This window comes from Thunnus maccoyii, chromosome 8 (assembly GCF_910596095.1).
Source record: "Thunnus maccoyii chromosome 8, fThuMac1.1, whole genome shotgun sequence".
Classification (NCBI taxonomy): domain Eukaryota; kingdom Metazoa; phylum Chordata; class Actinopteri; order Scombriformes; family Scombridae; genus Thunnus; species Thunnus maccoyii.
The window spans coordinates 5,853,777-5,925,865 of NC_056540.1; the positions used below are offsets into that span (position 1 = coordinate 5,853,777).

General features: G+C 40.0%; 2 protein-coding genes and 1 long non-coding RNA gene across 8 annotated transcripts; 1 reads left to right on the forward strand and 2 right to left on the reverse strand.

Moving 5' to 3' along the window:
- Positions 1-3,507: 3,507 nt before the first annotated feature.
- Positions 3,508-24,291, reverse strand: LOC121902210 (putative nuclease HARBI1). 5 transcript variants are annotated; one of them, XR_006097496.1, is made up of 8 exons: positions 24,250-24,291; positions 23,855-23,950; positions 22,284-22,351; positions 22,153-22,193; positions 21,590-21,694; positions 21,306-21,352; positions 14,244-14,456; positions 3,508-4,164 (listed from the first exon to the last, which is right to left on the reverse strand). XR_006097496.1 is itself a non-coding variant. In XM_042419469.1 (2 exons), the coding sequence occupies exons 1-2, from the start codon at positions 4,834-4,836 to the stop codon at positions 3,959-3,961; spliced, it is 636 nt and encodes a 211-aa protein (XP_042275403.1). In that variant the 5' UTR covers positions 4,837-4,931; the 3' UTR covers positions 3,508-3,958. The 5 variants fall into 5 exon arrangements, 1 of the variants encoding a protein (XP_042275403.1); XR_006097495.1 differs by lacking the exon at positions 22,153-22,193; XR_006097498.1 differs by lacking the exons at positions 14,244-14,456; positions 22,153-22,193.
- Positions 24,292-26,369: 2,078 nt separating this feature from the next.
- On the forward strand, positions 26,370-32,628 carry slitrk4 (SLIT and NTRK-like family, member 4). 2 transcript variants are annotated; one of them, XM_042419468.1, is made up of 3 exons: positions 26,370-26,546; positions 27,449-29,993; positions 30,634-32,628. In XM_042419468.1, exons 2-3 carry the CDS (start codon positions 27,491-27,493, stop codon positions 30,639-30,641), a joined length of 2,511 nt encoding a protein of 836 aa, XP_042275402.1. In that variant the 5' UTR covers positions 26,370-26,546; positions 27,449-27,490; the 3' UTR covers positions 30,642-32,628. The 2 variants fall into 2 exon arrangements, with proteins under 2 accessions (XP_042275402.1, XP_042275401.1); XM_042419467.1 differs by having other exon boundaries at positions 27,449-32,628.
- An 11,521-nt stretch (positions 32,629-44,149) lies between these two features.
- Positions 44,150-48,112, reverse strand: LOC121902211. The gene is made up of 3 exons (XR_006097499.1): positions 47,990-48,112; positions 45,572-45,601; positions 44,150-44,245 (listed from the first exon to the last, which is right to left on the reverse strand). It is a non-coding gene; the product is annotated as an uncharacterized LOC121902211 (long non-coding RNA).
- Between the last annotated feature and the right edge of the window lie 23,977 nt (positions 48,113-72,089).

Consider the following 72,089-nt stretch of genomic DNA (forward strand, 5'->3'; position numbering starts at 1 on the left):
GTTCAGAATCAGATCATGGCTGTGCCTTACTTGCCTTTATCAAATAATGTGATGATAACTTCCTTGACCTTAATGTGACAAAAACTAAGGAATTAATCATTGATTTTAGGAGAAACAGCAGTAAACCAAAAGCTAGCATAATACATGGTGAGGATGTCCAAATTGTAGATACATACAAGTATCTTGGAAGTGTTTGACTCGCAACTCAAGTTTGATGCAAATACAGGGCTGATTACCAAGAGAGGACAACAGACAATCCACCTGATATGATAGCTGAAGTCTTTTAGTGTCTCTGATAACATTTAATGTAACTTCTATCAATCTTTCATCAATCTTTTAACATTTTCTTTCATATCCTGGTGCAATGGACTGTCTGTCAAGGACAAGAATAGTCTAAACGGCATTGTTAAAGTCTGCTCCAAGATCACTGGAGCCCAGCAGAAAGACATGTGTTCCCTCTGGAAGACACGTGTGGTCCAGAAAGCAAACGGCATCATTAGTCAATCTGAATATGTTCTTTCTGGTGAATTCTCTTTAATGCACTCAGGCTGGCGATATCATGCGCCCCTAGGAAAACTAACTGTTATTCAAACTCTTTCATTCCTTCTGCTATCAGGCTGCTAAATGCCAACAGCAGTAAGTGAAATGTGTGTGTATGCTGGTGCTTGACCAAATTGTATTTATTTTATTTTATTTTATTTTATTTTATTTTATTTTATTTTATTTATGTGAACTGGGTAGGCTGTGAAACTGAATTGACCTTCTAGGATAAAGTTGTCTGAATCTGAATGTGAATCTGAATCCCATTTGTTATTGCAACTTCTTTGCACTGGAATCACCTGGGAAAGTTAATGTTGCTCAGTTAAATAATCAGTTTGTTTTTGCTTTAAGAACATTCCTCCCACAATCTCACAAATTCCACATCAGCAAAGGAGCATTATTCTGAGCTGGTAGGAGTGGTAGTCCTGGCTTGAACATTTTGTCACCTACGATGCAAGTTTTTGTAGGTATTTACTTGTTACTTGTTTGGTGAGATGTGATCTGTGTAGTTCTCTGTTAATCTGCCAAACATTTTCAGTCACTTTTCCAAGTTTTCTAAAGTTGACATTGTCTATTTCTGCATTTGCCTGCTGTCTGTCTGCACTTTGGTCCCATGTACCAGTCCTATCGGAGTGTGGGATGTTTTTTTTCAAACTGTGATTGTTGCTGTAAGTGTGTGGTACTTTGGAATCATCAGAAGTTTTTGTTGTAGGTATTGACTTCAATTGCTACATGTCCAACACATTCATGTATTTCCAATTAATTCCAAATCCCCTCCAAAAATCATGGCTACACATGCCATAAACCCACAAGAGTATTAACTATTTCTGACCTAATAATTTTAACCTTAATTTATCTTTTATCTTTTATTAAATCAGAGCTGACTCAGATTAAGGAACTGAATGCAGACACGGTGATGTAATCGAAATGCTGAACATCCCCACCCATCCCTTCAGCTCTTTGTGATTGGTGATTCATCACCAGCTCATCTCACCCTAATGAACCCAGACACTGATTACAAGAACCCCTTCAAACAGAAAACACCAGCCCTTCCAACTTAATTTCCTCACTCACATTGTCAAGTCGCAACTACAAAGCAGCTTGCACTTCTCTCCAGCGGGCATGTTGTTAATATTTGATGTGATGTGCTACTTCTTACAAATAAAACAGACACCGTCATTGTTTCTGCTGATGTAGAGACTCTGTGGTTGTTTAGATTAAGAGAGAAGTGTAAGGGGCTGATTAAAAAGGTGGCAGTTAAGTAAGCCATTTGGGAGATGATATAAAATTGATTCATGCATAATATGAACTGTTAAAAGGAGAGGATGGAGAGAGAGGAGTGGCTCGAGATTAGGAAGAGTGTCAGTGCACTTAAATAAGACAGTTATAGCACTGGGATTTTTTAGTGATAATGTAAATTTGATTTTAATACAACAGGGCTGGATAAGGGACTGACAGGAGGTAGAAAAAGATGGAGGGAGGGAGAGACTGATAGGATAATTAACTGTGTGACAGATATACTTGACTCAGAAATATAGGTTATACGCACTTTATTGAGGTATTCAGGACATTGTTGGATGGTGATGAGCAAGGGAGAGCCAGAGATAGAGAGGTGAGGGAGTCCAATGTACTTAACTGAGGCATTTAGGGCAATTTTATTTTCACTGCTATAATTAAACAAATTTCTGGACAGACTGAGAGGCATATAACAGCTTTCAAATTGAGATGATACTTCAAGTTCAAGACTCTCTCCCAATGGGACATTTACCAAGAAGCAAAGTAATTCTTTACCAAACTAAAGACAGGGATGAAATACAGAAGCATTTATGGCAAATTAGATACAATAAGATACAATTAGATGCGATAAATAGTAAGTGCAGGGAGCTGGGTGACACATTTACGTGTCAGAATTAGACACATTTACAGCACCAGGAATAACTTATAACAGCGTATTTGATTAGGGAAGAATTTATATAGGCATCAATGACATTGTTTTACTGACTGTAATCTTCACAATTACATTAAAGGGCGACCTATTCCTTATTTTCAGTCATATATATAGTGTTATATAGTGTTATAGTGTTGGATGCTCATATTAAATGTGGCCAAAGTGTCAAATAATGAGGTAAACGTATGTAGAAGTAACCCCTGTGAGCAAAAAGCACCAGCTTCAGATTGCTCTGAACGCTTGGTTTCCAATGGTTTTTTCTACTTTCAGCCTGACGTCGGCTCATGAGGGATTTCTTTACATAGTCATCTGCTCTGCAAACATCATGGCATTTTTCCATTGTTTTGAGAGTAGTCACGCCGAGCCATGACTCGAGTCAAGCTGGCACACTAGTGTTTTCCATTACACAGCAGAGCAAAGTAAAATTAGTAGTTTACCTGTGCTGGAGGGTGCTGGTTGTCTGCAGCTCTTCATCAAATGTCATCATCACTGTGGCTGTTTCTGCTTGTACTATTCCTCCCTGCATTATTTCTATCTGATCTGCTCAAGAAAGAGCTCCAAATATGTCCGTATGTTGTTGTGTTCGGTGAGGAACACGTTTAATTTCCTGTAAATTCTTCACAATAAAAGTCTCCCATTATTTAGTGGTTTAAAAGCTATTAATATGAAGCTGCAAAAGCAGGAAATGTTGGGTTTTCATCAGCAGTAACTTAACACAACCCTGATACAGTGGAAAGCTGGCCAATCAGAACAGTGTGGAAGGCCTAAACAGACAGGAGCTAAGACTGCCTGTCAGAGACAGAGGCTGAACTGAATATTAATTAGAGGTGTTTCACTGACTATTTATTGGCAACTATGGGCGTTACAAGGGTGGGACAAGATGTGCACCAAATTTCAAGTTGATTGTGATTTATAAAGGGAAACCAGCGTGGGACGTGTTTGCCCGCTGTGTTATAAATCAGAATATTTCTGTGTGTAAGCACTTTCTGTGTTTTGTCTGTATGCCACCTTTTGATGTGACTCCACTAGAGTAGCTTTGCATGATTCATAGTTGAAAAAAACTCTGTATTTATCTTATACTGGACAGACTTAGGTGGAATCAGATTCACAGTTGTTGACTCAGGACTTGAAGGATGTTAGGTTTTATATTCGTGCAGCTCAGGGGCCTCATTTATAAAACTGTGTGCAGGATTGACGTCAGAAGGTGGCGAATGGACGAAACACAGAAAGTGCTTACACTTAAAATATTCTGATTTATAACAGTGCACATGCATTTCCCATACAAGTTTCCCTTTATGAATCACAATCAACTTGCAGCTTTTACAAGCAACGCATCACATCCACACACTGGCACATGGCAGCAGGGTTGCCTGGGGATAGGGATCGGGGTAGAGCCAACATGACCATCAGTGTCAGGGGGTAAAGCCCCATTCCTTAGCTGTGCCTTATTATGTAGCACAGCACACATCCTCACGATTTGGCACACCTTTTTGGGCTTGTATGACAGTTTTCCACCTGTGGCATCAAGGCAATGCCACTGCCCTTCAGAAGCCTGATGGTGCTCTCCACAACAGCACTCGCCTGGCTGTGGCACACATTGTAGTTTCTCTCCTCTGTGCTCTGTGGGTTGAGAAAAGGGGTGAGCAGCCACCACTGGTGGGGATATCCACTCTCACCTGCAAGGTTAGAGAATAGGTTAGGACCTGCAGTAGAGGAAAGTTTTATACATTAATCATCTGTACGTAGAAGCCAGCCATCACACACAGCTCAGCCTCGCTATTTCTCAATATAAACTAGTTATGGGTTGACTCAGGCCACCGAGCCACTACATTCATCAGTAAGATGTCTGCATCACCCATGATTTGGACATTAATGGAATTAAAATGCTTTTGTTTAATGAAAACAAATTCATTCTCACCTGGTGTCCTTATAGAAACATGAGTACAGTCAATAGCACCGATTACATTTGGGAAACTTGATACTGCTGCAAATTGTGCTTTTTTATTTGCCTGTTCACCCACCGTGTAAGGAAACTTTATGAAGAGATGCAACAAACCAATTATACCTCCTAACACATCTGTCATAACACGGTTAAAGGTTGGCTGAGATATCCCTGACCTGTCAGCCAATTCTCTCTGAAAAGTGCCCGTTGCCAGAAATCCCAGTGTTGTCAGGACTTGAAGTGGGAGTGGCACGGCTTGGTTTCTGTGGTTGCTTCTTTGTAAAGCTGAGCCCAATACAGCAGAGAGATCCAAGAGAACAGCTTGTGGAAGTCGGAACTGGCTTATAAGCCACTCATCATCATCGCCCAGTAAATCTTGCTGGTCTCTCTCTCTGAAATCTTCCATTCACCACATCCTCCAATAGAGCCAAATCAGCCATTGTGTGTCATTATGCATTATGACTACATGCCTTTTTATACCCACTCATTTGATTCTATCTGAAAAGCTAGCATAGCACCTTCAGGTGTGGGAATAACCCTGATTGTAAATAATGAAAGGGCCATTATCTCACTGACAGTTCTGCGCAATGAACATGTGATAATTATAATAATGAACTTTATTTGTATAGCACCTTTCAAAACACAGTACAAAGTGCTTTACAAGAAAAACACATTTAATACACAGAAATAAGATGATCTAAAAGCAATAAAAACTAAGCACATTATAAAACACAATATCTAATATTTGATAACATATGAACCTATACCCTCGTAACTGCCTGACTGAGGCATCGAAAACAGCATCAGTGTAAACGTAATTTATCCTGCTTTTCACCTTATTATTTATGAGAATACATTTCATAACATGCAAGTATTGTTTACCAATTACAGAGCATATTTGAGGGATTCTTTTGCAATACCAGGAATCTCTATTTGTATTTATTATCCTTAATCATGTTTTTTTGTGTACACTCCATGGAGTATCATTCAAACAGGTGTTTGTTATTCATTGTCAGAATGGCTTTTATCCATTTTTGCAAATGAACTTTTCATATATCATACGTGAGAGGTAATATTTTGATTTATTTTTTATTTTAATGGTATCAATCTCACACTGTTTCTCATGTTTCATCCTTCTACCATTGGAGTCGCAGTTACTCATTTCTGCAGTTTATGTGCGTACGTATGGGCCAGAGTTTTTGTGGAAAGTCTGTTTTTTTTAAATCCCAAAGTTTGCTTAAAAACTGGCGCACAACTTCTTTTGTGCGTACGCAAAGGTTATATACGAGGTCCCTGATCTGTCCAGACTGAATCTGTAACCCCATCACACATCAGCACCAGATAATCTTTTCAGACCATCGACCCCAGCTATACCTCAGATCAGGATTTCCCTTCCAAATGTCAGGATATAAAATGGCCTGATAATCTTTTAGTGTGTCCTCAGCCTGATAAGAAAAGAAGAGATGGCCTGTGGGTCAGAGAGATTGTCCTGTTACAGAAAGGTTGGAAAGAGTCCAACTGTTATAAGACTGTCTCTGCTGAGAAATGTACATTTCGTGTTGTAGACATAGAAAAATCTTAAAAGAGATAGGTTGCTCAAAAATAAATTTAAAAAAAGATAAACATAAAACAACAGAGATTCAAAAGGAAGAAGCTGAACAAGTCTTGAAAGTTAAACAGTGTTTTGTGTGAAGTTTGCAAACATTAGCTGTAATTAACAGTCACCAGCATAAGCTACTGGTCATACCAGATAAAGAAAAGGCTGTATCAGCAAAACAGAATAATGAGTGTGCAGAACTGAGAAAGGATGTGTTTTATTCCTCATGAATTCAACATTTCATTTGTAAGAGGAAAAATGTATTCATTTTTCAAAAGTTACATTGTCTCACTTTAAGTGCCACTCTGCAATAAAGCATTGATTGAAAAAGTACACTAAATCAAGCAAAAGTCAAAGGGAAGACGTGATCGAATCAGTATTTCTGCAACACCGCAACCAAAGTAAGCATTAAGGGATATTATGTGCAAAAGATTATGTGACTCTGCAGAGATCCTCCTCAAAAAGAACATCTTTTTCAGGGTCTTTAACCATGAGAATGTTTGGAAAGTGCGGATTGAAAGCAGCACTTATCAGACATTGGCTGGGCTGGGTCCCAAAAAGTGGGCTGTGGGAAGATTAAACTGAATCCCTTAATCATTTTGCAGAAACAGTTGATGGATTTTAACCAGAAAAAGTCTAATTTAGTTTGAAGCTATGGGCTCTCTGGTGCTGCCAAAACGTTTGATGTCCCTGCAATAATTTTAAATTTAAGGAATAAATTTGTACTTATGATATAGAGTTAAGGAGTGTGACCTGACATACTGTGACATAGCATGCTTATTTTAAAAAGATTACCCTTTTTAGACTGAACAGCAGTCAAATCATAGTACATTGTAGTCCTTCATGTGGCCTTGCCAGACTTTCTTTGGATTACCTACCTTCCAAAATCTATGCAAAAGAAAATAAAGTAACCTTTCCTTTCCACTGTGTTTACTGAGCTTTCACACAACAGCCTGGTCACTTTCTATTTTCCCACTATAGCCTTTCGACATCAGTTTGCTGTATCCTCTGGGTCAACTGAGCCAAAAACTACAATACTTACCTGCTTTACTTCACTTAAATTGTTTTGTTATAATTTTTCTTCAATCGAAATCATACTTTCACTAGACTATATATGCACCTCTGCACCTCTGCTACATTATACAGAGAGCAGACTGACTCATGGCCTATGAGTCACTATTGTTTGTTACCCTGATTTCTTGCACAAAAGCCTCTTTTCTTTATTTCCCTCATGTCACTACTCATGCTGGTGGAGAATATTGACTGCATGATTACTATCCCTCATTTTTGTTGGGGATATTTCTACTTTTCCTTGGAGAATTTCCTCTGTCTTTTTGACTCAGATAACATCTATTTTTGATAAGCTCGCACATGTAGTGATTCGGTACTCCACTTTCCAGAGGTCACCTGTCAATCAAAAGTATATTCATGTGGAAATAAATTCCTGTAAATTAACACTGTTTTGAAGGTTGGTGTCTTTTTATTGTCTCTCCGTGCATGACATCTAATATGCATGGATATTGCATGTTAACTGCCCAGTTCCTTTTTTTGATTACAAACAAATTGGAATAGAGAGGAAATTTCTTGAAAAATGACCTACCGGACAGTGACCTTGTGTCCCCATTCAACAGGATTCTAAAACTACACTGTGTATCAATGACAACAAGTCCTCATACCTGACAAATGACCAAATAATTCCAATTTTGATAATTTGCTGCTTCCCATTGTATTCCAAAACAATGGACATGAGCATTTCCTGATTTGGCAACTGACCAGCATGACAACATTGTTTTCCAGTTCTTCCCTTCTTCAAAAAGTTAAGTTTATGTTAGCATTGGTAAAGATCATGGCCATGGTGAAAAGTAATCAATGTGTACTGTTGTTATAGATTGGTTTGGACACATTCACCCAACCATTTACACCTCCTTGAGAGCCTTTGCAGCCCAATAACAACACGACATTATGTCTGCCTTTGCTTCTGAAAAGGGGCAGATCATTATTCACATTGCCAAAAGAGGTTACTTGTCAGGAAAACTTAACATAGATCATTTTAAGCATTTGAACTAATGACAAATGCTGCTGTTTTTCTTGTGTTTGACTACTAGTAAAAGTACTTTTACAATGATATATTACTATAGCATTCATTCATTGTCTGATTTGCTGAGCTGCAAGCTTTCAGATTCTTAATTTCCATTAAACATTGCATTGTGGGAATATAGTGTCCATTAACACCTCTCTCAAGACACAGAATTAATGTCCATGTATACTGTATATGCATGTGGGAGAGACCATGAATGTTTATGCCACATTCATGCCATACTGATTTTATTGCAAACACAAACTGCCAGCTGGAGGAAAAAAATGTTCACACCTCCATCCCTATGGAAATTAAAGAAGAATGTGTGAATTTCTGTAGGCTACAGTGTTGTCAACTTGGCATCTCAAACTATAGAAATGTGTCAGCACAGGTGCCAAGCACTGCAGTGAAAGCACAGATATTGTCAGTGCAAACAAATGAAAATCACAGTTATTAGCTATAGTTACAGTATTGCAATGAATTCTACCTAGAAATAACTGAATTTAAAATGATAACTAAGACAGAATTCTAATATGAAACTCAGCTGAATTAAACTTTTTACTGCTTTAGCTGTATGCAGTGTTAAAACATAAACATAGCATTTGTGTTGTCATCTAAGGTTTGCAAGACTAGAAGTGGGTTTATGGCTCAGTGCCACCTTGTCAAACACAGACAATTCCAATTTGAGAAACTGGCTGCAGTCTGCAACCACTGTAGTTGATATTCACCTAGCAAAAATGCCCCCAAACGTACACCATTTTAGCTGTGTTACTATCTTGATGTTGCAATAATTTCGCAAACACACTACAAAGACACACATTAGATAAAGTGAAGTTAGCTTTTAAGGCATGCTCTTTGTGGGAAAATTTTCTTTTTGAGTTCTAATATTCTGCAACTATAAATCTCTAAATTTTTGCCTTATAATTCTGCTACCTTGACAGGTCCCTAGTTTGGTTTGGTTCGGTTATTTCCAAATTTCTCTCTTCATTGCTCTGACTGTGCCAATTGTTTGGGTCCATATGTGTCATGTTGGAAGTAGATGGCCAATGGAGACGGATAGTAGCCAATGCATTGCCTTAGCTTGGCAAGCTATCAGGTTTCAAATTTGGCAGCTCCAATTGGATACAGCTGGATTTGGTCTCAATTTTATGCCTGTACAGAACATTGTATCACTAGAGAGAATTTGGGAATTTCCCATTCATTTCAATACAGTCGGTCATTACAAAGTCAGCATCTAGTGGTCATTCGAGGAACTGCATCTTAGAGCACTTTAGTACTTGCTCCAACATCCAGCTACCACTTGAATAAGAAAATAAAGGTAAAAAAAGTTATTGTGTTAAATGGCTATTTTTTTATCATTGCAAATGATGAAAATAGTATTTCTTTAATCAAAGAATTTGGTCACCATGTGCTGCAGCATCAGTGGACTGGCTTGCTTGTGTACAAAACGGCCTCAGAGAATCAGTGAAATCAGCCTACAAGCCATGCTTATTGGCTCACAGCTCCACTGAATAATGGCTTTTTCTTCTCCCTTACCCTGTCTTATATCATTACCACTGAGTACAGGAGAAAGATAATGATATGTACATATTCAACCTGGGTGACATGCCTTGTAGGGAGCTACCAAGCAGACAATCCCCTTTTCTCTTCGCTCAAACTCTGTTTTCTCTTTTTTTTATCCCAGTCTCTCCCTCAGCAGACGTGGGGCATTTGTTATTTGCCCCCTAACCTAGTATGTTTTCTCTCACAATAATTTATAAATAGGGTGCTGCTTAGCATATCAAAAGACTGAAGCGAGGAGAGAGAGAGAAGATGTTGGAAAGACAGCGAGAGGAAGGAGAAAAAACAGAGTGAGTTTATGAACTCTGCTTGAGTGTCTGTGCCACTGTCACTCACACTGCATGTGTTGATATTAGGCTGTATTCAGACCAAATCAGGCATTACAGTGCACCTCTGCAGGGTTGTGCGGAGATGTGGGTGTGCTTATTTGTAACTGCTGTGAAACAATCAGAAAATAACATTTTATTTATCTCATTCATTGGCTTTCTTGCTACCACTGCTCGCTCACTTCATTCACTCTCTTGCTCCCTCGATCACCGCTGCTCTCTCTCTCTCACTGGTGCTCTCAGCTCATTTGCGTGGTCTCTCTCTCTCTTTTTCTCTCATCTTTTTCAGAAGGCTGTCAGCAAAGTCTAACTTTACTTTTAACGTTATCAAATGAAAAGAAATGTCCTCCCCTTGTCCTAGTAAAGTTTTTGCCCTCCCTCATGGCAGGATTGCACAGCTCTGATCAGTCTGATCACCGGCTGTGATTGGCCACTGCAGCATGACGTCAAGTTGCATTTCTCCAAAAGTTGATTCTAATTCAACTTTCTCACTGCAGGCTGCTGCGGCCCCCACCCCTACAGACTAAATGCACTACCCCCATTCAAAAGGATGGGGAGACTGGTGTTTTCACTCTAATGCCTGATTTGGTGTGAATTCAGCCTTAGCTTTGGTGCTCCTTTGTGACTGGCTAAGTGTTAACCCACTGCTGAAGAGTTTAAGTTAATTAATTATTGATGATGTCATTTTCTGATATCTGGGCACATTTGACCACATGACATCATTATAACATGTATTACATTATAGGAGTTGCTGGGATTAACACGACCTATAACTTCTCTTTTGGCTGCACCTCTGTGTGGCCATTTATTCATACACACACAGTGACAATGACAAAATGGCAGTAACACAACATCAGCTATTACACCATCTGGTGCTGCTGTTACTATGGTACCCACAGATGTCTTAAAAGGAGCAAGTCAACATTTCACTGTGTACAGCGTGAAGATAACTACCCAGTGTGTGCTTAACAACCACTTCTCAACAGGATTTGGTGAATTCTATCCTTTAGTCCATGTAGGGTCTGCTACAACATAGTAATATATTCAGCTGTAATCATAGATATGGTCACATCTGTAGTAAGATTTCACTAAAACATGAATGTACTGTTTGACAGTTCATTCTTGACCTTAGAAACAAACAAACAAGCAAAAAAATAAGTAAATCTTTACTCAAGATCCACTTACTTCCATACCAACTGGGCTAACTCCATCTGTTGAGGAAGACTGTGTAATACAGTCAAAAGTTCCAAAACAAGATGAGTGAGTGGACCTTGAGTTATGATTGTTTTGTCAATTTTGTCAGTGAGTATACTCTGGCAGAGGCCCCTGTCCGTGAGGTCTTCAACTGTTACCTCTGGAGGAATTTCTCCCTCATCCTGGGGAAGGTTGGAGACATGGAATTCAAGTGAGCCATGTTCAGGACCTTAGTCATGGAGGTGGCTGTAGCCGGAAGGTTGTCTGTGCCTGTCGGGAGTGGCAACTTCCTTCACTGCTGGTGGATGCTAGCGGTGAAGGAGGTTGTCAAGCTGAAGAAGGAGGCCTTTCGGGTCTGGTTGGCCCAGGGGTCTCCTGAAGGACCCAAAGGGTGGCAGCTCAGGTGGTTACTCAAGCAAAAACCTGGGTGTGGGAGGAGTTCAGGGAGGCCATGAAGAAGGACTTTTGGTTGGCTCAAAGAAGTTCTGGCAAACCCTCACCTTACTCAGGAAGGTGAAGCAGGGCTTAGCCCAAGCTGTTTTCAGCAAGGGTGGAGAATTGCTGACCTTCAACGGCAACACAATCAAGTGGTGGAATGAACACTTAGAAGATCTCCTAAATCCAACGGACATGCCCTTTATGGAGGAGGCGCAGTTGGATGACTCAGGGGAAACCTCACTCATATCCCTGCCAGAGGTCTCTGAGGTACTCAAAAAGCTCCCCGGTGGCAAAGCACCAGGTGTGGATGAGATTCGCCCTGAGATGCTGAAGGCTCTGGACATAGTTGGGCTGTCATGGCTGGCTTACCTCTTCAGTGTCTCATGGAGATTGGGGACAGTGCCTGCGGACTGGCAGACCAGGGTGGTAATTCCCATTTTCAAAAAAGGGGACTGGAGGGTGTGCTCCAACTATCAGGGGAACACACTACTCAGCCTCCCAGGGAAAGCTCATGCCAGGGTGCTGGAAAGGAGCTCTCTGGCTGATTGTTGAACCTCTGAGTCAGAACAATGCAGATTCCATCCTGGTCGTGGAACAGTGGACTAGCACTTCACCCTGGCAAGGATACTTGAGGGGTCACAGGACCTCACACATCCAGTCTACATGTGCTTTGTGGACTTGGGGAAGGCTTATGACTGTGTCCCTTGGGACACCTTGTGGGCAGTACTACAGGGGAATGCGAGCCATTAGGTTCTTATATAACCGCAGTGAGAGCTGTATCTGCATTCTTGGCAGTAAGTCAGACCCATTTTCAGTGGGTGTTTGGCTCCACCAGGGTTGTCCCTTGTCAGTGATTCTGTTTGTGATTTTCATGGACAGAATCTCAAGGTGCAGTCAGGGGGAGGAGGGTGTCCAGTTTGGGGACCTCTGGATTGTTTCTCTGCTTTTTGCAGATAATGTGGTTCTGTTGGCTTTAACACGCCATGACGCCACTGGGATGGTTTGCAGCTGGATGTGAAGTGGCTGGAATGAGAATCAGTACCTCCAAATCTGATGCCATGGTGCTCTGGGTTGCTGCCCCAAATGGAGGAGTTTAAGTATCTTGGGGTTTTTCACTTGTTCACAAGTGAGGGTAAGATGGAGCATGATTTTGACAGGCAGATCAGTGCAGCATCAGCAGTAATGCAGGTGTTGTACCGGACTGTTGTGGTGAAGAAAGAGCTGAGCCAGAAGGCAAAGCTCTCAATTTACCAGTCGGGCTACATCCCAACCCTCACCCTAAGCTTTGGGTAGTGACTCAAAGAATGAGATCATGGATACAAGTGGCCAAAATGAGTTTCCTCCAGAGATTGTAAGTGCTCAACCTTAGAGATGGGGTGAGGAGCTCGGACATCCAGGGGAGCTTAGAGTAGAGCTGCTGCTCCTTTGCATTTGGTTCACATCATACCTCACTGACCGCCAACAATTCATGCTATTAAGGAACCACAAGTCTGGGTGTTTCACTGGGTGTACCCCAGGGGTCAGTCTTCAGTCCACTTCTTTTCACCATTTACCTCCACTCTCGTCCGTCACCATGGGGTCCATTTTCACTGTTATGCCGATGACACACAGGTCTACATCTCCTCCAAACCCACCACTACCATCCCCCCCACCTCCCTCATCACCTGCCCTGACAACATCCGGAGCTGGATGAGCAGGAACTTCCTGAAGCTGAACGGCAATAAAACCGAGGCCGTGCTCATCGGCTCCAAATCCACCCTTACCAAATCCCAACTCACCCCAGCTCCACCCATCATCGTCGATGGATTCCCTGTACCCTTTGCCCCACAAGTCAAGAGCCTCAGTGTCATTCTGGACAGCACCCTTTCATTTGCACCACATATTCAAAACATCACCCGGACTGCATTCTTCCACCTTCACAACATCTCCAGACTCCGCCCATCACTGTCCCAATCCAGCATCGAAATCCTGATTCACTCATTTGTCACGTCCCGCACTGACTACTGCAATGCCCTCCTCACCGGACTCCCCACCAAACTTGTCAACAGCCTGCAAATGATTCAGAACTCGGCTGCCCCGATCATCACCCGTACCAAATCATCCGACCACATCACCCCTGTTCTCATTCAACTTCACTGGCTCCCTGTACAATATCGCATCCACTACAAAAACCTCCTCCTCACCTATAAAGCTCTCCACAACCTAGCCCCAACTTACCTCCACAACCTCCTTCATGAATACACTCCCTCCCGCACCCTCCGCTCTACTGGACTCTTATCCATCCCCACGTCACACCTCAGTACCATGTGTGCCCGAGCCTTTAGCTGCTCAGCACCCAGGCTCTGGAACTCTCTCCCCCTACATATAAGACAGTCAGACTCAATCACCTCATTTAAGTCCCACCTGAAAACTCACCTGTTCAAACTGGCATACTCTCTATAACTGGACACTGTGCACCTCACCTGTTTTTAAGCTAATGTTTTGTTTTAATTGATGTTTTTTTTTTTTAATTCTTTTATGCTTTTATTTCTTGTAAGGTGACCTTGAGTGACTTGAAAGGCACCTCCAAATAAAATGTATTATTTTATTATTAAAGGAGCCAGCTGAGGTAGTTTAGGTACCTGGTTACAATGCCTCCTGGATGTCTCCCTCTGGAGGTGTTCCAGGTGTGTCCAACTGGTAAGAGATCCCGGGGCAGACCCAGAACACCCTGGAGGGGCTACATATCTCTTCTGGCCTGGGAACACCGGGCTCCCAGGAAAACCTGGAGGGCGATGCCAGGGTGAAGGATATTTGGGTTTCCTTACTCAGTCTGATGCCACCGTGACCTGGTCCTAGATCAGCAGCAGAAAATGGATGAATGGACGGAATATACTGAGCTAATATCATTCCATTCTCATGTGGTTGAATTTTATATTTTTTATACTGGTATACTGAAGTCAAACAGATATCTATTGAACTAACTGACTAGGAATGACTATGTATTGCTGCTAGTTGCTAAACATAATGAATGAAAAATGAAATATTCACATTCTCTTTTAATTATCTTTGTGTGTTACTGCATTTATTTAAAAAATGCACATAGGTATATAATTTTTATTTGAAATGTAAGACAAACTCACTTTTGAAAACAACAATTTCACATGTAATATATATGTGGTATGTGGCACATGAGGTTATGTGTTTTTTGGACATTTTACATGTTAAAAATGAATTTCACATGTGCATTTTTATAAGACTATGTGAGTGCATTACAGTATTTAAGAATAGTTAACAAGAAGTTTTAAAATCTGTAGCATTTACCTCAGGCTGGACTTACACTAAATGTTGTGTACAAAAATGCTGTGTATAATAACCTAGACAATGTCCTATTCTGGTCATAAGATAAACTTTTCCCATATCTACTAGGTTATTACTGACTAGTTTCTGTAGCTTCTACCCTTCTGGCTCACTCGTTTTATCATTTGCAGCAAAAAAGAGACAGGAGAGTCAACGGAGAGTAGGGTATGAGGCATGGAACAAGAAGTTTATTTTCCCTGACAAGTTGAATTAAGAACGGGGCAGAGGTATTGATCACCAGAAAGGGGCTTATTTTGCAGTCACCACAGATATTTTGTTTATTAAACTGTCACTGTCATTTACAAACACCCAAGTTGCCATATAGGATAATGCAGGCTGAGGTGTCCTAAAACACAAAAAACAATGAACACTTCATCCTGAAATATCCCACTTATACCACAAGGAAAATATAGAAGCTGTGTTCAAATCATTATGCATTTTTAATAGTTTTTATAACATTTTAACCAGGAGTCGTTTACACCTGGTAGAGAAGATATAGTTTGACAATAGGCCTATTTGCCTTCTTGCTGAGAGAAGATCGATAGCACTGTCATATCTATGAGTATGAAACTACAGACAGGAGAGGGTTAGCTTTGCTTTGCTTAGCTTAGCTTAGCATAAAAACCTGGAATGGGAACACAGCTACCGTGGTCCTGTCTGAAGGTAACAAAGTCTGCCTACCAGCACCTCCAAAGCTCACTAATTACAGGTATAGTGGCTTCCTGCCCCCCTCTCCACCACGGTGCACTGCGGTGTGGCCATGGACTAAACCATTGAGATATAATGTTTCTAAAGGGTAATTCATGTAGAAAACATTTTAATTGTTTTTGACGTCAGACAGAAGATGTCCATTTTATCAAATGTATCAATTCACACTGACTATGAGACACATACGGGACCCTTTGTGTTTTTTTTTTCTATAATAGTATTTTCTCTGGCACATTTACTGAAGCATAATCTCCAGAGAAAGCTGTTCAAATCACATAAATCTCTTGATATTCATATGCTGTGAACTTATTACCGGTATCTGTACTGATTGATCAAGAACCCAGTGCCACTCTGAGCATTCTAATTTCACTATGGGAATATTTTCCCTGCCAACTATGGTGGGTGGGAAATAAGACCAAAGAATCAGTCAATAAAAATAACAGTTTTCTCCCCTTGCACTCCTCATTGAGCCTACTTGAAAACTATATTTGGCCATACATTTCTGCTGTGAGCCTGGTGAAGGCAGTTTGGCTGCTGTCCTTTCAGCACCTTAGGAGCTGTGCTGCTGTCAGGACAGCTGGTTCTGATGATATTGGCTGTCGAACTGAGGTCGATTTGGACGATTCAGTTGTGCTTGTGTCTAGATTCTGATGTGGATTCCCAGTAACTCTCAGCAAGAAAGCAAATAAGCACATTTCCCAGAAAATAGAACTATTCCTTTAAACAGTAAGGCACTGTGAAGCTTAAATACTGTTGCTATGGTTACCTACATTTTAAGATCATGTATCCTGTGCACTGATTTAGAACAGGTTAAACAGTTTGAGTTCCCCTGATGTACTATTTTATTGGACACATTTCAGCCAATCAGGAACAAGTGCTTTGCTTGGACATCATATAACCAATAAATATTGTCTATGTTGCACCAGATGTTGCTATTTTTTTTTATCCTCCAAATGCAGGTGGATGGTGAGAAATATGCATATTTGCTGACTAGTCACACAAAGCGGTGTGTTAGATATGCATAATAACAGGCTTCCCCCTGAAACAGGCCTTAACCAGACAGTGACCCACTATCAGAATACAGTGCACATGTGAACAAAGCCTCTGTGTCTTCATGTGGAAACTGGGGCTTGGACTGAGTCTTGGCTGAGCGGCAGGCCGAGCCCATCGGGACAGTGAGGTGCATCTGAGCCCAATTAACCTCTGTCTCTATCTCTGTGTGTCTCGGTGGACGCAGGAGATGACCCCTGGACTGAACCATGACAGGCTCACACGGTGAGAACAGCACCCTGAAAAAACACCACAGACAGCTGATACATCCTAGAAAGGGGGGATTTTTTTTAGCCGTTGTTGTGTTTATGTACGTTTACTACAGACCCAGCTGCTAACCTCCTGTCTCCGTCCCTCTCTAGGACACTTAACAATCTGCATATGCTTCTCTGTGACTCTGCATTTCCATATTTCCACACGCTCTGTACACATCAGCTGTTTGTAATAAATAGGGGAGCACCTCATGCCGCGGTGCATGCTGCTAAATAAATAATGAGCTATCAAACACTGCCGATTTATGTAAAACTACCAAGCATTGTAAGCATTTATTTTCCTTTCGTCTCCAGTTGAGAGAATAATGGGCTGCACACTCTGCTCAAAACAAGGTGTCACTATTAGGGTTAAAGCTGTCCTGCCGAGCTGATAACATGCAATAATTCTGCCTGGACTGTTACACCCATAAAATGTGTCACATTTGCCTTGTCCAGAACTGATAGCCAAATGATTTTCAAGTGATTATAACATGTCAGAATGATGCAGAAAGTATCCTGCACACATTGAGACTCCTTGTTAAGGCTATTCTTATTTTTGGGGGGGTTTGGGTTACATAGCCTGTAGAGGTGCAGCATATAGTGTTGAATATCTCATTTTAGTCACCTGATACTGAAGAAGAAACAATAGTCAGGCCAAATAAAGTGTTGCCAACTTATCTCTTCAGTGTCCCCAGCTTTTTCTTATTTGTCATTTTTGACCTTAACACTGAACCTTATCTCAGAATGAATCCATTTTATACTCTGACTCTATATCTAACATGATCCATACAGGCACTGGGTGTCTAAAACAAGCTTTTTAGTATGTGACCTCTATAAAAGGAAGCAATGTGCACTTGTGACCTCAGACTGCATGTTGTATATGTCTTTCGCTGATTGAAACATTTGAATAATTTTAGAGGCCTTTAAGAGGTAAAAGTATTTAGGAAACAGCAATGTCTTCTAAAACTTAGTTGTGCTCATTTACAACTCATTTATCATAACCAGGAAATGCTTATATTAGACATATCTGCAAAATGTTCATTGGCAAAGTAAAATGCTCATACTGAAATACAATATGTGCAAAACATTCAGTTTCAACACATTTCATTTGTTTTCGTACAATATGCACTCCTGGCAGCTAAAACGTGATTAACATTCTTTTGGTTCTGTTCAGACATGTCGGTTAATGATTGGGAAACACAGTGATCCTGGTTAAATATATCAAAATATATCATATTTAATAAATATTGGGACGCGCTGATTTTCCAATATTTAAAGGATAAGGCTGGCGATTTTCTATATTTTTCATATTGTCAACATATCTCATGTGCAGACCCAAACCAACAATGAATAAATCTACTTACTGTATCTGTGTCCAAAGCCTAATTAAGATAGCCTGACTATTAAAAACACATCAATGAGCCACACTGCTGTACTGGGTGACATGTTCCCTCACCATGAGGAGTTTGGTCATATTAGTTTGTTCAGAAATGGCTCCAATAGCGATCACGTTTTCAGTCTCTAGATAGTAGTTCTGTGTAAGGCGGACACCACTAAGCATGTGTGGGAACATAGTTCATATTGTAAACAACTGATATTTTTCTATGTCTTTTCAACTTGTATGAAGTCAACTTTAGAAAATTAAGTGCTCTGTACCGACTACACAATTATACATACAACAGAAATAACATTTTTTCCCCTTCAGATCCCATGTTATGCTGTCAATGGCTGGAGGCAATAAAGAATCCATGCATTGAGCCCAACCAAGAACAAGGTATCGTTAGTGTCCGCTGTTGCCCTCAGTCTCTCCCTCTTAGCACGTCTCTGTTGTATATTCTCTTCTGAATACTCCTCAGCATTTCTTGTGTGTCTGATGTATATTCGTATGCATTGTATTGATCAAAACTTTGACCCAGACAGTAAAATTCTCACAGAACTTTAGTACAAAGGAACATTTCACTCAGTGCAGTGGTGTGGCTCACTGACCTGTTTTTAATAGTTTCTGGACAACAATGAATGTCTACGACACAGAGGAATAAGACATATTAGGCTTTGGATACACACATAATACATGTAAGTAGATCAGTTCATTGTTGATTTATATATAGAAGAATATAGAGAATCGCCAGCCTTATCCTTTAACCAAACAGCAACTGTTCTCTTAGCCAAATGTTTTAAATAGCCTAAATCTGACAACATGCAAGGCCCAGGATGGAAACCCATTTCTGGTGTCAAAGCCATGTGATTAGCCCATCCATCCACCTTGACCTCTTTCCTCCGATGTCTGTACTGTATAAGTATGTCACACTTCCTGGATTGGAAAAAAAAAGTTCCCAGTGACATAATCCAGACAGTCATTACTTTTCTCCAAAATCTTTGGCAAATAAAATTAGGAGTATAGCAACGTATTTTGTTGGAGATAGGGGAGCAGGGAAAAGATTCTTTTTCATTTTATAACCCATCAGACATATCCTATGACCTAAGCACACAATTACAGTTACAGAAATAGTGGCTACATAAACACCACAGGAACCGTTATCTCTGTTTGCACTGGAGGCGTTGATGGTGAAGACATCACAGAGCAGGCTGAAGAAATCCTAACCTCCTTTTCAGTTATGCTGTACAAATATGTGCCCATTTGTGACCTACAGTAGCGAAGCCAATTGAATGGAATTACAGCTTCTTTGGGTATGTGATCCATGAAACATCCATCTCCTGTTACAGTGGTGCTAAGACAATCAAAAAGCTAAATCCTACGCTGGATAGATACATTCTTACTCTCTTTTTTCCTCGTTGCCTTCTTTGTTATTTTTCATGAATTCATTATATAGTAACTTAGACATCATATGCGGTAATATTTTGTTAATTTCCATGTGGGCATTCTAGGGAGTCATGTCTTTGTTCATGTTCTTGTGCACATGTAGGTCAGTTCAGAATTGGGACATGTTCAGACTGGATTCAAATACTGGCCACAGAACATTCTGGGAATGACAATCAGTCAGAAGTGAGCACCGAGGCTTCTGTGTGAGCGCTGCCTGTGATTAGTGCTGAACTAGACACTGAATATCTTTAGCGGCGCTCCCCCATCCTCATGACTCAGAACCCTGCTGGTTGTCTGTCTAGTTTCCCAAATAGGGACTGATTTACATTTGCTTGGGCATCTGGATAATGTAATTAGCTGGTTGGATAGAAAAGCAGCTGCACTTAGAGTTCAAATGTGTCAGTAAAAAATGACTATTAGTATTAATCTATCCAAATAACAGTAAAAGTCAGATGTTTTGTCGATCCATCAATCCACTTTGACCTCGACCCTCTATAACTAAGTTATACAACACTACTTCCTCCTTTGCACCCGATGTTCTCTTGAGCAAAAGTATATATGTTTTTTGGGATTTTGCTCGAGCAAATTTTCTTGGGAGAAAAGTCTGTCTGAAGATCAGTATCACCCTTATTTACAGCCTTATTTGTATATTTATTTTCCCCTAAGGACAAATATATGGATATATGTACAGTGATGTTGTCACGTACCACCTGGAAACTGCAGAACTGTGGTTGTGAATCATTGCACTAGAGCACAAAAGGTGTATAAATCCACAGTTGAAAATAGTCCCAAAGAAATGCACTATTTAAATTATGAAACTATATATAATTCTTCTTCTTCTTCTTCTTCTTATTATTATTATTATTGTTTTAAAGAGTAGGAGCAGATGGGCTTTTCATGGACTTTGTAGGCAATAAGACAGATAAAACAGAATAAAACCAGCTTCATCCTTTAGAAAAGACTTCAACTCATGTCATAATCAAATTTATCTGACTAACAACAGTGCTTTAGCATTCTGAGCAAGTGTAGCACTCATTATCACTGGTCTAAGGACTCAAACCAGTCATATTCTCACCTCTGCTTCCAATTTTTGGAATTTATTTTTCTCTTGTGCTACCCCACTGACAGCAGTTTAAAACTTACAGCTTCAAGCAGTGAAATCCTATTGATCCTAACACTGCATAATGCTAAGCCCATTTTTACTGCTTACATTAGACCATCATGAACTGCACACCAGGCCTCAGAATGACAGACTGCAGGCCTTTTGTGACTAAATGCTTACATGATGTGCCTTTTATTGAGACAAGATTTAGAGCAGACTGTAACCTTCCACCCAGTGTGTCCCTCATTTTTCCACTAGTGTATTACAGTGAACCATGCTAAGAAACAATAATTGAAACATTTCTGATCAAATGTAGAAGGAACCTCTATAGTAAATGTAAATGTGCCTCTTTTCCTTATAACTTTGACATTAAAACTCAAAAAAAGGAAAGAAAAGAAAAGAAAAACATTACCTTTACATTATCTCATTTATCATGAGATAAATGTGTTTTCATTTTCCCTGTAAGAGAAGAGAAATAAACTGTGTTTTTCCTAATATCAGATTTGCATCAATATTAGTTTTGCTTCAATGCTGCTGCTGGCAGATAGCTGCAGCAGGACAACAGGTGCCTGTGATACAAACAGGCCAAAGGCACTAATCAGTGAGCGTGGCAGTGTGCCACCCTGCTAGAAAAATCCATGAAACATTATTAAAATGAGGAAATAGAGCGAACAGGCCTCGCCTGAGCAGCACTACCTGTCTGTCTTGTGAATGGGGTGCAGTTACTTTTCTGACCAGATGAGGGCGACACATCAAACATTAATTCTCAGCACAGGAACATCCCCAGCAGTCAGTGAGTGGCTGGAAGGGATAAAACAAGAGCAAATGAGGGGTGCGGTGCATGAATCCATTTAAACACATATTAAAATGCTTTATTTTAATCCAACAAATGGGATTTAGTGCACATAAGATTCAAGGTTTTTCCAGTGTTTGGACACAGGAAGCAGTGTCTCAGCCACATGGCCAGACTACCAACGACAGCTGAGACGGAAGCAGAGTCTTTGCCAACTGTCTGGCTCATTCTCTAGTAGGCCTGCTTCCCTCAGGCCACTCACAGCCAGTGTAGGAACATGTCCAAGACTGTCAAATATCAGCACTCATACACACACACACTCTTGCAGTCCCACATATTAATCTACACCAACACACACAGGAGACTGTAGGAGGAATGCTTGATTTGCTCTTTTCATGCAGGTGGTGTGGCTACTTTTCAGGGTTTCTTGTAAGAAATCAACCACACCCCAGCTTGCATACATTACCATGAATCAATCCATCGAGCGAGAGGGCTTCTTTCATAATACTGAGGAATAAATCACATTAGAAGGCTGCTGGATTTGTCTGAATGAGAAATAATTGAGAGTGAATGTTCTATCAAAACATGATAACTTACTATTTGAAGGGTCCTTAATTACCAGTGGGCTTTGTGGAGTGGATGGGATTTTTATCAAAGGAAGATGGCTGTAATCATAAATGCATTGACAATTACTCAGAGTAAGACATTACACTTTCCCTAATGTGTACACTCTAACATACAAAGGACTATTGTCTGTAATAATATATCTCTTAACCAAGGAATTAATTCAGTTTCAGTAAAGGCTCATTGCATCAATTATGCTCTTTACAGGAAACAATCACCTGTTTTTACCTATGAAGTGGAATGAATCAGATATTTTTTTTTTGGATTCAAACATAATACAATAAGCATTTTGCATGCAATTTTATAAGAATATGACACAAATACTTCTATGAAAGTTCATTCTTGACCTTGGAAATAGTAGTTTGACACAGACTAATCAGGGTCTACTTACTAGCTTTTTCTATGGCTATGGTTGAAAGCTCAGGAGAAACCAAGTAAATGGACCATGAGTTGGAATTATGTCCAAGATAATTTGAGTTTAGACATATCAGTGCATTCAAAGAAGAAGTTTCATCCTTAACAAGAGAATACAACCATGCATATGAACCCCTGTAACATACGTAAACTCCATTGAAAAGTGTGCTAAAAATGAGTCCTGCCTGTATATTGAACTTTGTTCTTTAATACGTCAGATAATATATTCAAAGTTACTAATTACTAGATAAGGCACACTATCAATAGTGAAAATAGTAGAAATTACTGTACATTACTATTTTTGGTTTTGATTCATTTGCAGTCAACATGATAAGAGTAAAATAACATACAGTATTCTGTGCTTTTGAGTATGAATGATAAATATCCACTAAGTAGAAAATGGTTTTTAACACTAAAATGAAGTACTTACATGCAGTAGAGGAAAGTATCTCAGTACATTTACTTAAGTGCAGTTTTGAGGTACTTGTACTTGACATGAGTATATTAATTTTATGCTAATTTACACCTCTACTCCACAACATTTCAGAGGGAAATATTGTACTTTAAACTCCACTACATTCAGTTGAGAGATACAGTTACTTATTACTTTGCAGATTGTGATTCTAAAGACATATAATGAGCACACAAGATACAATGTATTGTTATAAAAGCATATACAATGGGTAGAATGATCTCTGGCAGTGAGCTGCTATGTTACAGTGCTGCTACAATAGTTTGTTATATATTATGACAGTGACAAAGCACATTTTGCCTGCATAGTGAGTACTTTTACTTTTTATACACTTTTATACCTAGATGATATGATAGCCTACATTTTTTGTTGTCATGTGCTTTTGGGTAAAATACACTTAAATTTCCAGAGTAGCAAAATTAGAAATCAACCATTAATAACCCAGTTATGACAACACAGAATACTGGAACATATGTATTTTAAAACTAACCACCTGTGTGAAAGATAATCCCACCTGCACTCAGATTATCTTCTTTTTCAAGTGATGCCATTTATGAAAAAAACAACAACAACAAAAACACACAAACACACACACACATCCATCCCCACTGCTGCATAATCATAACCCCTGATACCAAACTGAATTAGATGCACCCACGCTGTGGCGCTGGACTGGTGAAATCCATACTTCCCCATCTTCCCATCTTCCCTTTCTCCAGCCTGGTTTTATTTGTGCGTCACTTGGCTGTGCCACCTGTTGCAAGAGGAAACCAGAGGTGAGGCTTCCGGTGAGGCCGAACACTGTCAGGTTTCAGGTCCGAATCCCTTTTCTCCCAGGGGTGTCAGCTGTATGGGGAAGACGCGGGCACTGCGCCATGCTGCCACTACACTCAGCGCTCACCCCCCCCCCCCCCGACTCATCTCACATGAATGAATAATACATACATAAATAGATGGATAGATTAAACATAGTGAAAAAAATATATCATGTCATTTTTAGAATCTTACAAAATTTGGAAGACAAATTGTATTAGAAACAGGGTGTAGCCGTACCTTTAGGCGCTCCTCTCCTCCTCTCCGCCGCTCCATCCATCTCCTCTCCTCTCCGTCCGATCCGTCCTTTCCTGCAAAACACACAACAAGAGAGAGAGAAAAAAAAATGTGCACTGCATAAGTCTCTGATTGACTAATTTCCCACCTCCTTCTCATTTTTTCTCTTGCAGCCCGTCTGACTGCAGCACTCTTGAATAATAACCCCCTCTTCTCCTCCTCCTCCTCCTCCTCCTCCTCCTCCTCCTCTTCTCCTCTCCTCTCTCTCCTCTCTGTCTTCCTTCTATTAAAATGCCGCTCACAGGCGCGCTCCCGTGCCCGGTTTGAAGCTCTCTCTCTCTCTCCCTCTCTCTCTCTCTCTCTCTCTGTCTCTCTCTCTCCGTCTCTGTCTCCCTCTCTCTCCAATCAGACCTCGGGGACGCGCTCGGGTCGCGTCGCGCAAGTCAAGCCCAATGCGACGATTTGGCAGGTAAAGCGTTTTTTATCCCTCAAACACAGACACACACACACACACACACACACATGCACTCCCTCAAAGCTTTGATCTTGATCCCCTTGGAGGTTACAAAGGAGGAAAAAAACAGGTGAGACCCCAAAGCATCTATGTAGCCTGTAAAAATATTTTAAAAAATTAGATGATCACAATGAACTGTCAGAAATACAGTCATTAAAGTGTGCGCTCAAAATAAGGGATCTGTTTCAAGGTCTAAAGGTTTTTTTTTCGGTCTACGTGAGAGCGACCCCCCCGCCCCCCTTTCCCTCTCTCTCACTCTCTCACCCCCTCCTCCTCCCTCCTCCTCCTCCTCCTCTCTCTACATCTCTGCATTCTCCTCTTTTAGTCGTGTGGGAAGCTCAGTGAATGCGGCTGCAGAAGGAGCCAGCATACTTATGCGCCTGACACGGATACTGTTCTGTCTTACAGGAGGGGGAAACACAAGCTTTCTTTCCTCTCTCTTTTAACTCCCTCCGTTTTTCCCCTCCTCCCCGAACTGGATCTTTTTGGCTTTATAAATGCCAACATTTCCCCTCCAAGTTCTGGTTGATTTTTCTTTTTTTATCAGGAGCGATGGACGCGAGAGAAGGCGCGGAGTTTCCAGCTGCACCGCAGCGGACTAAAGGCTGAATAACTGCATTATTCATTTTTACGCACCGGTTTCTGTTGTCCTGACTTGTCTCTCTTGTTTCTCTCTGTGCTTTCCGCTTTTTTTCATCAGGGAGAGGAGCTTCGATATCCCCATAGCCCGTCTTTTTTTACATCCGTCCTTTTTGATTACCTCCCGTTGGATGGAGACTGAAATGAGCATCTTTTCTGCCGCTGCCTGCAAATAAACTGATCACTAAAGAGAAAATAACTGTTTCGCACGGGGTCAGAGCAAATGACTGGATTTATGCTGCCAATGGAGAATAATATACTGATACACATAACCTGATGGGAGCGTTTTGGCAGCTTTTGCCCGCTGAAGCATTGCCCCGGTGCGCAACTTCAGCACTCCGGATCGTTCCAAACAAACCAGTATTTATTCATTGGATCGTTGGGGTTTGCTGAGCCGAGCTGAAGCCAGACGCACAGTGTTGACAACCTTTCTCCCCCGTTATTCCTCTCTACACCCTCTCCTTTTCCAGTTTTCCCTTAAAATTTTTTTTTTAAAAACTCCAAGTATGACGGACTTATTTCACCGTATCACCGACCGCCTTGCGCCCTTTTTCACGCCTTGGAGTCGCCGGACGCACCGTCAAGATATCTAAAGCTGCCTGCCTCTCTCTCTCTCTCTCTCTCTCTCTCTCCCTCTCTCTCTTTCTTTCTCTCTCTCTCTCTCTTTCCCTATCTCTCTCCCTCACTCGCCCTCTCTCTTTTTCTCTATCTCCCAGTCTCTCTTTATCTCTCCTGCAACCAAATGAATGCTCTTCCATGGAGGTAGTACAACCACCTTGGGGACCGAACGACCAGAGGGGTAATTTTTCCAAGCAAGAGGAGCCCGTCAGCAAGAGACGCATCGGGTGAAATCGGAGCCTCCCCCCCTTTCTCTCCATCTCCACCGCCCCCCCCCACCCCCCCACCCCTTCCCTCCCCCTCCCTTCCTCCCTCACCTCCCTCCCCCCCACCCCAGTGTGCTTGGCTCAGGTTGATATACAGTAGCCTACATGGGGATATAGGGGCTGGAGAAACCTTGTTGCGCCCCTATAACTGTCTGCGTTCTACTTCAGCTGGGAGGACTGTTTGCGTACGTCTCCATCCATGTCTCACCAATGCTACCCTGTGTCTCCAGAGGGAGCCGCATTCTTTACCACCTCAGCTTTGGGTAAGTCTAATTTATTTAGAATTCACCCATTTTTTTCCTTTATAATGAGCTATTTTTTTATTTAAAGATTTGAAGAACATTTTTCTTGCGTTTTTGTACCTGATGTCAAATGTGTTGAAAAATGGTTTGATAAATGTTTGCCGCTCAAACACTCTCAATATGTCAGCAACGGGCACAATCCCAATTCTCCCTCTTCCCCTTGCTCTCACTGTTGCTTCTTAAATAACCTGAATGTGCTGCTTAGTGGTGGTGCCGCTGCCACTGCTGGCTTCAAATGAGACCCCCATGAAAAAGAGAACTGCAGCCGTTTGACTTTGATTATGTTGAATATGCTGAGAGGGGAAGAATATAGTGGTGCCGCTGTTTTAGATATTTCCAAGATGATGCTTCATGCCTTGGGAAATCAGAATGTGATGCATAGATGTGCAGCAGCTCATGGGTTTGAGTAATTTCCAGAACATATGTTACTTTTCCTGCAGTACGGATTTTTCAGTATCCAGCATTAGTGTTGTCCAATGATTAGGGTGAATCATTGTGTCAAAGCCATTGCCACTCATTGCAATGATTCTAATAAAAAAAAAGTGCAATAATTAGAGATGTGCAGCATTAGCATGGCAATTTGCATATGGTTATATGTACAGGAAAATGATAATTCTAGCCCAAATGTTGATGTATTTTATTTTTTAAAAAAGCACTAAAAGGGATTTGATTTTGAAATTGCAGTATAATCAATATAAAATATGCATTTTGATGGTTTGCTTTCTGTGTGTGTGTGTGTGTCCATGTGTCTCTGGGCTTGTTTGTACATGTGTATGTATGTCTGTGTGTGTGTGTGTGTGTGTGTGTGTGTGTGTGTGTGTGTGAATGTTTGTGCATGCACCTGTCTTTTTTTTTCTCCAAAGGTTACTAAATGGTTTTCTGGGGGAGGATTTCTAACCGGCGAGATGCTGCTCGTACTCCTGCTGACAGCCTTTTCTTCTTCCATCTCCGGCACCCTCTCCTCCTCCCTCTCCTCCCCCTCCATGTCGGACGGACCCCCGATGGCAGACCCTTCCGCCTCGGACTTGATGGCCGAGACCTGCAGCGCTTGCTCCTGCATGTCGGTGGAAAACGTGCTGTATGTCAACTGCGAAAAGATCACCGTCTATCGACCCACGCAACTCATCCCGCCGGCCTCGTCCTTATACCATCTTAACTTCCAGAACAACTTCTTAATCATACTCTACCCAAACTCGTTCCTCAACTTCACCCACGCTGTGTCACTGCAGCTGGGGAACAATAAACTGCAGAACATTGAAGGTGGAGCGTTCATGGGGATGAGCGCGTTGAAACAGCTGCACCTGAACAATAATGAGTTAAAGGTGCTGCGAGCAGACACTTTCCAAGGGATAGAAAACTTGGAGTATCTTCAGGCTGACTACAACTTGATAAAATACATTGAAAAGGGAGCATTTAACAAACTGCACAAGCTAAAAGTGCTGATCCTGAATGATAATCTCATACAGGCACTTCCTGACAACATATTTCGCTTTGCCTCAATGACACACCTGGATATAAGGGGGAACAGGATCCAGAAGCTTCCTTATTTAGGGGTTCTGGAGCACATTGGGCGCATTGTAGAGCTGCAGCTGGACGACAACCCCTGGAATTGTACCTGTGACTTGGCACCTCTCAAGGCATGGCTTGAAAACATGCCATATAATATTTTTATCGGTGAGGCCATATGTGAAACACCAAGTGACTTGTACGGGAGGCTCTTGAAAGAAACCAACAAACAGGAGCTTTGTCCCATGGGAACAGGAAGTGACTTTGATGTTAGGATGCCACCCCCAATGCCTGATAATGGGCAGTCGCCCTCCAAAATGTCCCCAACCACCGTGGCTCCCATAGCCACAAAATCGCCAAAAACCACTGACTCATCTAAGATTTATGGTAATGGCAATGTGGTTGGTTTACCTCCATTTGGAAGAAATAGCCAGATTGTTTCCTTTCAGACGCGGACCCCTCCATTGTTGTGTCCCCAGCCCTGCAGCTGTAAAGCTCACCCCTCTGACTTTGGCATTAGCGTCAGCTGTCAGGAGAGGAATATTAAAAATCTAGCTGATCTCATTCCCAAACCCCCAAATGCCAAGAAACTTCACCTGAGTGGGAATTACATACGTGACATAAGCCTGACTGATTTCCAAGGTTTTGAGGGCTTAGATTTGCTACATCTGGGCAGCAATCAAATTGTCACAGTCCAGAAAGGTGTGTTTGCTAACCTCACTAACCTGAGGAGACTGTATCTGAATGGAAACCAGCTTGAACAGTTACACCCAGAGATGTTTTTGGGCCTCACAAACCTACAGTACCTGTATTTGGAATACAATGCCATAAAAGAAATCTTAGCAGGCACATTTGACTCTATGCCGAACCTACAACTCCTGTATCTCAACAACAATGTTCTGCGGAGTCTCCCCGCCTACGTGTTTGCGGGTGTCTCTTTAGCTAGACTGAATCTGAAAAACAACCACTTCATGACCCTGCCAGTGAGCGGTGTCTTGGACCAGCTGCGGTCATTGACCCAGATAGACCTGGAAGGGAACCCGTGGGAGTGTTCCTGCGATCTGGTCGCCCTCAAACTCTGGCTAGAGAAGTTAAGTGATGGAGTGGCTGCCAAAGAGGTGAAATGTGCCTCCCCTGTGCAGTTCTCCAACATTGAGCTGCGCCTCTTGAAAAATGAGATCTTGTGCCCTAAGCTTGTTGCAAGGCCGCCGTTTATTCTCACTAGCGCCACCCCTGTTTTGACCTCAGTGTCGCCTGCTGGAGTTGGCAAAGCCCCACCGGGAGGGCCTGTGCCTCTCTCGATTATGATCCTCAGCATCCTTGTAGTGCTAATCCTTACTGTGTTTGTGGCCTTCTGCCTTCTAGTCTTTGTCCTGAGGCGGAATAAGAAACCCGTGGGCAGGCAGGAGGGGCTGGGGAATCAGGAGTGTGGCTCTATGTCACTGCAGCTCCGCCGACATAGCCACAAATCAGGCAAAAAAGGCTCCATCCCGGGAGATGACTTGGGAGGCGAAGCGTTCATCCCCCAGACCATCGATCACATCGGAAAGAGCCACACCTGCGGGATCGGACGCTCCTCAGACATGGATGCTGGGTTCAAGTTTGCCGACTCACAGAGGCAGAAGATTATCCTCCGGAACAGCGCTGACAAGGATAAAGACTCGCTTTCCACCCTGGAGCGCAACAAGCGCCTCAGCACCATCGACGAACTCGAGGAGTTCCTTCCCCACCGAGAGCCCAGCATGTTCATTCAGAACTTCCTGGACGGCAAAAGAGATTTCAACAGTATAGGCATGGGCGGGTATGAAATCCGCTACCCGGAGAAAACACTGGATAAAAAGATGAAGAAGTCATCGCTGATAGGCGGGAACCACAGTAAGATCGTGGTGGAGCAGAGAAAAAGTGAGTATTACGAGCTGAAAGCCAAGCTCCAAGGAACGCCTGATTACCTGCAGGTGCTCGAGGAGCAGACTGCACTGAGTAAAATGTAAGGATTGTTGTGTTTGATTTAGTGCATTGATTACACACACACACAAGAAAGTCAGACACACATACAGGCAGACAGACAGCCAAACACATCTGCCTTTCTCTGGTTCTTTCTCCCCCTCTAGCCACACACATACAGACACACAAACACACACACACACACACACACACACACATCATTTAGCCACCCCAGATCTTTCGCTTTCTTTCTTCATTTCTCTCTCTGCAGCCACACATGCACAGACACACTCCCACACACACATACAGCAAAAAAAGTGCCTTCTGGTAATCCTTAATGACCAATGCAGAGATGGACAAAATGGCTCCACACTACAAAGCTATTACTAGAATCAGCGTGGATGTATTTCACAGTAAAAGACCTTTGGATTATCCATGCCACTACATGTATGAATCCCACATACATACCACAGGACACCCTAAAAAGCAACCAGACATTTATAGTATTTTTGCTGCTATTGAAATGGGTACTTATCTGCTTTTTTGTTGTTCTTGTTGTTCTTTTTCTCCTCCTTTTGTTTTTCCTACCAAATCAAAGGGTCTTGAAAACAGTGCTTGAGAATATACCTCGCGGTCTTCAACCCTCGTTTAAAAAAAGAGAAAAAAAAAAAAGGAAAAGGAGGGCACCTCGGTTGTTTTCTTTTGCTCCGGAAAGTATCCAAAATCACTTCTCCTGGGATGAGATTAACAGAAATGGTGACTCAATGGATGCTACTGCTTTTTTATGCTTTTTTTTTTTTTTCAATTTGTGAGGATACCTGTTTGTTGTTGGGGAAGCTCTCTGGAGTCGGCTGCAGACTCTCTGCCATCTTGTCTGGATTATACACCAGTAGCAGAACACCTGCTCTTTGCTGGGAGGCTAAACGGCTCATGTTTTCCATTCACGGGAAGTCAAGGCACTGCAAAACTCTTTTGGGAATGATTTCATGACTTGTTTTCTTTGTGTAAAGAGCCATGTTAAATATAGTGTCTTCTGAATGGAGTTGTGTTTTCTCTTCAAGTTGCTACTTAAAACTGTATGTTTTGGGTGAAATCTAACGGCACATACACTGTCAGAGGATGTTGTTTCTGAAAAATGAAAACCCAAGGATAAAAAATTACAAAGCTGCTTGCCATGTAAGCGTAACCTGGAATTTATTTTGTAAGTCTTACATTATTTGTATCTGTGGGACTGGTTTGTAAATTACAAGGAAAGAAACATCTACACATGCACACGCACATACTGTACGACGGAGCATCATCATCAAGAGACTACAACCCAGAAATGTCAAACAGACCGCTAATATAATTCAATCGGTGATCCACCCCCCCCTCTTGTCAGCTCTCAATTCGTAGTAAAAAAAAAAAAATTTAACAACATAGTTAATTTATTTTTCTATGCAGGATTATTTAAAGAGTTATTGGTATTATTTAAAAAGAATAATACACAAAGAGTGGAAACGACTTGATAGAATGATGCATCAGAGCTAATTCACGTCACCAGAAGTGACTGTTGAGTTGTTTAAAGGGTTTCTGTTTCTCTCAGTTTACTGAAGAACCCGGCCCGCTGGGTGAGGGTTGTGAAATGTGATCTGTGATGTTTCCTGTTTATTGTGTCGCACGACAAGCCGAGGCCTGATAGAGTCTGTGAAGTTTCAAGCAGTTTCCTTATTCTTATATCTCCCACAGTATCTTGTAAAAGGTTTCTTATTAACATTATGCAACCAAAATAAATGTGCATTAAACTTGATATGGTTCTGGATTGTTGGGATGGGAATGGAGACATTCGCTGGGTGAGGAAAGGCTACGAATTGAGGCTCTAAAATTGCTCTCGAGAATTTGGGCAGAATCATATCATAAAACACCATGTGCAATATTAGTAAAAATGCTCAGTCATGATGGCTTCAATTAATTTTTGTTTAATTTATTTAGTTTGAGGTTATATTGTCGAGACAGGTTCTATTTCGAAATTCTTTTTATCAACTTAACTCTATCCGGTCCTTATTTAAAAAGTATTGTTAAGTTAAAATTATCAGTGTTTATTGACATTACAAATGAATAGAATGTATCTTGGAAAGTATAATAAATACAATTTTCTATCGGTCATAAATCTCCTGTATATTGGTTAATTTTCTCTTGTATAATCATGTTGAAATCAAGGTATTAAAATCAGCACCTATTTGCACTGTGTCCCCCCTTTCTTTTAATTTACGTCCTTTTAGCCTTTCTAAGCTGCTTTACTATGAGACAGAAATATTCTTTCACTGAAACTACCGATGCTCCTTCATATCCTGCTTCCAGTTTTTTCACAAAACAAGTTGGACTGTCTGACAGCTCAGTGTTGGACAGAATACAGCTCAAGTGACAGAATGTTGTACTTGTTTTGTTCATGTACAAACACTGGCTGGCCTTCAAGCATAATATATGTTTGCGTAGTCTGTTTAGTTCGAGAAAACTGGCTGTGGAGATGAGGAAACTGCTGCTTGTTGCTCTTAAGGCCATGAAACCATGGCATGCTTTGCAACTGACTTAAGAACCACATCTTAAGGTTTGGTACATATTCTGACAAAACTGGTTTTATTCCAGTCTCAATACAAGCAAGACTACATGCCAAACTAGACATTTAGATTCTTTCTTTTGCTGTTTCTGTGGTTCAGATAAGTGAAAAATATCCTGAAATCACATTTCAAAGATGTTATATGACCAAATAACTTCATGTTCACCTGTTTTAATGCAGCCTCATTTGACATTTCCACTTTTTGTGTGTCTGTTCCTGTGAAATCCATGTTCACGTGTCCAGAATTTGCTCTTTTTTAAGTCTTAAAGCTTTTGTAGCACAGACTTTATTGTCTAGCAAGTATCATATATCCATCTGTTTTTAGGCACCTATCAAACATTCATGTCTGTTCCATTTTAGGGTTAAAAATTCAGATTTCTTGTTTCTGTGTTAATCCAACCTATGGGGCTTTTGGGAAACCAAGTAGCAGAAAGTATGACTCATCCAGACGCCAGAGAATTGTCCTCATTAATTATTAATACCCTTGGCAGTTATGAACTAAAAAAGGGATGTGGGGAGGGGGTATGAATCTGATATGCCCACCCCCTCCAAATTCTCTCTCCCTCCTCCACATCTTTTCCTCTCTCCTGTCATATTTTTGATCACACCACTCCATAATAGAGTAGAAACATCATTTCGATACTTAAAAAAGACTCAAATTGGCTGGAAAAGAGTCTTTTCAGTCCAATATTTTACTGCAGTGACTTGGCTCCTATGCAGGGTTCTGTTCCTGGAAGCTCCAGGGGTCCTTGAGGGGGATACCATGGCATCACTAGAAAACTGAGAAATACTTTATTTTCACTGTAATTTAACTCACCAGATATTAGTACAATGAAAAACAGTACAAGGAGCCTGATGATAGGTTTTTCTCTTCTCTCTGTTGTTATCATCCCACCTGCTGCAGAGACTGTTATGCAATTCTGTGCTGAATTCTAACTGTAAAAGTCATCTCTGCTGTGGCCTAGAGTATATTCTTATCTGATAGGGTTGCTTGATGAAATTCACAACTGTTTGGGGGAGACTGTATTGGAAATGTTTGGAAAGTACTGCTGGAATAGGAAGGTAGAAAGGTTTTAAGTATGGAAATGGCCACAAGGGGTGCTGTGAGCTAAGAACACAGCAAAGAGTGTGAAATGGTGTGACTGGACTGCAGGAGGAAAGACAGAAAGAAAAAAAAGTGTTTTTATCAAATCTTATCTATGAAAAAGAAAATAAATGAAAAGAGAGGTGCAATATTAAAGTAAACAATTATAGTAAACAATTATTTGCAGACTTATTCCCAAAATATACCAAAAAACCTATCCTAAATCAAAATCTAATGATTAATTTGGCAGATATGTTTTCTCAAAATCTACAACTGAATTTCTTTTTCTCTTTTTTGGCTTTTTCTCACTTTTACACTGCATGAAAATACATTTCAGTCAGTATTTACATCAGCTGGCTCTGTAGGGTATCTCTATCTCATAACCTTAATAATTCAGTATTTGTAGCACAATCTTAGGAGCAAAAAAGGCAATTGGTAAAACAAAAGTGTACAAAACAGATATGATAATAATTTCACTAGTTATTATTCACAGTTTTAGAAACAGGTTTTTGTATTTGTGTCACAAACTATGAACATTTAAACAAGTAAGTATGTACTTGGAGGTCTTGGATGTCACATTTTCCCATCTGCACTTAAATGCAGCATAGAAATTTAAGTAAAATTGAAAAGTTTGAAACTTTATGATCCTATTTTTTTCTTTATTGGACATTTATCCTAAGAGAACATAACAATTACTTTCAGAATGATAAAAGCAACATGTATCTTCTAAGAGAAGGTGAAAACCAATGAAAAATATACAGGATATTTATTGGAAATAAGTATTTTTGTGTTGGGTGCAAATGTTTTCTGTGAATACAGTATGCAGTCTCATTCCCTATTTATATTTTCATGTTCTCCCCACTTTGTTCTAGTGTTGATCATTTGTACTTGTGGGGAATTTCTTCTTCACTGTGGATATTCTGTCAACTTAATCCCTCTCCTTTCTTCTCCTGTTCCCCCTTTCCTAGAGGTTTTTATCATCAAAAAGAACAGGAATTATGCATTTATGAATAATAGCCATTGTAGAAATTTCCATTTCCATGCAGTATAAATGTATCATGTGGCTGCTGTACAGACAAACCAGGCTTCTGTTGTGTCTGCATTTGTGTTGATAGTGTTGCAGCCACTATCTATACATATTTCTGTACCAAAGTTAGACAGCGAATAACCAAGAGTTTAAACAATATACATTTTAAGTATAAAGAAGTGCTGTATCTCGAAAATAAAATTCAACATTTTTTTTTTTTAAATAATGAATAATAATAGTTGAATTATGTCATTTAATTTTGTTATTAGAATATAAGTAATAAACAGTCCTGCATGTCTGGATTAAACTGCATTTGCTACTGATGGTAGCCAATCACACATCATTCTATCACTTTAAAAGTTCTTATTTTATTTTTTTTCACTTCTTAAACCCCAATGATCCCATTCAATTTTTACCTAAAGCAGCCCCAGAGTTAGAAACACCTTTTTTTTTTTTTACATTGTATGACCACATCACACATATGTCTGTTCAAACACTTCACTGAATGTTTGTGATGCTAACACTGAGCAAAATACTTTAACCTAGGATGCCATTTAAAAAAAAAAATATTTGCAATATTGCACCAAATGGAAATATCTTAAATGTCTTCATCATTTCAGATTTCATCAAAGTGCAGCCTGACATGACTGCCATGGTATTTTACAAACATTGTGATCTTTAGCTGAATGTGAGAACCACATCAGTGTATGTAGCTCCTGAACTGCAAATCCTGTAAAAGCCCAGAAAACAATTTTCTTAATCATCCTCTATGAGCAGCTGCTGCTTGAACAAGAAATGTCCTACCTAAGAATTAACGTTTTAAATTATTTCATATTAGAGATTTACCATGCCCACTGACCACACTGTGCCAATTGGAGCACACCCATTAATACCTACCGAATGTATGGTTTGTATGTTTAGATATTTTTACTGTATTTTTTTCCTATATTTCCAGGCATTGGTTTCAATTTACCAGCTAGTTTTTACATAAAAGTCTGTGTGACTCTGTTATAATTATGTAATTTTGACCCAAAAAATTGAATATACCTTGATATTCAGTGTGATGTATAGCACCTACTAGGTTATATCAAAATAAAATATTTTAATGCTTGGAAGGCTAGACAAAACACATAAAATACCTACACATTCATAGTAGCATGATTTGCAAAATAGTAAGTTGTGATGTAAAGTAAAGGTAAGTCAATAACAAAGCCATTGGTATGGCCCTTTAAAACAAAGATTTTGGATGTTGATCAATCCTTTCTTGCACAACATGCATTTGTAAGTATGGATCCAATGGTGTCCAATGTCCATCAGGGTTGAATAGGTTTAGATTCCATTTGACTTATTTTGTCACTGTCATACAATATTTCTTTTACAATTTGTTGTGGTGTGTATCAGCACTGGTTTCTCTGTTGGCTTTAATGCTACATCTCTTCATATTGACGCATGTTGCATGACTCCTAAGTTTCTCTTTACTCATGATTGGATTTATGTAGTATTTGGTTTAATTATATTGTTATTTTCTCTTTGACACCATATTCAGCTGTAGGGAACATTTGTAGCAGCGGTGGTACAAGTCTATTGAATGCCAAAAATGTGCTCAGGAATGGTACTGGAACGTTTTGGCATCCGCTGCGGTCAGGCGGCCATTTGAGGAGGGATGAAAGGGGATGGCATCTCCCTTGGTTACCACAAATTACTCAATGCATCCCCAATGAGAGGAAAACAATGCCTCTCCTCCCCACCAGCTGCCTCATTAAATGTGGACAAATCCACCAGTGCTGCTCTGTTGTCGCTACTTGGCTGCCATTTTCACACCATTTAGTGACATTCATAAAAGCCGATCACAGGAAATCTCCTTTCAGCTGTCTGATGAGGCCATTGCAGCCTCAGGGAGTCAACTTTTCAAGAGTTCAAACAAAAGTTTGAACAATTTCATGCGTGCCTTCCTGTTGTTATCCCAAAGGATGTGCGTGAGTTTCATTAGCCCCTGAGGTCATGAAGCTCACGGAGACTTACATAAACTTTCCACGCAGGCATGACAGAGAACATCTTTTCACAAGACGGCAGCAAAGTTTGATGTGTTAAGTTTTCAGTTTTTCCTATTATTTCTGGCTTTAATGTAATGCAGGCTCATATTAAAGGACAGCACTCCAGTTAAATTTCACAGCCCCTCTAGGGCCTATTTGGCCTCCATGTCCACACCATTAAATTAATTTCTTTCTCATTCAAACTCTGTCCTTTGAATACAACTTTTTGCACCAGCTTGGTCAGAAAAGGATAATGAGTTCCCGACCAAAATTAGATATCTACCTTCTAAAAAAGTGACACCTACCCTCAAAAGAAATAATTGAGTGAACTAAAGTAAAGCTTGTTATTCAATGATATTATTACCTGTCTCTGAAGCTATTACTTAGAGAACTATTATACATCTTGTCTGTATTATTTCCTACAGCATTATTTCATGTGGTATAAATATACTGATTTATTGCCCTAATAGCAAGGCTTTATGTGTGTATACAGCCCTGAATGAAAGACAAACATACTGAAAATAATATTCTCTCTAAACCATGAAGTCACAGTCAAAGTACTGTTGTTTAATAAAGTCTTTCTAATAAAGGATTGTAAAGGGTATTTATGTAACAAAAGCCATGTGGAAAAAGCATTGTTAGTAATAAAAGTTGGCAAATTAAACGGAAAATATTCATTTTAAGGTTAAGTTTGAGGTTAAAGTTCAATCTTTTCCATTTTTTAAAACAGCACACACTGTCCAACTGTGTCAACTGTTTGCAAAGGGTCCATCTGACTCTCTATATGACACGTCATCTTTAACCATAACACCTTACACTGATGGTTTCACTTATTGTGCCTGATTAGACAAACTACACTTGATTGACAGCTCCCTCACTTTCCTGTCAGTTTTGCTGCACCTGTTCTTATTGGTACACAGAGTTTTGTGACATCACATAATTCCCAGCATAACTCCACCCAACTTCTGCCTGACTAGAAGTTTAACCAGAGTAATTGTAAACGCTGTGAGGGTGTGCAGGGCCTTTAATGCTACATCTGACCATCCCTGAAAGACATGTCTTGTTGGCTACTGACTGGTGTGTCTTGTAGAGAGATGGGGTAGTTTGCTCCATACTAAATACTAATTCTGAGCAGGTTTTGAATAATATAGTGTGTTCACTCTGGAAGAGTAGCAAAATGAATTACTCAAAACAGTCAGTATGTGTATTATTGATATACACATGAAAGTCACAGCTGCAAATAATTGCAACAAATTGCAGATTGCATCATGTGTCCCAGTTCCATACTAAATAGAAATTACTTACTTACTTATATAATACTAATCATTGTGGACTGTTTTTGCAGTTAAAATAATGAAATCAGCATGTACAATACCAATGCCAACTATACTTCACAAAGAGAAAGCACACAGATTTAGTTTTTCTCTTTTTTTTTTTTTTGCTTGTTTTTGTTTGTTTTGTAAGAGCCTTCTGGAGATTTATCACCACCATCTGCCAAAAAAGCAAAAGCAAAAAAACAAACAGAAAACCAAAAACTTGAATGCATTCTGATTTCTTTTACTATACTTGATTCCGTCTCTTCTCCAGTGTGAACATAATACATCCTCAAAACCAGCGGAGAGTTGGTATGTAGTATTGTATTGTGACGAAGCCACAGTTTGTTCATGCATTGCATCATTTCCTGTTAGTACAAAATGGTAAAGTAAGCTGTGTCCCAACTCCATACTACTTTTGGTGAAATTTAAAATGGCAGTGGCATAACTTGCAATTTGATATACTATGAAAATCCATAACAGTAACAGTATTAAATTAGGACACAGCCCTACTTTCATTTTCCAAGTAAGTTTTTTCTTTTCTTTTACAAAGACAGACATTTTCTAGAATACTCACTATAATCCCTCTTTTCTTCATCATCTGTTTTTGTTTGCATCATCATGCTCATTAGCCTTTATGCTAAACAGAGTGAAACTAGTGATCAAATGATTTACTACTATTTCAGTAAAAATACCAATATGACAAAGGAAAAATACTTTAATATGTGCATTTTGTGTTTAAGAAGATATAATTGTATCATTTGTGATCATATCCCTAACCTTTAAGACACTTTTTATTGTTTTAGATAACAGTTTAGCTAATAGTTTCGCCTTGCTGTCAAGGCTTCACATTTTAAAAATTGCAGCATATTCTGTGAAATACATTTCTTAATAGTCAGTAGCAACCATTGCTTTCAGAAAAATGTAGTGGAGAAATGGATATACTCAAGAAAAGTATCATTAACTGAAGATTACACTCGGTAACAGTACTTGACTGAATGTACTTAGCTACTTTACACCTCTGAGGCTCTAAATCTTGGTCATTTTGAGTCAAATTTAAAGAGGCCGAAGCCTTGAAAGGCATTAAAAACCCTTATAATTTGACAGATGAGCCTTGAAAATCATTGGTAAACCAATTCATGGTAGCTTTGGGAGCAGCTGTATGTGTATCGCAGGCTGTGATTAATGTGCTGCTGTTTCCTCTGGGTGCAAACCTACACCTGTTTCTATTTTATTACATTGATCTATGAGAGATCAATGAAGGCAAGGGAACAATTGCAGACAAGTAGGAGAGACATACTTAGACCTTTGGGACTGCCCCTAGAGGTTACCAGCTTGTTTGTGTGTGTGTTTTCTTCTGCTGACATCCCAGGGGAGCACATCAGAGACTTTCTTCTCTCTTTCTAATCAATAGCTTATATTTTATCATGAAACCTCAATTCTCCTGGACATACAGGTGAGAAACGATTCTTTTAAAAAATACATCAATTGAAATAAAAATGTTCACAAAAATACTGCACAGTAGATGTCCTTTTTACTGCTTTCGATCACTTATAACACAATAAGCATCAACCATGTAGCCAGGTTTCCATTAGCTGTCCACCCTCAATGCCTCATGGCTCTTTCTATAAAAATCCTCTTCCTCCTGATGATAACTATCATGTCTAAAAGGTGAAAGAAAGCTTACAGTGCACTTTTCGATCGACAGGTGATCTCTAAGGACTGCAACACCAAGCAACTCATGGGATACCACCTTTAACTGTCCGCGGTTATATCTGCAATCATCCTTCTTCCTTTCTCCCGTCCTGCCAATCTGTCTTGTTTGCCTTTCTTTCCATCCATCCATCGTCTCATTTGCCTGCCTTTTCTCTTTGCTCTACCTGAGCTGAATTATGATCTGTAGTCTTCCCTGATACATTGTGATTGATTGGGCTTTCCAGCTAACTAATGAATTGGCCCCTCAAGGACATGTAGCGGTCCAGCTTTGGTAATAATGTGGACTCTGCTGAAGGCAGCTCAAAGACTCCTGACACCACAGATTTAGCGCTTACAGTGTTTATTTGGATTTGGCTTTAGCAGGGGGGTATGCTGGGGTTTAATTTTTAAATAGCTACCAATTGCATTTCTAATAGCTTTTTGCATATTGTCTCACAGTGAAATGACGAAGGGAAAAATGATGGTCTCTCCCTCTTTTTTTTGCAATGATATGACAAATAAATGTATTATTACACATGTAACAGCAGTTTTTCAGTGAAGCATTAAGTTAAACTATTTAGAAGACAATCATATAAAACATAGATTTTATTTTCCTTCTTAAATAATGAAATGCTTTACTGTGTCTGAACTGTCATACAGAACTGTATGTAACTTGCTTTAAACAACATGTTCACATGTTAACAATGGTTACCCCATATAGTCCAAGTTCTGTCAAAGCATTAGTTCTTGTTCTGTCAAAGAACAGCAGACTGAAGAAACCACAGCCACAATGGCAAATGCTTTCATGAGAAACTAATACAGCTTGTTGCAACTACTGTTTTGTCTGCTGTAATGGAATCATTAATGATGTAGTAACCTCCTTGAGTTTCACAGTTATGTTTATGTTGTGCAGAATCAGAAGTTCTCAACAAAGATAATCTTGTTAAGTTTGGGCTCTGATAACTCCATTTTGGATCCTGTTGTTGGTTGGCAAAACACCAAGATTTGCTAAGAAATGATAACAGAACTATTCTCAAACCTTTATCTATTCAATATTTAGATAGATGGTCAACATAATGGTTCTGAATCAGGAGAATCTTACGAAAAATAAGTTGTAAAAGTATAAAGTGTGTACATCGGTTATATGTAATCACCATTTCATGTCTTATGCTGCTCAATTTCAAGTTGTAGCTTTAGGTTGTGACCATAACTGAGGCTGCCATTCTCCCTTCTCAGCCAATAAACAATGATTACATATCTTAAATTTTTAGTTATTTTTAACTTTAGTCACTTTCAAATGTTGACAGCTGAACCTATTTCTTAGAGTTTCCAAAGGACTTTATTGTATTAAATGCTATCAAACCTCAACCCCAATTGTGGTGTTGGCTGCAGATGATTCGGCCATGCAGACAAACAGGTAAAAAGCAAGTATTTCATGAGCCTAAGGGGATTTTATGCATTGGTTACCATACTGAACATCTAGAATTATTCAGCGATTTCTTTGCCATTTGATGTTTGTGCTGTTTTTTTATTCTTTGGACTCTACTACTGGGATAGATCAAAATATTTTATGCATTCATCATTTTGTTTCCATGTTTTTATCTTATTTCCAGAGCGCAAACTGCATCAGCACCTGCTGTGAAGGTTGGTCATGCGAAAAACAAGCGTGTGGGTCTGAAAATACTTTGAGGACTAGATGGATTTCAGTCATTTTAATGGGGCTTTTACAGTGTTGATGTGGGAACTCAAACACACTTTGGACTGCTGTGGAATACATTGTATTGGTTAAATGCAGAAAACAAATGCATTTTATTATCCCTCACTGAGGAGTTTTTTTCTTTATTTTGTGTCAAACAACAGTATGATGATGGTAAATACCAACTGAGGCATCAAGAAAAATCAGTTGTGTGAATTTTGCCATTTAAATTTATGACTTTTTTTCCCTCCTGCATCGTGTAACCTGTTTTTGCTGGAAAAACATTTATCAACCACTGCACTACTGAGTACTGATGACACATTTTCCAAGAAATGAAGATGAAGATCAGTGTCAACATGCATCTTGTTTGAAAGTCAGAGGTCAATATGTCAATATTGTATGTGTGTGTGGTTTATATATCCTGCACCTTCAATATTTTTCTCTTCTTTCTGTCTATTCTAACATTGTTTGGTTTTTATAATTGGAATGTCATATTATTAATGCCAGGGGTGACAGCATTGATTTGTGCCGTGAAAATGCTGCAAACAAACCTCACAGGGGACTGGAATTACAGCAATATTACAATTTAACCCACGGTTTTCTTGTTTTCTCTGTGTGTGTGTGTGTGTGTGTGTGTGCGTTTATTAACTGAGATAACAGATTGCTCTGCATGAATTAGAGGAACATTTGACCCACAACACCTGCGGTGTATCTCATATATTACAGAAGGCACAATTCACAAGTTCTGCAAAGAAACTGGACATTAGATACATTTTACATATGTAAATAAATGTTATTTTACAGATTCCAATCTGAATTTCCATACTAAATAAAATATTCTGCTATTGTGCTCTTTTAACATCCATAATAAACCCACATTAGGTCATGTGAAAATATGTTTCCAAAATAACTAATTTCGTCATATTTTTGGCTGACTTCTCATAAAAAAAACTTTTAGTGTTTTACACTCTGAGGGGTAAGTGTCTTCAGTGTGGGCAGTTAGCCTGATATCAGTCAGCATACAGATGGGTGACAAATTGAAGTGAAAACCTGAATAAATAAGTGGTAGATCATAATAAATGCAGAGTCTTCCATACAGGTTACAAGAGCTCACTGAGTGGTTTGATGTGGATGAAAATGATGTGAATCATATTATATTATGGCCTTCACAGTCACCAGATCTCAACCAGTTGAACACCGACAGCAGATTTTGGAGCAGTGTGTTAGACAGCACTTTCCACCACCACCGAACTACAAATGAGGGAACATGTTTTGCAAGAATTCTGTTCATCCCTCCAGTAGAGTTCCACAAACTTGGAGGAAGAACACCTTACTGAAACAATCTTCCTTTAATTTATCACACATCTGGTCTTCTACACTGAATTGTTGACATTAATAAACATAATCCTCTAAAAACGCTTGGCTGTTTTGTTCCTTATCCCTACCTTTATGGTGACCAGTGGTCCAAGTAAGGCTGGATCACAAACTGATTGGTCTATCTTGCTGTCAGTCAACATACACAGCAATGGCCCTGGTTCTTACAAGCAAAATAAGCTATTATGCTTGGGTGTAATGCCTCCTTGGGCGTTGTTATGGCAATCCAAGTGACATGTGTGCATCAAGTTTGATTTCCTTTTTTCTAGAATGGGAGAAGGCTGTGAAAAGTTCACATCTGTCATTAATTGGTCTTGATGAATAAACTATTCACATTTTAGGTTTTAACTGTTGTCCATTATGAAATCTGAAATGTTGGTGACATGGCTGTACTATACTGTTTTCATTTCCACCTGTGTAATTTGTTGTTCATGAGTCTGCTGTGAGCCCACAGTTGCTTAGAGTTACACCATAAAACCTCACAGTTTTCACTGATAATGATTACTGTTCTTTCATAAATTCTCATATTTGACAGCTTTCAAATTCAAATAGGTGAGTCTACATACATACAATCCATCATGAACCTTGAATGCCATTATTGAGGTCAAATATTTCTTCACTTTTTCAAATAACCCTTGTTATCCTGAAAAGGGAAATGTGCAAAACATCTATATTTGAAGCTAATAAGAGTGTCTGAGAGTCAAATAAATGCAACTAGCACAAAAACAGTTTGTGGCGTGCACTGTAAGGGTTTTTCTAATCATGGAGCGATTAGCTGACTGGCGTTCACTGACCGAGTCAATCTGAGTTTAGTCGTTACTATGACACCTCAGCAGGGAGCAAACCTGTGAACGGTCTGTTACAGTTCAGATTGCAGTGCTGTGGACTTCTGTTGTTTATTCAGTGAAGGCTTTAGGACAGTGTTGAGTGTAGCTTTCATAACACAGTTTGCTTTTTCAGTCCCATGATGCCTTTTGCATTTTGCCGTATTATGTGAAACTCCTCAGAAGATGGTCACCGGTGAAACTAGTTTCACAGTGGAGTGTGCACATTCGGTCTGTATTAATTCTGTGTTAATTTATGTTCCCAGGTAGGTTGGTTTGCATCTGGTGATGTGATGTTTCTGTGTTCCTTACTTTGTGTGTGTGTGTGTGTGACTGCCTTTGCAGATATCATCTATAGTTCATTTGCCAGGCCTCTGCAGCATTCAAGCCCAGAGAAAACATGAAATGAGACCAATGTGTTTGTTTGCGTGTATGTGTGTGTGTGTCAGCTGCAGTGCCTCCTTACCTGCAGTGCTTTCATGCTCTCATATTACCAGTTCTCTATCTCTTATCTCTTTCTCTCTCTCCCTCTTGCTTGCCAAGCCAGCCGGTGTTGACGATGCAGTAGCTGTTGAAAGAGAACAAGTGTGTGTGTGTGTGTGTGTGTGCTGTTGACAGAGCTGAGAGATTTAATTGACACCCACAGAGAGAATTATACAAGCTTCCAAATGCTCTCTCTCTCTCGCTCTCTTGCTGTTGTTTGTATGTGTTTAACATTTTCCTGCATCTATGTATGTGTGTGTGTGTGTGTGTGTGTGTGTGTGTTTATGCTCATGCCTGCCCATGTGAACAGGGTCTCGAGTGTGCACGGAGAGTGTTTCTCTCTGTGTTTTAGAGATGCAGTTCACATGACTGTTTCACTTCTGTCCTCCAATGCACCCTTTATTCTCTCTTTTCCACTTTCTTCTATCTCACGCCTTCATTCATTCCTTATTCTTTTTCTCAAGCTCATCCTCTGGCGTGCTGTATAATGAAGATCTTTAATCTATTGTCTTTTTACAACATGCTGCAATACAAACTCAGGGAATTACAACATATCCTGCAGGCTGTTATCTTCCTGCTATCTATCTGCCTTTGTGACTTGACATGCATCTACATTCACACACAAACATGCATTACTATACTTGTGAGGAACAGCTATTAACTACAGTGTGTTTATTGTCTAAACCAACGGTGGAAGAAACATTAAGATCCTTCACATTAGTCTGATAACACTCCATTAAAAGTAAATGTCCTGTGTTAAAATTTTATCCATCAACAGGGCCGCAAAACAGGAAGCCCTCCTTTTTGTGTTGGTTTGTGATCATATGAAAGTAAGCATGAATAATTATATTAAAGTAATAACAAATATTCAACTTAAAGTTATTATAACTAGATTTTGTCCCTTTTATAACACAAGAGGGCAAGGTTGGGCAAAAATGCAGAAGCAACCTTACATTTCAGTTTATTTGGGGCACCTAAGGGTGTGCACAGTTTGCCCATATGGTGATCCATCACTGAGTATAAAGGCTTATCTACAGGGGGCATCATTTCAGCTGAATTTTTCAGTTGTCTGTACCAAGCATGTCTGATAGAAAGCATGTGTGTTGGGCTCTGAGCCCTGACAACCGCAGGTGACCTACACTCAATGCTGCGTCTGAACATATCCAATATAATGACCCAATATAATATAGGTGCAAAGTAAGCATAACCCATGGAGTCACAAGACAACATTTATGGGAAATACTCTAGGTTGAAATAAACCATAAATTAATAAATATTAAAAATATCTCAATCAGCCATAAAACACAGGTTATGTGTAATGCATGTGTATTTGTAGAACATGAGGATTCATAACTCTGTCAAACCAGAGCGCAGACATCATATACACACTGGAAAAATGACTGGAACCTACCTTTTAGAATGATGGATGTTTCTCTGTGATCTGTGAGGAAACATCATTAAATCCACTTCAATCATAGAAAAAAGATGCTCCTCATAACTTATTCTTCTTCTGTCTCCATAATCATCAAATTTCTGTCTCTTTCTTTCATAAAAGTAATCTGGACAATCTTTTTACAGCTACATCCATGCCTGTGTTTAAACTGGAAGTGTTGAAAACTGAGTCGAGCAGATTTGCCATAATGTAAAAAAAAGAAAGAAAGAAAGAAAGAAAGAAAGAAAGAAAGAAAGGAAGGAAGGAAGAAAAGAAAAGAAAAGAAAAAGACTTCTGTTCTTTTCCAAAAATGTGACATCCCAACTCGACATCAGTCAAAATGATGTCACAAAATGTATTGATGCCTTGCTGGCTGATACAGAACAATTACAATTAGCAACACAATCAGTGTTTTCTGTACTTTGTTCATTTGGCACTATCAGTACAGTTTTAGACATTGCTGAGGCTGAGAATGTCCCATAAACACGGTTCCTATATCCCTGGAACTCTGACCATTTCCTCTATTGATTCATATATTTATATTTGTGCTGTATTGAAAATCTTAATCTTTGTAGATAAAGACAAAAATTCAATTTTTATTTTTTCTCACGTCTCCTGGAGCATGTATAGTACTACTCATGTGCAAAATAATGACATTTCTGAAGAGCCTAACTTAATTAAAATGACATTCCTGGGTATAAATAAAGGAAGTTAAAAACTAGCAAAATCACCCTAGAGTTTAATGGGTTTAGCTCTTACAAAAGCCATTTAGCCATTCTCCAAACCAGGTTTCAATGTGAACCTGTATTTTCATTTTATACAAAGTAAAATAACCTGCACAAACTGTAACAAACTGAAATTGAGCTTTATTTGTATCAGACAGCAGGTGTAGCTTGAGATCAATTAACGGTTTTGGTTTTATTAGCTGGCAAACTAAACAGAGCAGCCAAAACAAATGTTGACTTAAAGCTAGCCACTACAAATGTCAAATAAGTAAAATAGTGTGTAGCCTGGGCAGAGGAACAGGTGGCTGCATGGATTCAAACAAAATGGGTTTTCTGTAAGCAGTGGGAAATGGGGACTCCTTACTGAGGTGTGAACATAATTTAATTTCACCCGCACCAGAAGGCAGGCCAGGTGTTGCAGGAACAGCAGCTGAACAGTACCAAAAAGTTTAGCACATAGACAAAGGTGTTAAGTCAAATCATGATCTTTAGGTTGCATTTAAAGGCTAAAAATATAATTTTCCCTAGTAAACAAGCACCCAGGGGGTGAGGATAGAGAAGGAGTTACATAGAAGAACTTTAGACATTATGCTGTAGCATTCTGGGTGAGCTTTAAGGGTCTAAAATGGTTTGAAAAAAGACCACCAAAGATAGAGTTCTCTAGAGACAGAGTACTCAAGCTTGGACCTGAAGTTACAATTACCATTTCTGGTAGGACAGGCTCTGATTTAGATTCACCAGGATCACTAAGTTTTGGGGAACAGTTAGGACCACATCAAGGCCTGTAGTGAAGAGGCTGGCTGGTGCTTTGGTTTAGTCAAAAGCAATGCAGAGATTGTGTTGAGGACAGGGTTTCCCAGGGAGATTGTCCACATATCAGTGGTGCAAAGGCAGGAGCCCTGGGGATTGCCCATTGGTCTGAAGCCCCATTATTCCAAACCCCAAGCGTTCAAAAAAATTCCCATTGGACTGAAAGCTCAGGGTTAGGGTTAGTATGCACTAAATTAACTAAAAAGCAAGCATTTTGTAATTGGCGTCTTTGTGTTCACACGTCAAAGTACACTAGGACATTAAATGCAAAATACTCAAGGGAGAGTGTGTATTTTCAGAGCAATGGGCCTTTGGACTAATGGGCTTTCGGTCCAATGGGAAGTTTTGGGGTTTCGGAATAATGGGCAATCGGACCAGTTGCATAACACCGGATCCCTGGGGACCCAACTGGATAAATATTCTCCAAGACATGCTAAGCTTTGCAAGGGGGCCTGGAGTTGGTGGTGGTAGACTATGCCAAATACTGCTGATATGCAGTGTTAATTTTGACACAAATTTTAAATTTAGTTTTAGTCTTAACCACCTACTGAAAATTGTAAGGGTGTAAAGTCACATACATTTTAGTCTTTTGTTTGTTTGTTTGTTTTAGTAAAGATATAGTCATATTTAATATCATAATAGATTTTGTCGAAGGATATTTCTCCTGGCTGTAAAAATTCCAGTGAGATGTAAGCATACTTTGAACTATGTGTTCAGTCACCTAGGCTGAGAATGTGTTACTGACTTACCGTACTTCTTTAATATATCATATAAAAATTAATTTCTAAAATTTGATAGACCCACACCCAATTCAATAATATTTCCTCACAGGACATATTTATTTTCTGCATATACACTGTACCTTGGCACTGTGTTGACACTGTGACCGGATGTACAGTGAAAGTGAAGCAGACGCTGTTGACATGGCACACTGCCCTCTTCATTTGCATAGAATCTGAAGAAATACAGAGAGGTTACAAATAGTATGAAATTATTTGGTCCATCTTAGTTTGCTACTCATTGACTGGGGGGGTATTTTTTCTTTAACAAGACTCCTTTGAAATACAACTTTTCACTTTTCACCTTGTCACTGCCTGTTTTTTTGCACTGATTTTTTGTATAGCCTACTGACAGGGTTTCCCATAATTTGCCACGCCATAGTTTACCACTGGCATCTCCCCAACCGACACTTGTGACACAGATACACACAGACATAGACACACACACAAGCAAACACACACACACACATACACCTTTTGCTCCGAAAATACACAATTTTCACCCAAATCATGATCTTTCCCTAACCCAAACCAAGTGGTTTTTGTGCCTAAACCTAACCAGACCTTAACCACAGCATTGTCACACCATAAAACATAATTATTTTTTAACAAGCATATCAAAGATATTAAGGGCAAGAGATGTCAGAGGTAGCCTAACCATAAATAATGGCAGTGCATCATTATTGTTGATCAGACACTTATGTTTATTAACTGACAAAACAGACTTTTCATATATTACTGAGCTGAACTACAGGAATTATAACAATATTTAATGTTAAATTTTGTCATTAACATAGGCAGACAAGTATTATCTGGGGAACATCATGACATTCATTCACTTTACATGGATCTAAAATAAATACCAAATTATGTTAAATGCTCACTGAATGAGGTGGTGTCTTAAGAAATCATAAATCATCTTTTAGAAGGAGTACATGTTTACCATAAGCTTGGCTTCGGTAAATTTCACAATATGTTAATGGAGCAAGGCAAGCTAATCGCTAATGTGCCTCGAATCTATGAACAACTTTGAGCTATAACATTACATTAACATTAAATTTACTCCTAAAAGGGAATTAACATGTGTACATGTTATCAAATCTATCAACATGCATAATTGATATTTTACTTGGCAAAAACTGTGTGTCTTGAATCCACAGAGCACTCCATCCTCATTAGGAACAATACACTCAGTCTTTCTTTCTGTTTGAATATAAGAGGAATGTGTCCACAGGCCATCTTTCTTCTTCCTTCCCACCACTCATTGTTTGAGATGCCAGCTGCCAGCAGCAGCTAATGGTTTTGTTTGGCTTTTTAAGCTAGCTAGCTTAGATTTGTTAGTAGGCTCTGGCACAGAAGGTAAGCTTGTTCACAATTATACTGGAAGCTGGCACTTGAACAGGCACCAGACATGCACCAGATATGCACCGAAGAGGAAAGAAAAATCATCCAGCGAGATGGGGTGGTAAGAATTTGACTTGCACTTGCAGATATATAATTGGTTAAAATGGTAAAAAGCTAATGCTTTGAGGTTGTCCGCTCAAACAGAAACAATTATTTTATCTCGCCTTTACTTTCCTGGGCATAATGAACAGTGATTTGGTTGTAATTTTTGTCGTCAGTGGGGGTCAGGTGAAACACAGCTGACACACACACCTATCCTTTTCACCAGTCTTGGATTGATCTAGTGAGCACAGACTGTGAAAGGGACCCTGACATGTCCAAGAGATAGAACCATGTAAACGAACAGGGCGCAGACCGCAACGCTGTTGTGCATATATCCTATAAACTCATCGCACTAAACAAGGCCACCGACACTGCCATGCTACGTGTAGAGTGTGTGCAGAGCACAGTGGGAGGGTCTCTTCCTGCCTGCTTATGGCTTGAGATGCACTCACAAAGCCACCTAGCAAGGCATTTCTTGGATAAGGCTTTTTCAGCCACACCATCCCCATAGAACATGAACAGTGCATCTGATGGGAGCTGTGCATTCAGCCTAACATGCTAATATGTGAACTGGGCAAAACCAATGCAGTTTTCACCTCCCTGTCCCCCACATGGGGTGGAGGTTAAAAAGCATCCGGCTGAACAACCCTTGACCTGAAAGAACTCTGTATGTTCTTGGGAAGAAAGGAGGGATTTGGTCTGAGAGTAGCTCCGCTGTGGTCACCATGAAGCAGCATGCAGCTGGGGTGAACCTACAGGGTGCTTAGCTCACACACTCTTTTAGCTGAGGTCAGAGGAAGCAGCAAAGCTGTCTTGAGTGACAATGCCTTTCAAAGAGGAGTGTCCTAGAGGCTCATAAGGATCCTTTGCCAGAGCCTTGAGCACAAGTTGCAGTTCCCCTTGGGGGGTAGGGACATGTATCACCAGGCGTTGTCTCCTGACCTCCTGCATGAAACATTTCACAAGAAGGTGTCTAAAGACCAGTCTGTCATCAAAACTCTTGTGACAGGAAGAAACGGCTGTTGCATACACTTTAATAGTGGCAAGATATGGCCCTTTGTCTAGCAAACACTGCCAAAAGGAGAGAATAGAGCTGACTTCAGACATCAAGGGATCTAATTACCTTTCCTTGCACAAGCATTGGAATCCCAATCACTTTGCCCTATAACAGGCAGTGGTGGATCCTGCCCTTGCCACCTGAATGGTCTGTACGAACTGCACAGACAGTCCAGCCCACTTTAGCCTGTCCCTTTCAGGAGCCTGGTCCAGAATGGGCAGCGCACCTATCACCCCTGCCTCCTGGGACAAAGCCCTCCAAAACAAGGGGATTCTCCAGGGCTGAGCCACCAGCATTTAAGTCATCTCTGCGTACCATGGTGCTGAGCCATAACCTGGAGCTATCAGGATGACTGGCAACTGCGTGGTGTTACGCTCATCAAGCAGTGCTTATGCTTCTTGGCATCCAAGTGAAGACTGGCAAACCACCTCTGAGGGCATTGCATGTCTCTGAGGGCGTCGCATGCGCAGCAGTCCCAGCGGTACCACCGGGTGGGCTGCTGCCATGAACCCCAGCCCCTGCATCACAGTCAATGCTGTCACTGTTGCACCCCTTCTCAGTTTGTGAACTTCCTGCAGTAGAGCTGTCTGTCTGAGTTCCAACAAAGCAGCCCATAGTCTGCATGAGTTGAGCACAACCCCCAAATATTCCACCTGTTGCTGTGGTGAAAGGGTGCTCTTCTTCCAGTTGATCACGAACCCTAACTTGATTAGGTGCAGGATCAATTGGGCTGTGTGGTACATAGCCCATTCTTTGGACCAGGCCATGACAATGACGTCATCAAGGTAAAAGAAGACCCTCACACCTCGGTCGTGCAACAGCTGAAGTGCCTTGTCCACACATCTTTTGAAGGTGCGAGGGGGCCAACGAATGGGCAAACTCGCTGTTCACTGAGGAGAAAAGGATGTTGGATAGCAGGCATGCTGCTTTATTTACTGTGGGCTCTACATGTATTCTGCTAGGCACATTCTGATTGGCCGGCTATGTTTATACAAAGTTCAGTGGGCGAATATGTGTGTGTGTGAATGGAGGAGAGTAGTACCCATAGATTCCAGTGGAGGGCAAAGCCTGGGTGAGATAGAACTTGAAGTTTTTCCCTTTACAATTATCCCCTGTGGCCCTATGAGAACCAGCGAGTAATGATCTGCATCCAATATTAAATTCTCAGCCCTCATAATATCTTTAAATCAAAGGTTTCTTTGGCAGGGAGTTCAGATCAAAGACCTCCCAACTCTTCTTAATATGTGTTCCCTCTCCTGCTTGCTCTCTCTCTCTCTCTCTTTCAATTTCATGTCTATCTGTTTCGATCTCTCTGTCTCTCTCTTTCTATCTACTTCTAATTAGAAACGTTTTCAGCACCACTCTTTTCTACTCCATCAACCACTTTCGTTATTGTATTAAACTATGCTGATAATAAAATAAAAACATTTTGTCCAGATCTCCCACAGTGCATTCTCTTTTCATGGCTAAAAGTGTCATTTGCTTTGTGCTGGTTTCTTAAATGAAGCTGGTCACAGCAAAGCCTTTTTCTTTGGTCCACAATTGTGGTAGTTTACAGAAGGATGATCTTGCAGAATCATAGCTACCCCAACAACTCTCCAATGCTTCAACATTCAGAAATTCATCAAGAGATTCGCTTTTGATATTGGCAGCATAAAACCTATCCTTAAGTGCAGGAGTAGTAGACTACAGCACCCTAGATGACAGCCACACCTTGAAATTGAAAAAATATCTAATTTATTTAACATGAAAGTAACATGAAGTTAGGTTTTCATGTAACTTGTGACTTTTAAGTGTGAATGTATGTACTTGATGAGAAAGGTGTTGCAGTTCAGTAAGGCTTGATTTTGCTTGATTTCAAATCCATAAAATCATAGTATTTAACTAAAGTGTTACCTTTAATATCAGATTGATTCAGCAGTTCTTTCTGTATAACCTAAAGGGAAAGGTTAACTTTGCAAATTAAAGTATCAAGATCCAAACTGATGATGTCATAAACTGCCTTTTTTTTTCATTGGTCCATCAGTCCATGACAGTGAAGTACTGACTGATTCCTGTTGACTCCTAAGGTGTTTTTGCTTGCGATTTTTCATCTGTTTGAGTTATATATGCAGTTGTTTCATTATTCACAGTATGTGGAGAAGCTCCGGGATTTGTCTTTTTGACATCATCGCTGCAGTATGTCTCTGCAGCTCCACTTTGGAAACTTGCTTACATTTCCAAAATATAAGTGAGCAAAATCTAATCAAATCTTGACTGCACTGTTCAAGGTCACATCAATAATGCATGTAATGTAAAACAAAACAAAACAACAACAACAAAAAAACACCAGGAGTCTATTTTCTGTTATGTCAGGACCAAGTTTTGGGTCTGAAAAGTGAAGCCAATGTGGAAGTGACTTAAACCTGTATTCTCTCTAATGGCCATCAGGGGGCAACTCTGCTGGCTCCAAAAAGAAGTCCGATTATATGGAAATCTTTGAGAAAATGACCCTTCTTCTCACTTGATTTATTACCTCAGTAAACAGTTTCCTAATGAATTTATGGTCTCAATCACTAGTTTCAAGTCTTCATCAGTACAGCATGATGTTCATTTTGTAAAAAGACGATATAGCAGGGTATACTTTATGGCATGGCTATATTGTGATTGACAAGTCGCTACCATGGCGACAACTTTGGTTAGGTAATGTAACCGTGGTATAACCCAAGATTCACAGAATATAGGCGTAGCCATAGCCATTACTATTCCAGTGTGTTTTCAGTTCATGAAAGTCAGGGTAATTGTAACATTTTGGTCGCCAAAAAAGCATTTGATTGTACTAAAAGACCCTCTAAGGACCCCATTTTCTGAAAGTGCATTTTGTTTTAATGGTTGTAATGGCTGTTTTTTACTAGCCAAATTAGAATTAGCATTATCACAGTTAACCATAGACTGTAAAAGCACCGTGCTAATCAAGCTATCAGCTGGCGTTAGGGTCAGCTCCACCCTCTCATAAAAACATGGTCACTTCAGGCTCCAGAAATCCAAGATGGCAAACTTGAGGCTTCAAAATAGGAGTCCACAAACCAACGGGTGATCTATTATTGTCTATAAGGTCTATTATTTTTTCACAGTCTATGGTCAGGCATTGTCAAACATCACTACTTATGAATTTGTCATATTAAAGCGTATATGAGGATTCTCTACACATACATGTTGAATCATGTACATAAATATAGGATATCTGACATGACATGTCACTCGATGAATCTAATGTACAACAGAATATTTTAATTAAATCATTAATAAACGAAAATCCAGCAATGTTTGACTAAAAATCACATTTAACCAAATGTATCTCCTGTTCCAAGTTGATCGTGTTTCTGCTCAATGCAGCTTTCATCTGCCTCTCACTGGCACTTGAAGAGGCCTTTGGCTTTAGCACCTCGCTGCTGTGCTGCATCTAAAATTATAACTCTCAAAGTGGGCCAAAGAGATTTAGATTTCACTGCACTGATGTGTAGGTGCCCTGATGCTGAGTTGGAGAGGTCCTCATATTATGCTTCACATGCTGTTGAATCATTTAATTTAAATCTTTGACATTTATAATAACACCAGAGCTGATTGGGGTACAGTGTATGATGGTTGGCTGTGTCCTTTCAGTTCAGTTGTTATTATCTTCATTGTCTACAGTGCCAGCAAATACATCATAGTAACAGAAAACTGTTTTATTCTTGTTTGAGTCTGTCAGAGTTGATGTGTTTTCATATTAGTGTTGCATTCAATTCTCGCTCTGCTTCCTGTCAGTAACCAAACACTAAAAGGAGAAAAAAGTCTGTTGTTGCCTTAGAAACTTGATTTTCTAGGCAACAATTTACTTCATGCTAGATTTGACAGAGTAAAGCTTATATTTAACATCAACTCATGAATGTCATACAAATGTAGTGTTGCCTGCACAGTAACAAAATTGGTGGCATTGTTAATTAGTTGCACTTCCCATAGTGTTTTTCAAATTCCAATAGTTTGCAAAGCCCAATTTATTCTTGCCACATTCAAACGTGTGACACTACAAACTCACTGACTGTGTTAGAAAAGCTAATTTAAGAGAGGCTCCAGGTCTTCATAATTCATCTTTAAGGGAATAAAAAGTCACAAATGGCAACACCATTTTCTCATTTTGACTTTTTCTTGTTGTTCAAACAATGCTTTGAACTAAATGATAATCTCAGCTAACATGCTGATGTTATTACTGTGTCCACCATCTTAGTTTGTTTCATAGCATGCTAAAATGCCAATTAGCACTAGACAGAAAGTACAGCTGAGGCTGATTGGAATGATATGTGCGGTTTTTCATCATAAACTAAAGTATCAGACAAATTAAATTCAGTTGTAGTAGGTAGATAGGTAGGTGAAGGAATAAACTGCCCAGATGAAATAAACATAGAAATTCTTTCAGGGTCACTAACTTGAAGAAATTGATATTTTATTCAAAGTGGCATTCAGAGAGGAATCAGGTCGTCCAGGAGGACTGTTAGCTGGGAAACATTGTTTGCAACTTCCAGGTTTCACTGCTCCAAAAGGCCAAAATTGGACACTCTGTTTGAATCCAGGCAATTAGTGAATCTCTTTTCACTTCTGTAATAACTTTTTAGACCTGTGAAAGTCTGACAAGTATTTATCCAAAATAAAATTCTTGGCTTTTCTGAGCTTGTTCTCTCCATTTTTCTTCTCTGTTAATAAGACTTTATATTCATCTGCCTCGAATAGTCTTACAACCTTGAATCCATCTTAACTACTACCCTAATATATTGTACAGTGCATAATACATTTGTGGCTTCACCACTGTATTCATGGATTCGTACAGATCTCTACAGGGTGGGTTTAATTAAAACCTTTAGTTTTTGAAGTGTCATAACCCGGCTCCTAGGCCATGACAAATGTGGGAACAGACACAACGGGTGGTAGTAAATTACAGATATTTATTATGGTAAAGAAAACAACTGAAGCAATAATTGCAAATATGGAGCGTGTCAGTCAGTAACACCAATAATGTAGGTGTGAATGTGTGAACAATGAAGTGTAAGGTGTTGTGGAGTAAAAACACAACTAGAATCAAATGAAAAACAAAAGCCTGCGGCTGCTGGCTGGGATGAGTCAAGGTGAGAGAGAGAGCCTGAACAAGGCTGGGAGTTGGCTTTCTATCCTATGGGACCATTAGGCCCAGGTGCTCTGAATTGGGCTGGCTGCCACACCCACATTCTCCCAGTTATCTTTATGGACACAAGAATATATCAATAACTCATTACCAGACCAGCATCAATACTGTTAAGGTAGGTTAGGCAGGGGCCATCACAGAAGCAACCTTTGCTCTGTTCTTATTAGGGTTTATGAGTAAGAACTGCCACAATCAAAGGCATCTGAATCTGTTCTGAACTCACAAGTGCTCAGAATATAATAATTTAGCTCTCCTTCAGCTACCAGAAGACATTATTATTATTGTGAAAGCCCAGTTTACAGTGTGTGACAGAAAAGTTCATATTAAAAATCCAAATTTATTTAACATGAAATTAGCTTTTTATGTAAGTTGCAGTGCTGCTGAGAGCAAGAGAAACTTGTCATCAGTAGCTTCTAACTGTGAATGTACTTGATGAGAAGGGAATTGCAATTCAGGAAGTCCATTGCTTAATCTAAGATCCATAAAATTACAATGGAGAGTGTGAGATGATCTATTCTCTCTCTCTCTCTCTTTCTATATATATATACATACATACATATGTATGTATGTATGTATGTATGTATGTATGTATGTGTGTATGTATATATATATATATATATATATATATATATATATGTGTGTGTGTGTGTGTATGTGTGTGTGTGTGTATATATATATATATATATATATATATATATATATATGTGACTGAAAAGGTTGTTTTTTTTTTTTCAGTCATGGAAGTGTGATGTTCTCATACTGTGCAGAAGTCATAGTACAAAGTACAAGACTCTAGCATTGGAGATCAAAACTTGCATCCTGAGGGTGTTTTAAAACCTGCATTGTTTAGTCTGGTTGAATCAGACTTTGGTTGGCTTCCCCCCTTGGTATGAATTATTTGCAGATCTGAACACAGCAATCGCACTCTGGTATGGACCAAAACTACCGTACCAACACTCTTTAAGATAAGATAAGATATAGTTTGGGTCTGGTCCCAGACAAATTCTGTTGGTTCGTTTGTGGTGGAAACATAATCCAACCTCTATCCGGCGAGACTACAAGGAGTACTCTGCGAGTTTGAGCCATGCAGCTCCCCGTGTGCTTTTCATGCTGGGATGTTGATGAGTGAAATCAACAGTTGCTAGCAGCTAGATGGAGAATGAATCAAGGTCCAAGTATTTTGCCCTCTTGATATTTGGCCAGATGACCTTCGTCAGCATCTTCCTCCCGTTACTTTCTCGATCTCGCCCTTGACATGTCTGACCAATGAGCAGAGTGAACATTCTCACATGGCTTTTAGTGATGCGTTTTTGTTTGCTTTATTATATTCTGTGAATAAAGAAAGCGAACCAAGGGGAAAATGCAACAGGTTTACCAACTCATCACTGATTCCAACCAGAGAAGAAAATGTCCTAAATCAGGCTTAGGCTACTAAGAATGGCTAACCTATTTGGTTCCATTTAAACAAGTTTGGTGCATTTGCAAGTTCATTTATGCTGGTATGAACTTGAACTTGAATGGTGCAGACTAAACAACTGTACTGAGACCACCTGAAAAGGAAGGTTCATTTCCAAACTACTATGGTGCAGTTTGTGTGCGGCGGCAGATATTTGATTTGAGCATGCATTCAAAACTACACTGTAGCTAAATATGTTATAAATATGTACAAATTCTGTAAATCCATTGTGTGTGTGTCAAGAAAATCATCTTATAAGTGAACTGTATAAGTGGCATTTATGATGATCACTGAGACTGCCCTCCCAAGAAAAAACACCATCAAGTGATGTTTATGTTCAAAGTGACAAAGCCCTCTAGTGGAATTATGACTTGTCTGTCTTTCAACCATGACCATAATTGTTCCCTTACCCAAGTGGTCATCATTGTAACCATGATGATGAAGGTCCCCTAACCTTACTACTACTAAGTTGTGTTTGTACCTAAACCTAAAAGGCAACAATGTATCAGTGTCACTGGTTGGTGTCACTGGATCATACGACTTCCCACATTAAACAATGTGCTACAGGTAGTGGAAAAGAGATCCTCACTATAGGTAATCTGGGTATTATCATGTTTCCTTCAAACATATTAATCCAAATGATTTATATATGAATGTAAGTTTTAGGAGATATGGTTGCAAAATAAGTGATTAGAAAAGGATTAAAATCATATACTGTAAAGTGATATAAGTGATGACCAAACATACAGTACACAAATATGACCCAGGCTGTAAAAAACTTGAATTTCCCTTGAAAAGCTCTCCTGCATGACCCTGAGCTAAGATGAGTGGCATGGCAGTATCCTCTTCTCCCTGGTCAGTGACAAGAATACAGCGCTGGAGTGGAAAAATAAATGCCAGTCACGCTCTCTGACCCGGGCCGGCCTCTCTTAAAGCAGTTGAGAAATCAAATAGTCTGTTGTTTCAGAGACATGACAGTGCCACCAAAACACCTGAGCTCAGCAAATGGGTTCACGGCCTCTTCCTTGCCCTCTCTCGTCCTTCCTTCCCTCCTCCTACTCATCTCTCCATCATCTCCCCTATTGACCTCCGCTTGCTGCAGCCTCCATTTAACTGTCCTCCTCCCCCTCCACGCCTGCCTCTTCTTCTTCTCCTCCACCTTCATCCATCCGCCCCGTCTCCTTCTCTTCATCCCTTTATCTCTCCTCCTCACTTCCTGCGTCTCTCCTTTTCATCTTCCTCTTTGTGCTTTTCTCGCCTCCTCTTCCTCAGCCTCCCAACCTTTCCTTTCAGAGATGCTTTCATTACTCTCTCTCAGTCTGTCCGTTATACCACCCACACACACACACACACACACACAGACACACACACTGTCCTCCTATTTCCCGTCAGCCCAAGCCCCATTTGACCTTAGTAAATGCAGCCATAGAACGCCTATTGATTTATGCATACAGATGTAGTGTGTGTGTGTGTGTGTGTGTGTGTGTGTGTGTTGCCTTGTTCACCCTTCTCAATGTCACATGCTCGTTAGCTTCCCAAGTCCCTTTCAAAGTGTGTGTGAGTGTGTGTATTAGTCGGAAAAAGCAAGAGTGAGTGTTATGTGCATACCTGCTTGTTTGTGTGTGTGTGTGCATGTGTGTGTGTGTGTGTGACTGTGTGTGTGTTCACTTGCCAAGCCTGTGTGATTGAGATGGAGAGGGTGTTGCAGGGTTGCTTGTCTGCATGCACAATCATCTGGACCCCAATATAGTTTGACGGACAGCCCTTCTGCCCAACCAGATTACAGAGATAAGAACAGAGCAGCGCTGTGATTGGTAGATAAAGGAGATGGATTAAGCCACAGTGCTTTGTGCGTTCTCTGACTCTCTCATTCCCATGCTGAATAATGTAGCTGTTTGTGTGATGAAGAACAAGTTAGAGGATGAGACAGAGCGGGAAATGTTGGAGGGTGCGAGAAAGAGTAGTATTGAGAAAGGAGAGGAAATGATGAGAAATGAGAGGGAAGAGTAGGAAATCCAATCTGTTCAAAAAAAAAAAGAGGACGGCAACGTGCAACATGAGAAGTTAAGTGTAAGAGCTGAAGTCCAAAGAGGAGAGGAAAATAAATCAATATAGGACACACTATCCAAAAGAGAGAAAAGGTTGAGAGAAACAAAAAGGAGAAAGTCAAGGAGAAAAAATGCAAGAAAATGGTGATATTGTGATGAAAACACAAAGGAAACAGCAATGAGAGAAGGTGCTGAGGTATTAGAGAGGAAAAGACAAGTGAAGAAGGATGTGGATGGGCAGAGAACAGAGTGAGGATCCTTGATTCGCTGATGTGAACCTTTCCATGCTGCCATGCAGAACTTTTGCTGTTTTATCCAAAGCACCTTTGCAATGGATGCATATAGATTTGCAGAACCGGAGGTCAAGAGGGAATTATGCCTTTAGCTTTTATATTTATAAGAGTTTATATTAGAACAGTGAGCATGAGTGTAAGCAAGTTTACCTTACTGTAAGTATGGAATGAGAAATTTTATGTTTTATTGATCAGATACATCTCTTCAGATTATAACTCCATATGAGCCACTTTACAGAGGCCTGTAGGCAGTCCCAACAGACAAAGCTGGTGTCTGATTTGTGTGTGGTGCTCTCGAGTGACACAGCTGTTACTTCAGTGGTATGTACAGTAGAAATATTAAGGCTTTTAGAGAACTAAATGACATTTATTTATAACTTTAGTACAACCTCCGCAGGACAGATTAAGCCCTGCTACTGGCATTACTTTACAAACTTCTCACCTATATAATCACCTATATCCATCAAGCTATTACTGCATGTTCATCAGATGAAATAATTTAATTGTTTATGTATTTAATATTTAGTTCAATTTTTTCTTTAGTTATTTACTTTACAATCAGGAAATGTCTCAGATAGATATAGAAATTGAAAAAGTTAAAGTTTATAGTTAGAACAGCTGATAAAAGATCTGCCCAGTAAGTGTGGAGTTGTAATTTGCAGGTGAAAATCCATCTAAACATTTATTAAAACTGTATACAGTAAAATCTCAAGCAGTTTGATGACTATATTTCAACATGTAGCAGGTTCTACTGGACAAAACCTGTACAACAGCAGTTTGTGAAATCCTTCATGTACAGTGTGATTATGCAGGAAGTAACTGCTGCCATGACAACTTGTCTGCTTCCACCTAAAACCCACATAAGTCTAGTGGCTGTTCCAAAGTTTAAAAATGAGACATTAATGTCTAAATTAAGCTTACATTTTAATTACCTCTGTTACATTTTAATCTTGATGATTTAGGACAAGTATAGATTTGAATGAAATTTGCTGCGATAGGTCACTACCTTGGAGTTAAACATTCTAATGTATACATTCACAGTTACCACTGAAATCAGGCATCAAATATGTATTTCAGGGCTATGAAATGAGTTGCATCATAATGTACTGTACACATGTTTATGTTATTGTGTTCACCTTCTGTACAGTCTGACATCTTTATTATGAAATGGTGCTACAAATACTGCTGATGTAGGATGACGTCCTCCCGATGGATGGGGTGAGTGCTCTTTCCCTCGTGGTGATATCTGTTTCCTGTTTTGTTCGAGGCTACAAAATGCAACTTTTCACCTTTTGACGATGCAGTGTGTTGTTAAGGCCCAGCTGGTCTCAACCCTGCTTGTCACTCATTTTGATGAGCTGTCTAATCTGAAACAGTGTCTCGCCTGAAGCTGAGGTAACTCACATCTGCGAAGCTTCTGTACTATGTGAAGGAGCAGACGGTAATGCGATGACAAAAATCAACATTGATGTGCCAAATATTTTTGATGTGTCTGTTTTGTCTTTTCTTACTGCTTTCCTCTGTTGTTGTTACTTTGACCTCCCTGCTGTGATGATACTAGCGGAACATGACAGCTAAAACCAGATAACTGCTCGCCACACCTCCAGTAGATGACATGCCAACTGCAAATGGTTAATGCCCTGAAGTCAAAAAGCCGATTTTTGGAAAAAAATAGGGATTAAGGCCGAACAGTCACACATAAAAATAGAGGAAATAATCTGTTTATTTAGTGATTTGATGGTAAAAACATTGTACATTCCAATTTTAACATTTATTTTGTATCCAAAATAGGTAACAGGTGTCTTTTATGTCCACACCTGTCCAGCATTCTGGCATAATTGTTGTGGATTGTGGGTTTAAAAGGTTAAAGAATCCAAGCGTCATATGGGAGCCTGCTGATAGCTTTAGCCAAATCTGGCTTTGTGTGGAATGTGACTGTGAATGTGGCTTTGTGGGGAATGGACCCTCATCAGCTCAGCCAGCTCAGGACAAACACTGGGGATAGCATCTGTAAGCCAGCCAAGCCACAGCACGGCCAGGCTAAATAGGTCACAGGCCGTGCGCTGGTGGATCCCCATGAGAAGAGAGTAGGGGTGTGTTTTGATGCGTGTGAGTCCCGTGGTGAGATGCTTCCTAAATTTATTTTGATTTGGTCCATGGGTGAAAATGCAGAACCCTTGAAACCATGAGTATGTAAGCTGGAAGTGGGAAGGACTGTGCGTATGCATGTTTAATGTAATTTGCGTAGCTTGCTTATCAGCTGTTGATAGAAATGTTGACCATATTGGGGACTGAATGAGTGACTTTCTGGTTCAGGGACACTCTCTGTAACCAATCTGCCTTTTTAAGCTGTAGTAAGCCGCGCTAAGCCAGTTTGAAAGTTGCTGCCAGTCTGCTGTATGCCTGGAGCATCGGGTGACGTTTGTGTATGTGTGCGCTTGTGTGTGTGTGTGTGTGTCTGTGTGCCATAATGCCCAGAGGAGGTTGTTGGGCTGTAGATAGGCCACATACAATGTTCCCATTTGAGATAGAGAGAGACAGGGAGGGAGAGATGAAGGGAAACAGACAGAACTGGAGAGAGGAAGTGAGTATTTTTGGGTCATGTGGGTTGCCCTATTTAGCGGCTTTTGCCGACATCTCAAAGGCACAGCACACACGCATAAATACACGCGCTCGCACACTCTGACACCCAGGCACACACACCAACAATCCATTTTGCTGAGTAACATCAAAAGGTCTGTTTGGTTGAGCAGCTTTTCAATATTACTTGTCATCAATAAATCATGCTGTTTTGTTTCTGCTGCTGCCTTGATTATTCTGCAGGAACAGCTCAGGAAGACGACACGTGTTTAGAAGCAGATTCCAATCAATTAGCCTTGCATTACTATTTACTGTTTGTTTAGAAGCGTTTTTGGGAAATATAAAAAAAAAATAATTTGAATCTCATGACACTTCAAATGTTAAGAAGCTGAGAAAAGTCCTCTAAAGGACAAACCACAGGATCTGGTTCTAGTAATGTAAATAGCCAGTTTCAGCAGAACACTGTGTGCAGTCTGAATTTTAATCCCAAAATTAGCATTTCCAATTCTTTGCTTGTCTCCTTGTAAGTCAAAGACCCTCTTCTCTGCACCTCAGCTGCCACCTCAGTAATTACAACCAGTGATGTTGTTGCACATTACTGTAACCAGGTTGGTAAATACTTGATTTAAGCAACTACAAAAGTACATAAAAATTTCAAGGAAACAACCTTGCATTCTTTTTAAAGGCACTGCCCACTCACAGGTGGTTTCATGTCTTCTGTCTGATTGGACTTCTACTCAGACTGAAGGTGGGCGGAGCTATGCAGGGAATTGCGTGAGGTCACTGGAGACATATGCCAATGCGGATGATAAAACATTTGCAGTTGCAACAAAGCTATGAGGAGAGTGGGGGGTAGATCAATCAATCAAACACATGCTTGCACACTCCTGAAAGGAGGTCTGATTCAAATATTTAGATCACCTGTGTGTGTCTACTATGGCTGTGCAGGTCCTTTAAAAGAACCCATGTCAGGGCTCTGGAGGCCTAATGTTATTTTTAATAATATATATATGTATACAGTACTGTGCAAAAGTTTTTGGCACTAAAAGTAAAGTGAGAATACTTACAAAAATATTGCTATAAATTGTTTTAATTTATCAATTCACTTCTTACAGAGTTGAGTAAACAGCAGAAACCTAAATGAAATCAATATTTGCTGTGAGCAGCTTTGCCTTTAAAACAGCAGCAGTTCTCTTCGGTTCACTTTAACACAGTTCAGTTTTTCATGGTAACTTGCAGGCAGGTTGTTGTAACCATCCTGGAGAAAGAATGTTCTTGTGTGGATTTATTATTTAGGCCATCTCAGGTGCTTCTTCATGTAATGCCAGATTGACTCCATGATGTTGAGATCAGGGCTCTGTGGCCATACCATACCATCTGTTGCAGGACTCATCATTCATCTTGTTGCTAAAAATAGTTCTTTATGATTCTAGTTGTATGCTTGGGGTCATTGTCATGTCATAAATAAATTTGGAACCGATCAGACATCTCCCTGATGATATTACATAATGGATCTAAACATCTAGGGTGCCTAAAACTTTTGCACAGTACTGTATATATATATAAATAATTTTAATAATATATTTTATATAATACTAAGAATTTAACAACCTGGATATACAATTATGTTTGATGCAAGTCTGCATTAAAGCTTTACAGAGAATATGGTAAACCTACAGTAAGTACAACACACACTAACTACGTCTCATTCATAGCTCCATGTCAATTGCATTGCATCAATTGATATTTGTAGCACACACGGAGGAGTAGTAGTTGAAGTGTGGTAGCCGGGATGTGCCGAGCTGAGAAGAGAATGTGATAAAACTGATGCTTTTCTAGAGAGTTGAAGAGCATCGTAATGAGCAAAGATGTCAGTCCAGAGAAGGATTATGTAGAAAGATGCTGTTTGGATGCATGTGATATGCTTCAGGCTTGTGTTGTCCTTGGATCACATAATCAACACAGTTAACTGATCTGTAAACTAATAGAATCATCATATGAGTGTCCCACTCTAACTAACATTTTCCAGAAGGAGACCAAGACAGGAGATCAAATTACCAAGAGGAAGACCTTACAGACCATGGAACACTTCATCAGCATTAAGTGGCCAGTATAGTCCACCAGAACTGCTTGTCAGCTTGTCAACACACACACACACACACACACCTTTCCAATGTGAGATCAGAGGGGGCTGTGTCCAACAATTCCAGTAACTTTCTGGAACTGACAATTCACACCCACTTCATGCTGTGATTGGCCAGACGTGTGGAGGTGAGAAAAGAAGTGGGGTTTGAACTCTCTCTCAGGCCCTCTTTTTTCATTCTTTCTACACTCTATTTCTTTCATGTGAACAACCAAGTGCAACACTCTGAATGCCTTCCAGGAGAGACTGTCTGAAAATGTGTTATCCCAATATTTAAACAATATCACATCCTCCCCCTCTCTATGAATGTTAGCTTTGCACTCCACTTTCGAGTGTTGCCATCCAGAACAACTATAAACACATTTGATTTTCAAAGAAGTCAGACAACAAGCCCTACAAACTATTTATTTTTAAGCAGAACCTGAAAAGATTCACTGCCAACTTTTGCCATTAATTATTGGTGCAATATTTAATACCTATGTAAATTGAGATATGAACTCTTTCCCTAACACTCAGAATGTGAGTCAATCTGTTGCAGGGTTACCGCCACCTCCCTCTGAAGGAGCCATAGTTAGACTCATGAGTACATTTACAGTAGCGGTTCTCAGTCAGGAGCCATCAAAACCAAATATTCTGCACATTTGGATTCCACTTAAACAGCGTAGCAGCTCATTTCACTATTCAGCTCCTCCGCTTTTGTTGTGCTTATGTTAATCAGTGAAACCAGCTGCTGTAGTGCTTGGCTGAAATAAAAAAAACATCAGACTCATGGGCCTTGATGGGGCGCGTTTTGAAAAGCATTGATGTGCAGTATTCAGGAAGCTGACACCAGGATGCTGGGCTTTTGAGTAAAATGAGGGGGGGAAATTAGTTGGTGTTGAAGACAACAACAGCAAAGTAATTGCATTCCTCCACCATTCCCTTACCATTGATGGTTCTCGCTAACGTACTCCCTAAAGAACATAGGCACCAAACATGTCAAACAATGACATTTATCTGCAACTGTCCATTCAGTCACACATGGTTCTACATGGATGTGGATTTAGTCTGATATCAGTGGCTTCTGTCTGGCTGGATCAGGACAGTGAGCTAATAAGTCACAGGTTGGGGGGTGAATGCCTTAATGATACAGATAATGTAGCAATATCACCATTTGTAAGCCTTTACTACTACAGTAGTGGATGAAAAGCTGATTCTGCTTACTATGATAACTCACCTTTCACCTTTTACTGACATTCAAACATCACATCTACAAATTTAACAGAAGCCCCGGAGAACCTTTCTCTACCATCTTAGTAGCCATTTAAACCACAGTGATTTGCTGAGTATAAATGACTATGCCACCTGTTGCACACTCCTCTACAAAATGCTTCAGCTCTGCAGCAGTGCATCGTGGGGGCCTTCATCTGTTGCAGAGTCCCTACAGAGGTCCTCTGATCATAACACAGTATGCCTCCAACCTGCTTATCAGACCGTGCTGAGCTGAGAAGAGGCGCTAAAGGCGCTAAACAGTACTAGAATACATGAGTATGTCATGAATTTATAACATTACAGAAGGGTTTCAAAGCTAAAAGACCAATTCAAACAGGTAGAGATGAAATCAAATAGGCAAACTGAATAACTAAAGAAGAAACAGGTGTCATGAAATTGAGTCATATGTTTTGGGAAACAGGATATACCTTCATTGATTTTACTGTAATAATTAGCAATGATCTGTTAAAAATGTTTTATCTTTATATATCTTTCTATTATATATCTTTGTATTTAAATGGTATGATAGATCAGTTGAAAGCGTTATAATATATATGTATGTATGTATATGTATATATATATATATATGTGTGTGTGTGTGTATATATATATATTTCTCATCTGACACCACTATCGACAGGATAACATCATTTATCAGTGCCCTCCTAAACCGTTCAACAAATCACTGTTACTAACATTGTTTTCTGATCTGACATACAAAGTTTGGTTAAGCACAAGAACAACTTTGTTAGGGTTAGGGAGAGATCATGGTTTGGGTTAAAATAACTACCCCATTACCATCCTGACTTTCTGCCTCTGTGGATTTTAGCTCTATAACAATGTCACACTGTTTCCTCTTTTGCTACCAGTGGACGGTAGACATACTACAGCCACCAGGGGTCTTTGTCACTTCAAAGTAATATTTTTATCATTTGCTAACATGACAGGACAGGCAAATAAAGGACATTCTCAATCTATGGATCTCCATAGAAAAAAGGACAATAAACAAGTCACTATAACCTAAGAAGTGCAAATGCCCCAAAGGTTTCAACAATTTCAGACCAGAGGCTCTTATCTCCCTCATCATGTAGACATAATGGCACTTTTTTTCTTTTTTGGAAGCTGCAGTAAAGCATAAACACATGGAAAGAGTCCCATTTCTACTTGCCTAAAAATAATTTGTGAGGTGAGAATTTGAATTTGTAAGGTAGAGCTGCTGCATACTGACTGCTTTCTCTTTTTTTTTTTTTTTTCAAGTTCTGACCTTGAAAAATAATGATCTTTCTTTTGCATTTAAATCAGTGGAGATAAATGAGATTCAGTTTTGCTGACACTCTGTATCCTCCTTCAAACCACTTCTAAAAATGGGCTTTTTGAAAGTAATATATATTTAAAAATGAGTAAATCATGTTTTATTGTAATCTGATCAGAAAATCTTAACTTGCAAGACAAGAACTGGCTTACAAGTCTTGTCACAGCTTTTGAGGTTATTAAGTTAATCAGATGAACTCAAGATTTTGCTTCATTTTGGGCGTAGTTTTCACTTTTATCTGTCTTGCATGTACTGTAGCAATTAACCTGCCACTTCTCGCTCTGTATAAAGTGGTCAGGAATGTGAAAGGGTCATACAGACTAATGAATGCAAATAAATTGCAGCAAGTTCTTGAGGTTGTTCAGGCTGGGTTATCTGCACAGGGCAGATGCAGCTAATGGACAGGTGAGCTTGTGTCAGAGGCATTACCTGAAGGTTTAAAAGATCCAGGACTTATTTTAGATCAACTTCCACTGACTTCAACATCATACATGTACAGTATATGCTGCTGTAGCACATATACTCCTTCTGCTTTGCATTGTCTGATTTTACCTCTGATTTCCTTTGCTGTCATGTGTGTCATGTCTATTTGTTATATGTTTGGTTGTAGCTAGAACTTCCCTCAGTTAGTCCATCAGATAATGTGATTCTAGTAGAAACCCCACTGCCTACACACACACACACACACACACACACACACACACACACTGACACTGACACTCGCTGATGACAAGCTCAGCACCTCCATTGCTGCATGTTGTGCAGTCATGTTTTCCAGTCACATGCTTTCTCCATTGCCACTCCAATGGATGTTGATCCATAAATATTTAATTGTCCCCCAAGTTCCCCTGAGAGGAGACTCCAAACCCTCAATATCTAACTAACAAGACAAGAGGGATGAGGACGGTGAAAGCTCAGTATGGAGGGAGAGGGAAAAAAAAGAAACTGCGGGAATAAACATATGATGTTTGTGTATGTGCAACGCCACAAAAAGTAGAGTGTGTGTTCTTCCAAATGAGTGGATACATCACAGCACAGCATGACAGTGATGTTCCATTGACATCCGCAGCAGGAGTGGAGAGAGCACGGAGGGAGAGTGACGGAAGTAAGGGTGAAGGAGGACAGAGGGTGATGGAAGAAGGAGGACAGAGGGGAGGAGAGAGGGAGGGATGCCACAGAGTGACACGTGCAGAGCAATATGACATCCACTTTTGAAGAAGACATATAGACCCTCTGTGCTGGGGGCTAGTGGGAGGACAGGGAGGAGTGTGTGATGTTCAGTGTGATGGATGGATGAGGAAGGTGATGGAGGAGGAGGAGGTGGATGAGAGTGAGAGGCAGAAAATTGTCATTAAAGGTTTTTATTCTCTGCACATCATGTTCTTTAAAATCATTATATTTGTGTGTAAGTTATTCAAGGTAATTACAAAAAGAAAAAAAAAAGAGAGAATATATTATATCGAGTTGAAAGAATATGATTCGTCCCTGGCCTGATTACCATAGAAGCAGCCAACTCAGTATGTGAGTCAACTTGACAACTAACTGACTGGCTGATGTTCCCTGCTGTAGCTGTGGGCTGGCCTGTCCACAGGGCATTGACATTTTCCAATGAACTAACCGTTCGCAGTCCTATAAATACAACTTTAAAACCAGGGAGTTATGCACATACATATAGAGACAGAAGGACATGCTAGCTAAATAAGTGCAGCAAAAGATACCAAGCAGTCGATCCTGTAGCTATAGCAGCTTATCCTTTGCAGGGTTGCATGGGGCTGAAGCCTATCCCAGCTCACATTGGGCACCAGTTGGGATTCACAAATGGTAGAAACCAATGCCAGCACAGGATGAACATGCAAAACTCCACACAAAAAGGTCCCCCCAAGCCGGTTCTGGATTTAAATCCAGGACCTTGTTGCTGTGATGTGACAGTGCTAACCACTGCATCCCTAACAAGTCATCTATTCTCAATGATTCATCACCTAGTTCCTTCCGATCAATCCATGTGAGTATTTTCTTATGCGATACCCATACTGAAAGGACAATATTGTTTGCCATCGACTTCCAAAGTCTGATCTACTACCGCTTTGGTTAAGTCTAGGTTTAGTTTTGGTGGAAAAAACTACTTGGTTAAGGTTAGGGAAAGCAGAGTAGGGGTTTCTGGCACAACTTCACCAACTTCCAAGGTGCATGGAGAAGGAAAGAAATCTGAAACTCCAGCAACACTTGTAGAATAAAGAACAATTTTATTATGAGACCAACACATTTTTGTCTTGTGGTCGTCATTAGTGTCTTTGACTGGAAGCCCAAAAACATTGGTCTCATGATAAAGTTGTTCTTTATACCACAAATGTTTCCTAACCTCTTCAGATTAGGGAAAGGCTGTGGTCATGGTTCAAAGAAACCAACGCAAGTTGTTGGTGGGAGACAGGATGCAAACAGTGGTCTACTAGCGTCCATGCTTTCTATGTCCAGCTATCCACCCCCACCTTTGTTTGACATAGTCATGCTATAGTCATCTGAGAATAAACAGCCATTATTCACACATCCACAAGAGGTTGCTTGTCAGAAAAATATATGGGTTGTTTTAAAGAAGCAACATTAGCATTCATATGGAGTTTGTTTCTGGCTACCTAACTTAACTTCAGTAGTAACTGTCCTTTTAGCTCTGTTTGGTCTCCAAGTCCTGAGAAATACATCTGGCTCTTTAGCTGCTAAATGTTACATTGCGTTCACCAGCTTGTTGTTAACTCTGTCAGTCTGTCTTATGGTGTGGGGTTGGTAGCATATTGTGGGTTTTTCAGAGCTTTTTTTCCAAAATACAGCTGCCTGCTGCAGCTGTAAACAAGGTCAATTGGAGTAGTGAGACTGAACCAAACTGGTAAATCTGTAGGTCATAAAACCAAGACAATGAGCTGAAAGACACAGCAAAAGGTGATAATTTTCTGCAGGTTTATCACTAAATGTATATATTACACATTGGGATTTGACACATTGTTAATATAGAGGTATTGATATAGGAACATTGTTCATTAAAGCATTGCTTTTCTAGTGAGGACTTGAACAAGCAGTCTAAAGAAAGAGAAGGGGTTTAGAAAGACTGAAATAAAGCTGGTGTGATCGAGGGAGAGGAATTCAGGGGAAATATAAAGAGAGAGGGAAGGGATGAGGAATGAAGGATGGTGGGAGACAGCAAAAGAAGGGCTGAGGAAGGAAACCGAGTAAGACAGAGATTAACTGTGTTCTGACCTCTAGCAACAGCATCACTGAGCTGCTGTCTGTCTGATTAGAGCTGCTGCATACTGACTGTAGCACCAAGGATGCCGCAGAGATAGGCAGGACTTAAAGGAGTATTAATTAATCTACAACCTTTACTGACCTCTATCAGGGAACGGCAAGAATTGTAACAATGTTAATAGAAAAAAAATCTGTTCCCTAAGTCTGGCTTAGCCCCCAGTACCCCACTCCATTCTTCCATCCATCTCTCCTGTCTACTGGAGGTTAACCCAGACAGCCAGCTGAGTTGGTCCCATTGCAATTGAGTATTGGGATACACAACTACATTATATTCTGGCACCACAGGCCGAAGTGGGAGCCATGTGAGGTGCATGAATGTAGGTTTATCACTGTGTAGATGGGCAAGATTGGGCTGAGAATCAGATCCAGTTAGGAGAACTGGACTGAACTTTGGGCTAGTGTCGGTATCTGGAATTGGACTGGTGTACTTGGGGCCAATTCTAGCAAGTCATTTATCATTAGTCTGATTTTGGGCACCCATGCAAGCCAGGTGTAGACCTCTGTTGGGTCAAGCTATTTTGGCTCCTTGGCTAGTGGCTACTAACTGAGCCAACCTATAAAAAAGTCAAGATTTTCACCACAGACAGTAATAGTAATAGTAAGTAATACTGCTTAAGATGAGGTGTGAAGTGGGCAATCAGATGCATTTCACCATATTTTCAAAAAGTGTAGGAGTCATTTCTTGCTGTGGGTTTTCATATTGTCCAGATTAAATCTATACTACACAGTCATTCATTTATGATTGATGATATGACTAAGTTTTGAGAAGTACAACAAAGTAAACAAAGTTATCCTTGTTTAAAGATTTTCTCGGGCCATGATTAAAATGAATGCTGCCTCTGCAGTAACTAGCTGCTTAATTTGTCTCTGTTGTGATTTCATGGTGAGAGCTTGAATATGAAGTGCCAGAGGTGCAGAGAGAAGAAAACAATAAATAAGAGATACTGTATGTACCGACATGAGACAGATGAGGAGAAGAGAGCAAGAAGGGAGAGAATGAGAAAATTAGTTTGAAGTGTAAGTAAGCAAGTGCTTTTGACAGATCATTGTAGTCTAAACATCTTCACTGGTGCAGCTCATTCCTCCTCCTCCTGCTTTCTCTTTGTTAGACTTCTTGCCAGCTCCTTTGCTTCACTGTCGTTTAATTCCTAGATAGACTATATGACAGCCTCTTCCTCTCATATCACATAGAATCAACAAAGATATAGTTTTTCTATAACAATCTTAAATGTCTCTCTGTTTGTACACAGCAAACCAAACAAGTCTTTGCCCTTCCACTGTGTTGCTTTGAAAGATGTTGAGCTATCTTTCTTTTCTAATACTTGTTCTTGTACTCTCTAGCAGTTAGGCAGTCTTCATACATACTATATGGCCAAATAATGTTGCTATGAACACTGTATATTAAAATTATTTGGGAAAGGCCCTCACTTGTTTCAACATGACAATGTCCCCATGGACAGAGTCCTGATCTCAACCAAAACCTTATTGGCCTAGCCTAAAATTTTGCTAGAATATTTTGCTAGGATTGCTCACAAAAATATTTTGCTAAGATAGTGATAATTGACACTTGGTGTAGTATTGACTACTTCCAGGGCCATGGTTGATGAACTATGATAGATTATGTATGTCCATGTGAGCATTGATCTAATTGAAATGAATTAATTGCTTTCAAAAGTTTGCTGCTTTAAAAGTCTGGTGCAACCAGGTTTTCAGCTCTCGGGAACAAATCCCTGCAAATAGGTTTCAAGATCATGTACAAAGCCTTCCCAGTAGAGTGGAGGTTATAGCAACACATTAATGCCCATATTTTTTGGTTGAGACAGTAAAGGGGACATATTCTACACATTTCCAACTCTATATTTATATTCTGGGACTCTACTGGAATATCTTTGCATGATATTCTGTTCAAAATGCTCCTTATTTATCTCATACTGGTCCTTTATTCAGCCCCTCAGTTCAGCCTCTGTCTGAAACAGGCCATTTTTTGCTCCTGTCTCTTTAAGACCTCCCTCCTGAGGAGCCCACTTTGTTCTGATTGGTTAGTTTCCAGAAGCTGCGTCACTGCCAACTTCTGGCTGCTCAAGAGGCTATGTAAAGAAAGCATGAAAC

Excerpts from the sequence above, each read along its gene's own strand:
- LOC121902210 (XM_042419469.1), bottom strand. The coding sequence starts at position 4,836 with ATGGAAGATTTCAGAGAGAGAGACCAGCAAGATTTACTGGGCGATGAT. Across the intron at positions 4,165-4,406 it reads TGTTTCTATAAGGACACCAG|GTGAGAGTGGATATCCCCAC; the intron begins GTGAGAATGAAT and ends CTAACCTTGCAG.
- slitrk4 (XM_042419467.1), top strand. The coding sequence starts at position 27,491 with ATGCTGCTCGTACTCCTGCTGACAGCCTTTTCTTCTTCCATCTCCGGC.